Source organism: Phyllobates terribilis, unplaced genomic scaffold (assembly GCF_046119375.1).
Source record: "Phyllobates terribilis strain yellow unplaced genomic scaffold, ASM4611937v1 Scaffold_13__5_contigs__length_258822181, whole genome shotgun sequence".
Classification (NCBI taxonomy): Eukaryota; Metazoa; Chordata; class Amphibia; order Anura; family Dendrobatidae; genus Phyllobates; species Phyllobates terribilis.
In genome coordinates this window covers 189,439,200-189,511,288 of record NW_027362773.1, presented here as the reverse complement: position 1 = coordinate 189,511,288, position 72,089 = coordinate 189,439,200, and the positions used below count along the sequence as shown (strand labels likewise).

At 44.8% G+C, this 72,089-nt stretch overlaps 2 protein-coding genes across 4 annotated transcripts; one reads left to right on the top strand and one right to left on the bottom strand.

The window, feature by feature from the left end:
* Window positions 1-29,091: 29,091 nt before the first annotated feature.
* On the bottom strand, window positions 29,092-35,364 carry CMC2 (C-X9-C motif containing 2). Of its 3 annotated transcripts, XM_073659577.1 has the most exons (5): window positions 35,247-35,346; window positions 33,160-33,206; window positions 30,733-30,803; window positions 30,325-30,396; window positions 29,092-29,357 (listed from the first exon to the last, which is right to left on the bottom strand). In XM_073659577.1, exons 2-5 carry the CDS (start codon window positions 33,194-33,196, stop codon window positions 29,274-29,276), a joined length of 264 nt encoding a protein of 87 aa, XP_073515678.1. In that variant the 5' UTR covers window positions 33,197-33,206; window positions 35,247-35,346; the 3' UTR covers window positions 29,092-29,273. The 3 variants fall into 3 exon arrangements, with proteins under 3 accessions (XP_073515678.1, XP_073515679.1, XP_073515680.1); XM_073659578.1 differs by lacking the exon at window positions 33,160-33,206 and having other exon boundaries at window positions 30,733-30,830; window positions 35,247-35,364; XM_073659579.1 differs by lacking the exon at window positions 33,160-33,206 and having other exon boundaries at window positions 30,733-30,830; window positions 35,138-35,262.
* A 108-nt stretch (window positions 35,365-35,472) lies between these two features.
* Window positions 35,473-60,009, top strand: CENPN (centromere protein N). Its single transcript, XM_073659138.1, has 11 exons — window positions 35,473-35,664; window positions 39,685-39,865; window positions 40,118-40,163; window positions 43,352-43,411; window positions 44,196-44,272; window positions 45,870-46,040; window positions 52,390-52,491; window positions 55,005-55,062; window positions 55,260-55,372; window positions 59,425-59,542; window positions 59,623-60,009. The coding sequence occupies exons 1-11, from the start codon at window positions 35,621-35,623 to the stop codon at window positions 59,733-59,735; spliced, it is 1,083 nt and encodes a 360-aa protein (XP_073515239.1). The 5' UTR covers window positions 35,473-35,620; the 3' UTR covers window positions 59,736-60,009.
* The last annotated feature ends 12,080 nt before the right edge of the window (window positions 60,010-72,089 follow it).

Below are 72,089 nucleotides of genomic sequence, written 5' to 3'. Positions count from 1 at the left end.
TAACTAAATACCCTTTATTATTTATTATTATTTTTGCACTGTGCGATTTATACATTTACTTTCAGTTATTTGGGTATTTTTCTTGTCTTTGGTTTCTCTCTGTTTAATGGCCTTGTGTGTACATGCATTTACATTTTGCATGCACATCAACTTACGTTTCAGTTCAGACCTTCAGGTTTTTTCTTTGCAGTCAGTATGCTTTAGTGTATATAAAAGGGTGTGGCCGCCCTTTGTCTGGGCTGAGACGCTCATTTTGCCTCGGCTTTATGCTTACACTAGGGATCCAGTCTCTCTGCCCTTGTCCATATGTATGTCACTTGACAAATGGTAAGGTTTTTAATATTAGAGTTAGGACTGTTCCATAAGGGTTGCCGTGAAGTTGCGGGATGGCTTTCACATTATTTTGATCAAAATTATGTTAACTAAATACCCTTTATTATTTATTATTATTTTTGCACTGTGCGATTTATACATTTACTTTCAGTTATTTGGGTATTTTTCTTGTCTTTGGTTTCTCTCTGTTTAATGGCCTTGTGTGTACATGCATTTACATTTTGCATGCACATCAACTTACGTTTCAGTTCAGACCTTCAGGTTTTTTCTTTGCAGTCAGTATGCTTTAGTGCATATAAAAGGGTGTGGCCGCCCTTTGTCTGGGCTGAGACGCTCATTTTGCCTCGGCTTTATGCTTACACTAGGGATCCAGTCTCTCTGCCCTTGTCCATAAGTATGTCACTTGACAAATGGTAAGGTTTTTAATATTATAGTTAGGACTGTCCCATAAGGGTTGCCGTGAAGTGGCGGGATGGCTCTCACATTATTGTGATCAAAATTATGTTAACTAAATACCCTTTATTATTTATTATTATTATTACACTGTGCGATTTATACATTTACTTTCAGTTATTTGGGTATTTTTCTTGTCTTTGGATACACATATATGTGTAGTCTAATACAATAAAAGATGCCCAACAAAGATATCAAACAGGGTTGAGGGGGTATTAAATATATCCCTAATAGGACCCTATTTTCACCCCTACCTAACGTGGAGGTTGGCACCCTAATTTATAAATGATATGGCACCCCCACTCCCTGTAGACTGACCCTATTGGTCCCTATATAACCCTATTCTCTGAGCATCAACCAAATATCAAAAACATCTTAAACATTGAAATACCCCAGTAATGCTATAATAGTAAATATACACATATGTGTGCAGACTATAAAACCATGAACAACATCCAAAGATACTCCAGATACAATAATCCTAATGTATGCCCAATTTTTGAGTAAAAAACCTATGGATTAGACTCAATCCCTCTAATAAACAATGGTCATAACAGCTCTTCATAGGATACAATATACCCAAAATATCAATTGATGTGTAATGACATTCATAGAAAATATCCACTTATCTGAATACTGCATGAGAACCGTTTCGCCCTTTCTTCATTTTAGGGGTTCATCAGGGGATAGTGGTAATATGCAATGGTGCCTGCAGTTTGCACCATGACCTGCAGTAAAGGAGCCAATAGAACGGTGGGGATATTGTATCCTATGAAGAGCTGTTATGACCATTGTTTATTAGAGGGATTGAGTCATTCCGGGACATTACAAGTGTTGGCTGTTACTGCCGGCTTCCATTGAAGTGCATTGCCCAATATACTAGAGATCAAATAATATGAATCCTACTAATGTGGGGAATATTTCACTATATATGGAGCTAATATGCATATACAGTACATTGGTGTTGTACAAGGATTTCCCAATATTGGTTGGATTTATACTTTTGATCTGGACTGTATATTACTATATGTCGCTGTGGCACCCCAGGAGTCCGGTTGCCACAGTGGCATTGCCTCCCTCACAAGGGGGTGATGCCATGCCTGGGAGCAAGGAGGGGTCCCCTAATCAGGTTTTGCTGGCATGCAACACTTTCCTGGCTCCAGACCAGCAAGGGGAGCTCCTCCACTTAGCCACTGGGATCTGGAGGCAGGGTTAGTTAGAGTGAGCAGAGCAGAGAGGAGTTGAAGTCAGGACGTCGACGAGGAAAGACCTAGGCAGTGGAGCTGCACGGCAGTTCACCCCAGAGGAGAGAAGCGCAGAAGAACCGAACACCGGAGTCCGAGGTTGTGGGGCACCGAAGGCCCAGCAGCAGAAACTGGAGGGAAGGAGACTGCAGGTCTCCTGGCCCCATCAGATGCCCGGAGGCTCAGCAGCACGATAGGGCCCAGCACCGCCACGTGGGAGCGACACTCCAGGAAGGCCCGAGCTGCCTGCTATACGGGTAAGCACAAAGACGTTTTACTCAGGGACGAGAGTCGCAGCACAGCTATAAGCAGCAGGGCCAAAGAGGTAGCACAAAGGGAAGGCCTCCAACTTCACCTGGCGAGGTGGATTCCCAACTTGCTTCCAGGCTACCGGGACCTCTACTACCAGCTAGTACCCATGTCCCGGTCTGCCTAACCACCGCAAGTAAAGATAAGAGGAAACCGCCATTAAGTTTTGGACTGATTATTAACTGCGCCATCCCCTGCACTACACTGCACAGCAACATCTATAAAATCACTACTTCCTGCCCTGGAGCTAAGCTCTGCCTGTGGAGAGCTGAACCAACTCTGCTGCGTCATCATCAGCTCCAGAGGTTCTGCACCGCAGCGGCAGCTCCATATAGCCGCATACCACAGGTGGCGTCACGAACATTATATAAAAACTATAATCCCCTTTCCCAAATTCCCCTTTTATTGACCGCCCTGGGTCATGGACCGGGTCACCGCCACTGTGACATCTCCCCTAGCAATGACCAGCCCGGCTACCCATTACCCCGCCGCCCAGGTGGCGCGTCAACTTGGCGTCACGAACAGGATTCACGAAGCCCGGTATAACCGGGTCCTGTGTGCCATAGACTGTACTGAACTGTGTTATCACGTCATTTACCTTCAACCGAGGGGACACAGGAGGCCCCGATCCGGAACCGCTGGGTAAGAGATCCTTCCGCCTATAGAGCAGCATACTGGTAAGTCAGCAGAAACTGGCTGAGGTTCACTAGGGGGGAGGAGGATGCCCAACCGAGGAGAGGATTCAGCCGCGGCCGCCCCACTGTAATGCCGTTATCGATGCCGTATATACCAGGGGCGGCGTGGTTGCCCCAGTACTCAGGGGAGTCGCACACCCTGAACGACTTTGAGAAGAGACTGCGCAGTTTGTTTAAAGTGTACCCCCTGTCTGAGGAGCAAAAAGTCAGCATCCTCATAGGACAGCTAATCGGTGCAGCCCAGAGAGAGGTGAAGTCCTGGCCTGGCAGGGACAAAGACACTGTTAAGGAAATACTGGCCTGGTTGAAGGATACCTTTGACACCCGCACCACAGCAGAAATTAAGATGAAGTTCTATGGGTGCAAACAAAGGGTGCAGGACAGTGTACGGGACTATGCTCTAAACCTGCAGGAGGCGCTGGGGGGCCATTAAACAGGTAGACCCCGACAGTGTGCGAGACGAGGACAGATTGCTAACTGAGCAGTTTATTGAGGGGCTCCTTTCTAACGCTCACCGGACACAGCTGCGCATTATGGCTCTGCAAAACCCTGATCTGGACTTTGCGCAATTTAAAGACCGAGCCATCCGGGTGCTACGAGAACCAACCCCAGGTGGCACTGCAACCCTCCAGAGTCCAGCTATTACATACCACCAGGAGATGGAGTCCTTTCCCCCAGCACCTGTGGAGGCTGACGCGCAGACTCTAGACAATGACACGTCTGCAGACCTACGCCTTCAGGACCAGGAGCTGACCAAAAGTGTGTCTGCGTTAACCAAAACCGTGCAGGCCATGCAAGTGTCTCCAAAGGAAAGAATCCAGCTGGCTTCCAGTCCAGATGACGTCCCGTGGCGACGGCAGAGAAGAATTTCACCGACCAGAGGGAGGAACAGCAATCGCTACGACCAGGATGGACAACCCATCTGCCGCCGTTGTCAAAAGGTGGGGCACTTCGCACGATTCTGTAATTTAAACGAGCAACCCCTGGGCCAACCCCCAGGAGTAAGACGACCAGGCCCACAAAGCTGGCGAGATAAGTACGTGGGAGGATGACCGGTCCTGCCTGTCGTGCTTGATGGCATCCCGATGAACGCACTGCTGGACACTGGGTCCCTGGTGACAACGATGCCATATATCCTTTATAAACAATACTGGACTGATTCAGACATTACCCGCCGTCCATATGAACATCTTAGTATCTATGCCAGCAATGGTCAGCCCTTGCCTCAGGTGGGGTATAAAGAGAAGACCATAAAAGTTGGCCGAGTAGAACTGCCATCACAAGGAATGATTATTGTTGATATTGATCGCAGAGAAAGTCATCTTATGATAACTATAGGCACCAATGTGATAGAGAATTGTCTTCGGGAAATTATTCTTTTGTTGCAGCAGGTCGCAGAGACTGCCAGTTCCAGTCAGCAGCGAGTTCTGCAGAAGGAAATCAGAGCCCTGATGAAAAGACAACAGGTAGAGCTGTCTGGTAGAGAAGTTGGCAGTGTCAGGATGAGTGATCCATTCCCCATTGCAATGCCCCCTAGGAGTGAAATATTAATATGGTGTCGGGCAGCAATAGGTCTCAGGGGTCAAGATTATCAGGCCCTGGTAGAACCCGTGTACTCTGATAGTAGGCCCACCATCTTGACAGCCAGGGGGGTAGTCGATGTCCGCAAGGGGAGAGTACCAATACGCATCCAGAATTGTGGGGAGAAAGAGGTCCATTTACCCCGGTATGCTACCCTTGCTACTGTAAGCTGTTCACTGTAAGTAACAATGCAATAAAGGCAGTGGAACCCCTGCCTCCATCCAAACCGGTGGAGGATAACGGCTCCAAGGGGCGGATGGAGGATTGGTGTCAGAAGCTACAAGTGGGCACTGACTCCACCCCTTTGCACCAAAAGCATGGAGTATACTGGGTGGTCCAAGAATATGAGCGAGTCTTCAGCAAACACCCACTAGACTTTGGGCAGGTAAAAGGGGTCCAATATCATATCCCCATAGGAGATCATCCGCCCATTAAAGAGAGGTACCGGCCTGTACCCCCAGCTCACTATCAATGTGCCAAAGGAATGTTACGGGAGATGAAGGAGGCTGCGGAGATCAGAGATAGTTGTAGCCCCTGGGCAGCTCCATTAGTTCTCGTTAGAAAGAAAGATGGTACAATGAGGATGTGTGTGTTGATTACAGGCAGATTAACCGCATTACACATAAGGACGCCTACCCATTACCCAGAATTGAGGAATCATTAGCAGCATTGAGATCAGCTAACTATTTCTCCAGTTTGGATCTCACCAGCGGTTACTGGCAGGTTCCTGTGGCAGAGGCGGACAGAGACAAGACCGCGTTTACAACACCAATGGGCCTCTGCGAGTTCAACTGCACGCCATTCGGGCTCTGCAACGCCCCAGGAACCTTCCAGCGGTTAATGGAGTGTTGCCTAAGACACAAAAACTTTGAAACTGTCCTGCTGTACCTAGACGACGTAATCGTCTACTCAAAGACATATGAAGACCACCTGGAGCACCTGGCCGAGGTGTTCGAAGTCCTTTCTGGTTTTGGCCTGAAGGTAAAGCCGCCCAAGTGCCACCTGTTGAAGCCCAAGGTGCAGTACTTAGGTCATGTGGTAAGTGCCGAAGGTGTAGCACCAGACCCTGAAAAAGTCACTGTGATCAAGGACTGGCCAAGACCCTCCACTATCAAGGAAGTGCGGCAGTTCCTCAGGCTGGTAGGCTACTACAGGAGATTCATCAAGGGTTTCACCAAGATAGCGGCACCCATGCAGGACCTCTTAGTGGGCCAGTCCAAGAAGGCCAAGAACCCGAAACCGGAAGACGAATCTTTCACTCAACTGAAAATGTCTCTTACTGGAGACGAAGTCCTGGCCTACCCCGATTATGGCCAACCATTTGTACTCCATACTGATGCAAGCAACGTGGGATTGGGAGCGGTGCTGTTCCAGGTACAGCAAGGCAGAAAGAGAGTGATTGCCTACGCCAGCAGGAAGCTCCGTCCTACGGAAAGGAACCCTGACAACTATAGTTCCTTCAAGTTGAAGTTTTTAGCCATAGTCTGGGCTGTAACAGAGCGCTTCAAACACTACCTCGCCTCCTCCAGATTTACAGTCTTCACAGACAACAACCCGCTGACGCACTTGGAGACTGCGAAGCTTGGTGCCCTAGAGCAACGATGGATGGCCCGACTGTCTAACTACGAGTTTACCATCAAGTATCGGGCGGGGCATAAAAACACTAATGCTGATGCGCTGTCCAGGATGCCCAACTTGCCAGATGGGGGAGAAGACCCGGAAGATCTGGAGGAGATAGAGCTACCCGCTTTCCATCATCACGGGGTGACCCAGTGCTCCCACTGTGTGAGGGACAAGCGCTCCGCCAACAGAGAGGCCATGTTCAACCCATTACCCCATCATGGATGGGCAGAGACGCAGGATAGCGACCCAGCTGTCCGCCTAGTCAAGGAGTTGCTGACACAAGCTGACTCGCACCCTGATCCAGATGCTCCACAGGAGACCCAACAGTTGTGGAAGGAGAAGGGCAAGCTGTTCATCTATGAGGGAAAGCTGTGTCGAAGAAGTATCAACTCCCGGACACACAAACTGGTCTGGCAGGTGGTAGTCCCGAGGCGGGATGCGCCAATTGTCTTAGAAGCGTACCACGACGGAGCAGGATACTTCGGGTGGAAGAAGTTGGAAGTCCTGCTATGTGAGCGATTCCACTGGGTTGGAATAAGGAAAGCAATCGAGAGATGGTGTCAAGAATGTGGTCCATGCAACCTGAGACGGAAAGACCGTGATAGCCAGAGTGCTCCCCTGCAGCCCATAATCACCAAACAACCACTTGAACTGGTAGCCTTGGACCACGTGAAGCTAGCCCCAAGCCAGTCAGGCTATGTCTACGCTCTCACCATAGTAGACCACTACTCCAGGTTCTTGGTAGTAGTGCCAGTGAAAGATCAGATGGCAGCCAAAGCGTTTCAACAACACTTTTGTCGTCCGCACGGTTACCCTGAACTAGTGCTTACCGACCAAGGTCCAGCCTTTGAAGCAGAGGTGTTCCAGGAATTCTGTAACTTGTACGGCTGCAAGAAAATCAGGACGATGCCGTATCATCCCCAGACCAACGGGTTGTGCGAGAAGATGAACCAGGTGGTGATAGACCTGTGGAAGACGTTGCCCCTTGAAGAAAGTAGCCTGTGGCCAGAGAAGTTACCAGATTTGGTGGACCTATATAACCACATCCCGGTGAACTCCACCAACTGTACACCCGCTTACCTGATGAGAGCAAGACCTGGTAAGCTACCCATTGACTTAGACATGGGAGTTTTAACACCAGAGATGACATCACCAGATGCAGATTGGGATACGAAGTGGCAGCAACAATACTGCAAGGTGCAAGAATGCGTGGAGAGAAGTTTGTCCCAGGCGAGACAGAAGCAGGAGAAAACTTACAATCAGCACGCACCTGCAGTTCCCTTGTCACCTTGAGAACAGGTACTTAAGAGGAAGAGGCAAGTCCATAAATTAGATGACCAGTGGGAGGATGAGCCATACACCGTCCTACCCTCGAATTACGATAACACCAAAGTGTGCCTCATCAGTAAAGATGGAGGGGAAACTTCAGCGGCAGTTTCAAAAGACCACTTGAAGATATGTCCTGAGTAGTTGAAACACAAAGAAGGAGACCAATACAGCCCTCAGCCCACAGAAGACGTGGAAGAAACGGTCTAGACAGTCCTTGGAGCATTTCCCCTGTCTTGGACGCAGGTGAACAGAGCAATTGTGGTACCTGTCTTGACCTCTCTCCAAGCGGCCTCACCGGAAGCTGCAGAGGCTCCAGAACATCTGGAAGACCAGTCGGCCCCAGAGACAGATGCTTTATCAGCAGCAGATCAGGAGAATCTACGCTCTGCTAGCAGTGAACCTGTCGTACCCAGGGTGAGTCAAAGAATTTGTAGGAGATTACCCAGCCTACCGGTGTTACCTCAGACTACCTGTAGTGTAGTTCACACTGAACCCACCACACCAGGGGTAGACACTAGGGACCAGGGTAGGTCAGTGACAACAAATGTACTACGTAGATCGACCCGGAGTACTAAAGGTCAGTTCCCTGCCCGCTGGAGGAACTAAAGTGTAAGAGAACTAAAGAGTATGTTATAAATAGTTGTAATCGTTAAATAATGCTATAAATATATATATATATATATATATATATATTTGTTACATTTATGGACAATTGGACCACAGGACTAGGTGTGGTCAGGAAAATATTGAAAATAGTTAGTAAGTGGCCTTGAAAATAAACCGCAGGCGTGGCTGAAGACCAGGCCCACCAAAAGAGTGCCCTGAAGCCACGCTCAGGGACGATACAACAAGTGGGTTGATGCGGTTCCCACCAGCCAAATTTCATTTATCCGGAAAAAGACAATCCCCAGATTGTGGCGTTAAGACTAAGCGCCGCAGTGACTGCTGTACGTTTTTGCTTGGGTTTTTGTAGTTTTTGCCTTTTGAGATTTTGGAAACTGTTTGTAATGTGAATTGTTATTGTTGATTGTTAATTCAAAAAGGTATCCTCAGTCCGGGAGTACTGAAGTTAACTAGGGGGGGAATGTGGCACCCCAGGAGTCCGGTTGCCACAGTGGCATTGCCTCCCTCACAAGGGGGTGATGCCATGCCTGGAAGCAAGGAGGGGTCCCCTAATCAGGTTTTGCTAGCATGCAACACTTTCCTGGCTCCAGACCAACAAGGGGAGCTCCTCCCCTTAGCAACTGGGATCTGGAGGCAGGGTTAGTTAGTGTGAGCAGAGCAGAGAGGAGTTGAAGTCAAGACGTCGACGAGGAAAGACCAAGGGAGTGGAGCTGCGCGGCAGCTCACCCCAGAGGGAAGCGCAGAAGAACCGGACACCGGAGTCCAAGGTTGTGGGGCACTAAAGGCCCAGCAGCAGAAACCGGAGGGCAGGAGACTGCAGGTCTCCTGGCCCCATCAGACGCCCGGAGGCTCAGTTGCAACATAGGGCCCAGCACCGCCTTGTGGGAGTGACACTCCAGGAAGGCCCGAGCTGCCTGCTATACGGGTGAGCACAAAGATGTTTTAATCAGAGACGAGGGCCGCAGCACACATATAAGCAGCAGGGCCAAAGAGATTAGCGGAAAGGGAAGGCCTACAAGTTCACCTGCCGAGGTGGATTCCCAACTTGCTTCCAGGCCGCCCAAACCTCTACTACCAGCTAGTACCCATGCCCCAGTTTGCCTAACCACCGCAAGTAAAGATAAGAGGAAACCGCCATTAAGTTGTGGACTGATTATTAACTGCGCCATCCTCTGCACTACACCGCACAGCAACATCTATAAAATCACTACTTCCTGCCCTGGAGCTAAGCTCTGCCTGTGGAGAGCTGAACCAACTCTGCTGCGTCATCATCCGCTCCAGAGGTTCTGCACCGCAGCGGCAGCTCCATATAGCCGCATACCACAGGTGGTGTCACGAACATTATATAGAAACTATAATCCCCTTTCCCAAATTCCCCTTTTATTGACCGCCCTGGGTCACGGACCGGGTCACCGCCACTGTGACATCTCCCCTAGCAACGACCGACCCGGCTACCGAGTACCCCACGGCCCAGGGGGCGCGTCATCTCAATAACACCCGACATTACACAATTATCTTCGGCTTACATGCGTTCCCTTTACAGGATATAATCTCCCAGATTTGGATGATTCTAAAACAATACATGGCCCAAAAATCCAGAAGTCATGTTCCAGTTATGGCTGAGGGGATTCTCTCAATTATAACTATTCTATGGATCTGATGAGCAAGAAAGTCAGAAACCAATAAAATGTGATGGATATAATTAGTAAATCATTGTCCTTTCTGTTCTGGGGGATAAATCCCGGCACATCCTATATATCCCTTTACTATTGGAAGAAATGCTGTAAAACCTGGACATCACCTAATCTGAGGGGTTCACTATTTGTTTTGGACCTGCTTGTATTATATAGAATAAAAGACTCCTTAATGAATAAAGAATAAATGAGAAATAGATGATAGAAGATAATGAAGGACACAATAAGGGGCGACATAGAGCCGACTTACCTCTCTCCACGACCTGCAACCCTCAAATGGAATGTTGGCTCTGCAGCTCCTACTACAAGTGTGTGATGTCATAATGCAAAAGGGGCGGAGTCAGAAAACCACAACATTCCGTGACATCAGCAGGGCAGCAGCTGTTATTTAAAGGGACCAGACCAGGCCATGAAACCAATTCATTACCATATAGAGGAAAAGGACTCTAATTATCCACCTTGACCTCTGAAACCTTTTTACAAAATGCCACAAAGTCATTATTGCCATACAATGTAATTCCGAAGTAGTTTCTACTAATTTGAATAGTGATAAATCCAGAATAATATCCCATATATCCCAGTAATACAGAAGATTAAATTCTATGGATGATTGGATGGGGAGGTGGATATACTACTGTAGGATAAATGGCCAGTAAATAGGAGAGGACACTATAGACAATGTTACTATATATTAGAGATGGGCAATTCATTTTCCCGAGGGGCTACATTGTTGTGGAGGGCTGAGCCAATAGGCTGAAACTAATTCTGCTCCATATTAATATTAACATATTAATTGCAATTATTATTTTATTGTATCACTTAATATTGAGCAGTATATTGTACTGTCATCTATTATATAGATATTATGCCTTCTATTCTGGTACTGTCATCTATTATATAGGTACTGTGCCTTCTATACTGGCACTGCCATCTATTATCTGGGTACCGTGTCCTCTATACTCTTACTGACAACTAATATATAGGTAATTTGCTGTCTGTTCTGGTACTGACATCTATTATATAGGTACTGTGCCTCCTATTCTGGTACTGACATCTATTATATAGATACTGTGCCTCCTATTCTGGTACTGACATCTATTATATAGGTACTGTGCCTTCTATTCTGGTACTGCCATCCCCTATATATGGACTGTGCCTCCTATTCTGGTACTGACATCTAATATATAGGTACTGTGCCTCCTATTCTGGTACTGACATCTATTATATAGGTACTGTGATTTCTATACTGGTACTGCAATTTATTATATAGGTACTGTGCCTTCTATTCTGGTACTGACATCTATTATATAGGTACTGTGCCTCCTATTCTGGTACTGACATCTATTATATAGGTACTGTGCCTTCTATTGTGGTACTGCCATCCCCTATATATGGACTCTGCCTCCTATTCTGGTACTGACATCTAATATATAGGTACTGTGCCTCCTATTCTGGTACTGAGATCTATTATATGGGTGCTGTGCTTTCTATACTGGTACTGCAATTTATTATATAGGTACTGAACCTTCTATTCTGGTACTGACATCTATTATATAGGTACTGTGTCTCCTATTCTGGTACTGACATCTATTATATAGGTACTGTGTCTCCTATTCTGGTACTGACATCTATTATATAGGTACTGTGTCCCCTATTCTGGTACTGACATCTACTATATAGGTACTGTGTCTCCTATTCTGGTACTGACATCTACTATATAGGTACTGTGCCTTCTATTCTGGTACTGCCATCCCCTATATATGGACTGTGCCTCCTATTCTGGTACTGACATCTAATATATAGGTACTGTGCCTCCTATTCTGGTACTGACATCTATTATATGGGAACTGTGCTTTCTATACTGGTACTGCAATTTATTATATAGGTACTGTGCCTTCTATTCTGGTACTGACATCTATTATATAGGTACTGTGCCTCCTATTCTGGTACTGACATCTACTATATAGGTACTGTGCCTTCTATTCTGGAACTGCCATCCCCTATATATAGACTGTGCCTCCTATTCTGGTACTGACATCTAATATATTGGTACTGTGCCTCCTATTCTGGTACTGACATCTATTATATAGGTACTGTGCTTTCTATACTGGTACTGCAATTTATTATATAGGTACTGTGCCTTCTATTCTGGTACTGACATCTATTATATAGGTACTGTGCCTCCTATTCTGGTACTGACATCTACTATATAGGTACTGTGCCTTCTATTCTGGAACTGCCATCCCCTATATATAGACTGTGCCTCCTATTCTGGTACTGACATCTAATATATTGGTACTGTGCCTCCTATTCTGGTACTGACATCTATTATATAGGTACTGTGCTTTCTATACTGGTACTGCAATTTATTATATAGGTACTGTGCCTTCTATTCTGGTACTGACATCTATTATACAGGTACTGTGCCCTCTATTCTGGTACTGCCATCCCCTATATATGGACTGTGCCTCGTATTCTGGTACGGACATCTAATCTATAGGTACTGTGCCTCCTATTCTGGTACTGACATCTATTATGTAGGTACTGTGCTTTCTATATAGGTACTGCAATTTATTATATAGGTACTGTGCCTTATATTCTGGTACTGACATCTATTAATTAGGTACTGTGTCTCCTATTCTGGTACTGACATCTAATATATAGGTACTGTGCCTCCTATTCTGATACTGACATCTATTATATAGGTACTGTGCTTTTTATACAGGTACTGCAATTTATTATATAGGTACTGTGCCTTCTATTCTGGTACTGACATCTATTAATTAGGTACTGTGCCTCCTATTCTGGTACTGACATCTATTATATAGGTACTGTGCCTCCTATTCTGGTACTGACATCTATTATATAGGTACTGTGTCTCCTATTCTGGTACTGACATCTATTATATAGGTACTGTGCCTCCTATTCTGGTACTGACATCTATTATAAAGGTACTGTGCCTCGTATTCTGGTACTGACATCCATTATATAGGTACTGTGCCTTCTATTCTGGTACTGCCATCCCCTATTTATAGACTGTGCCTCCTATTCTGGTACTGACATCTAATATATAGGTACTGTGCCTCCTATTCTGGTACTAACATCTATTATATAGGTACTGTGCTTTCTATACTGGTACTGCAATTTATTATATAGGTACTGTGCCTTCTATTCTGGTACTGCCATCTATTATACAGGTACTGTGCCCTCTATTCTGGTACTGCCATCCCTTATATATGGACAGTGCCTTCTATTATGGTACTGACACCTATTATATAGGTACTGTGCCCTCTATATTTGTACTTTCATCTATTATATAGGTGCTATGCCTTCTATACTGGTATCTTTATCTACTATCTTAGTACCGTGTCCTCTATACTGGTACAGTCATCCATTATATATGGACTGTGCCTTCTATATTGGTACTGTCATCTACTCTCTGGGTACCGAGTCCTCTATACTCTAACTGCCAACTAATATATAGGTAATTTGCTGTCTATTCTGGTTCTATCGTCTCTTATATAGGTACTGTGCCTTCTATACTGGTACAGTCATCTATGATATAGGTACTGTGCTTTCTATACTGGTACTGTCATCTATCTGGGTACCGTGTCCTCTATACTCTTACTGCCAACTATTATATAGGTAATTTGCTGTCTATTCTGGTACTGGCATCTATTGTGGTGGGAGGAAACCATAGTCTTTGGGGATCAAGAGAGGTGGTGTCATCCCCATATCGGCCCCTGGGCCAGATACATTGATGATATATTCATTTTTTGGTCTGGCAAGGGACCTCTGCCATAGATTTCAGGATAGGGGATACCGGCGATCAGTCATTGAACAATCTTATGCTCATGCCTTAGGCAGAGATAGACACTCTCTCCTCTCTGGCCATGACAATCCTTCAACAGAGAGGAACAGGAGGGATGACAACATTATGAGGGTCATTGGGACATTCGACAGTCAGGCCGATAGAGTGTTTAATACACTCAAAAAATACTGAAATATACTTCTTGCAGACCCAAATCTAGCTGGGTTGATTCCACCCACACCAAGAATTAGCTACCGGAAGGGTAGATCTATAGGGGATCGACTTACACATAGCCTCTATGTGAGGCCACAACAAGCCGGCACATGGCTAGATAGGAAAATATGTGAATGACCCCATGTACTTTACCAGCTCACCCTCAGGTAGAACCTTTTCCTTAAGAGATTTTGGGAACTACAAGACTATGGGTGTCATATACAAGGCCAACTGCATGTGTCCTCTTGATTATATTGGAATGACCTCAAGGGAATTAAGGAGGTGTGTAGAAACATCTAGGTGACATCTGTAATAAACGTGACATGGCCATAGCAAGATGCATGAATGATGTACACGGAGGCCGTCTCAATGAAATCTCATTCTGTATGATTAAACATATGAAACCAAGGGTTGGGGGGGGGGGGCAATCTCGATAAAAGGATTCTACAAAAAGAGTCTGAGTGGATATTCAGGGTGCAATCACTTAGTCCAAAAGGGCTTAACGAACAGATCCAATATACATGTTTTCTATAGCCTCACGTACGCTACTCCACTGAATAGGGATCGCTGACTAGGTCCCATAGGGAATGGCCTATATCACTCTGTGATCTCTCTATTATGAGTCTTTATCTTATCTGTCCTTTACTTCATGCCATTAGGTGTTTTTATATTGGCTGGGTATCTTTCACGCAAGGTGTGGGTAAGGCTATGTGCCCACGATGCAGAAATGCTCAGGATTTTTTCCTGAGCGTTTCTGCATCTCCCTGGCAGAAAAAAACGCATGCGGATTGTACATGCGGATTGTACATGCGTTTTTCCTGCCAGGGACATGCGGATGTGAAGCGTTCTTCACTTGCATTTCCGCATGCGGGTTGACAAGCGCTTTCCAAGCGATTTTAGCATCACCTGGAAAGTGCTTGACGACTCGGTCACACTATATAAATCCATGCAACCGGCATGGATTTATATAGTGTGACCCGAGAGAATGTCAAAAAATAAACCTATATTTACCCTCCGATAGCCTGCGCTGTCTTGCTGACGGCAGATCGCGGTACGCTGTACTGAAGGACTTGCCGTCACATGACTGTGACGTCACCGCAGGTCCTTCAGTCCTGCGCGATCTGCAGGCAAGCACAGGGAAGGAGTCCGGGGGCCGGCGGAAGGTGAATATAATCTTTACTTTTTATTTTATTCTTTTTTTACAGCTTTTAATGGTACCTGGGTGTGGATGAGACTCTCCTCTCCTCTACACCCAGGTACCATCCGCACATTAGAACGCGCCAATTACGCAAGTACAGATGCAGTCTTGCGGAAGTGGCGTGTTCTAATGCAAGTCAATGGCGGCGAAAACGCAGCACTTCTGTAAAATAATTGGTAGTGCTGCGTTTTTTTCCGCAATGATAATCCGCAGCGGAAATTTCCGCAGCATGTGTACAGCACACGCGGATTATCATTGGGGAACATGGCAGGCCTTCTACCATGCGTTTTTAAGCGTTTCTGCAGCGGAATTGCCGCTGCGGAAACGCTTAAAAAACGCATCGTGGGCACACAGCCTAAGACTAAGTGCAACACGAAGGGGGGGAAGGGGAGGAAGCCCAAACACTAGGGAAATGTGGAGTGGAGACCCCTAGGCAGATCTAATAACACCCTGCCTACCCTACCCTACGTTTTACCTTTTCTCTTCCTTGTCCTTCTATGCACAATGTCTCCTCAATAAATAACTGTAATATGTGTGCCCATTTACACAGACCAATTTCTGCCGTTAAACGCTAATCAACTGTATACAAGTCAATCGCTGCTCATTTATAGTCTAGTTTACATTAAAAGAACAGAACATTTCCCATGTACAGTACAGACCAAAAGTTTGGACACACCTCATTTAAAGGTTTTTCTGTATTTTCATGACTATGAAAATTGTACATTCACACTGAAGGCATCAAAACTATGAATTAACACATGTGGAATTATATACTTAACAAAAAAGTGTGAAACAACTGAAAATGTGTCTTATATTTTCTAGGTTCTTCAAAGTAGCCACCTTTTGCTTTGATGACCGCTTTGCACACTCTTGGCATTCTCTTGATGAGCTTCAAGAGGTAGTCACCGGAAATGGTCTTCCTAAAATCTTGAAGGAGTTCCCAGAGATGCTTAGCACTTGTTGGCCCTTTTGCCTTCACTCTGCGGTCCAGCTCACCCCAAACCATCTCGTTTGGGTTCAGGTCTGGTGACTGTGGAGGCCAGGTCATCTGGCGTAGCACCCCATCACTCTCCTTCTTAGTCAAATAGCCCTTACACAGCCTGGAGGTGTGTTTGGGGTCATTGTCCTGTTGAAAAATAAATGATGGTCCAACTAAACGCAAACCGGATGGAATAGCATGCCGCTGCAAGATGCTGTGGTAGCCATGCTGGTTCAGTATGCCTTCAATTTTGAATAAATCCCCAACAGTGTCACCAGCAAAGCACCCCCACACCATCACACCTCCTCCTCCATGCTTCACGGTGGGAACCAGGCATGTAGAGTCCATCCGTTCACCTTTTCTGCGTCGCACAAAGACACGGTGGTTGGAACCAAAGATCTCAAATTTGGACTCATCAGACCAAAGCACAGATTTCCACTGGTCTAATGTCCATTCCTTCTGTTCTTTAGCCCAAACAAGTCTCTTCTCCTTGTTGCCTGTCCTTAGCAGTGGTTTCCTAGCAACTATTTTACCATGAAGGCCTGCTGCACAAAGTCTCCGCTTAACAGTTGTTGAAGAGATGTGTCTGCTGCTAGAACTCTGTGTGGCATTGACCTGGTCTCTAATCTGAGCTGCTGTTAACCTGCGATTTCTGAGGCTGGTGACTCAGATAAACTTATCCTCAGAAGCAGAGGTGACTCTTGGTCTTCCTTTCCTGGGGTGGTCCTCCAGTTTCTTTGTAGCGCTTGATGGTTTTTGCAACTGCACTTGGGGATACTTTCAAAGTTTGCCCAATTTTTCAGACTGACTGACCTTCATTTCTTAAAGTAATGATGGCCACTCGTTTTTCTTTACTTAGCTGCTTTTCTCTTGCCATAATACAAATTCTAACAGTCTATTCACTAGGACTATCAGCTGTGTATCCAACAGACTTCTGCACAACACAACTGATGGTCCCAACCCCATTTATAAGGCAAGAAATCCCACTTATTAAACCTGACAGGGCACACCTGTGAAGTGAAAACCATTTCCGATGACTACCTCTTGAAGCTCATCAAGAGAATGCCAAGAGTGTGCAAAGCAGTCATCAAAGCAAAAGGTGGCTACTTTGAAGAACCTAGAATATAAGACATATTTTCAGTTGTTTCACACTTCTTTGTTAAGTATATAATTCCACATGTGTTAATTCATAGTTTTGATGCCTTCAGTGTGAATGTACAATTTTCCTAGTCATGAAAATACAGAAAAATCTTTAAATGAGAAGGTGTGTCAAAACTTTTGGTCTGTACTGTAAATTAATGTTAAAGATTGAATTTCTCTGCACTGCCCCCACAGGGGACATAAAGTATTACACAATTGGGTCCTCCAGTGCATGATTTTCTGCTTTCTGCTCTGGCAATTGTGTAAAACACCAATCTATCAATAAAATAATTCCTAAAAGGGTATTTGAAAATGTTTTTCCAACCCAGACTACCCCTTTAATTCACCTCCATCTTCTTCTTGCATATTTATAAAATGAAATCTGTCTATGCACTGTGTGTGGGATCAGTTGCTATGGGAATAGAGGATGCTATGTTCTGCAATGCTGAGAAGTCTCTAGCATTTCCATTTATTGTTTGTTTCTTTGAGGGTTTTTTTTATGCTCTTTTGTTTTGCAGAGAGCCCTAGACATAATGTGTGACGCATTCATCTCTGACTACAGCAAAATTGTAAGCCAGGCCTGCAAACAAAGAGGCATACAGTGGCATCGTTAGGAAAGGCCAGGTGATGCAAATGTCCCAGCTTTATAAAAACCCAGCCTCCTCAAACCTTGTGCCAAAATACAGCAGCCATGGGTTCTTCTGAGCAGCTGCCTAGCACTCTGAAAATGAAAATGTCAGAGGCTCACAAAGCAGGAGAAGGCTATAAGAAGGCAGCAAAGCATTTTTAAGTTGCTGTTTCCTCAGTTTGAAATGTTATTAAGAAATGGCAGTTACCAGGAACAGTGGAGGTCAAGATAAGGTCTGGAAGACCAAGCAAAATTTCAGTGAGAACTGCTAGTAGGATTGCTAGAGAGACAATGCAGAACCCCTGCTTGACTGTAAAAGACCTTCAGAAAGATTTAGCAGACTTTGGAGTTGTGGTACATTGTTCTACTGTTCAGACACACCTGCACAAATATGGCCTTCATGGAAGAGTCATCAGAAGAAAACCTCTCCTGCGTCCTCACCATAAAATTCAGCATCAGAAGTATGCAAAAGAACATGTTAACAAGCCTGATGCATTTTGGAAACAAGTCCTGTAGACCAATGGAGGTTAAGATAGAACTCTTTGGACACAATGATCAAAGGTCTCTGTGGCGAAAAAATGGCACAGAATTTCAGGAAAAGAACATCTCGCCGACCATTAAGCATGGGGGAGGATTAATCATGCTTTTGGATTGTGTTGCAGCCAAATGGCACAGGGAACATTTCACGGGTAAAGGGAAGAATGGATTCAATGACATTTCAACAAATTCTTGATGCAAACATAAGACCATCTGTAAAAAAGCTGAAGTTGAAAAGAGGATGGTTTCTACAAATGGATAATGATCCTAAACGCACGTCAAAATCTACAATAGACGACCTCAAAAGGTGCAAGCTGAAGGTTTTACAATGGCCGTCACAGTCCTCTGATCTGAACATCATTGAAAATCTGTGGCTAGACCTCAAAATAGCAGTGCATGCAAGACGACCCAGGAATCTCACAAAACTGGAAGAATTTTCCAAGGAAGAATGGATGAAAATCCCTCAAACAAGAATTGAAAGACTCTTGTCTGGCTACTAAATGCGTTTACAAACTGATACTTTCAAAGGGGGATGATACTAGGTACTAACCAAGCAGGGTGCACAAACTTTTGCATTACTTTCCTTTTTGGAATTTTTAGAATGTAAAAGATTAAAAATATATATATATATATATATATATATATATATATATATATATATATATATAGATTATTGTAATTGCTTTTGCTATGTGTACCCCTTTTTCACATGTAAAGCGCCATGTGTAAAATGGCGCTATAATAAACAAAATAAATATATATATATACACATATACAGTTATATGAAAAAGTTTGGGCACCCCTATTAATCTTAAGCTTAATGTTTTATAAAAATTGGTGTTTTTGCAACAGCTATTTCAGTTTGATATATGTAATAACTGTTGGACACAGTAATGTTTCTGCCTTGAAATGACGTTTATTGTACTAACAGAAAATGTTCAATCTGCATTCAAACAAAATTTGACAGGTGCATAAGTATGGGCACCCTTATCATTTTCTTGTTTTAAATACTCCTACCTACTTTTTACTGACTTACTAAAGCACTTTTTTGGTTTTGTAACCTCATTGAGCTTTGAAATTCATAGCCAGGTGTATGCAATCATGAGAAAAGCTACTTAAAGTGGCCACTTGCAAGTTGTTCTCCTGTTTGAATCTCCTCTGAAGAGTGGCATCATGGGTTCCTCAAAACAACTGTCAAATGATCTGAAAACAAAGATTATCCAACATAGTTGTTCAGGGGAAGGATACAAAAAGCTGTCTCAGAGATTTAACCTGTCAGTTTCCACTGTGAGGAACATAGTAAGGAAATGGAAGAACACAGGGACAGTTCTTGTTAAGGCCAGAAGTGGCAGGCCAAGAAAAACATCAGAAAGGCAGAGAAGAAGAATGGTGAGATCAGTCAAGGACAATCCTCAGACCACCTCCAGAGAGCTGCAGCATCAACTTGCTGCAGATGGTGTCACTGTGCATCGGTCAACTATACAACGCACTTTGCACAAGGAGAAGCTGTATGGGAGAGTGATGCAAAAGAAGCCGTTTCTGCAAGCACGCCACAAACAGAGTAGGCTGAGGTATGCAAAAGCACATTTGGAAAAGCCAATTTCTTTTTGGAAGAAGGTCCTGTGGACTGATGAAACCAAGATTGAGTTGTTTGGTCATACAAAAAGGCGTTATGCATGGCGTCAAAAAAACACAGCATTCCAAGAAAAACACTTGCTACCCACAGTAAAATTTTGTGGAGGTTCCATCATGCTTTGGGGCTGTGTGGCCAATGCCGGCACCGGGAATCTTGTTAAAGTTGAGGGACGCATGGATTCCACTCAGTATTAGCAGATTCTTGATAATAATGTTCAAGAATCAGTGATAAAGTTGAAGTTACGCAGGGGATGGATCTTTCAGCAAGACAATGATCCAAAACACCGCTCCAAATCTACTCAGGCATTCATGCAGAGGAACAATTACAATGTTCTAGAATGGCCATCCCAGTCCCCAGACCTGAATATCATTGAACATCTGTGGGATCATTTGAAGAGGGCTGTCCATGCTCGGCGACCATCAAACTTAACTGAACTGGAATTGTTTTGTAAAGAGGAATGGTCAAAAATACCTTCATCCAGGATCCAGGAACTCATTAAAAGCTACAGGAAACGACTAGAGGCTGTTATTTTTGCAAAAGGAGGATCTACTAAATATTAATGTCACTTTTCTGGTGAGGTGCCCATACTTATGCACCTGTCAAATTTTGTTTGAATGCAGATTGAACATTTTCTGTTAGTACAATAAACCTCATTTCAAGGCAGAAACATTACTGTGTCCAACAGTTATTACATATATCAAACTGAAATAGCTGTTGCAAAAACACCAATTTTTATAAAACATTAAGCTTAAGATTAATAGGGGTGCCCAAACTTTTTCATATAACTGTATACACACACACACACACACACACACACACACATACATATATACATACATACAGTACAGACCAAAAGTTTGGACACACCTTCTCATTTAAAGATTTTTCTGTATTTTCATGACTAGGAAAATTGTACATTCACACTGAAGGCATCAAAACTATGAATTAACACATGTGGAATTATATAGTTAACAAAAAAGTGTGAAACAGCTGAAAATATGTCTTATATTCTAGGTTCTTCAAAGTAGCCACCTTTTGCTTTGATGACTGCTTTGCACACTCTTGGCATTCTCTTGATGAGCTTCAAGAGGTAGTCACCGGAAATGGTTTTCACTTCACAGGTGTGCCTTGTCAGGTTTAATAAGTGGGATTTCTTGCCTTATAAATGTGGTTGGGACCATCAGTTGCGTTGTGCAGAAGTCTGGTGGATACACAGCTGATAGTCCTACTGAATAGACTGTTAGCTGCTTTTTTCTTGCCATAATACAAATTCAAAGTAAAGAAAAACGAGTGGCCATCATTACTTTAAGAAATGAAGGTCAGTCAGTACGAAAAATTGGGCAAACTTTGAAAGCGTCCCCATGTGCAGTTGCAAAAACCATCAAGCGCTACAAAGAACCTGGCTCACATGATGACCGCCCCAGCAAAGGAAGACCAAGAGTCACCTCTGCTTCTGAGGATAAGTTTATCCGAGTCACCAGCCTCAGAAATCGCAGGTTAACAGCAGCTCAGATTAGAGACCAGGTCAATGCCACACAGAGTTCTAGCAGCAGACACATCTCTACAACAACTGTTAAGAGGAGACTTTGTGCAGCAGGCCTTCATGGTAAAATAGCTGCTAGGAAACCACTGCTAAGGACAGGCAACAAGCAGAAGAGACTTGTTTGGGCTAAAGAACACAAGGAATGGACATTAGACCAGTGGAAATCTGCGCTTTGGTCTGATGAGTCCAAATTTGAGATCTTTGGTTCCAACCACCGTGTCTTTGTGCGATGCAGAAAAGGTGAACGGATGGACTCTACCTGCCTGGTTCCCACCGTGAAGCATGGAGGAGGAGGTATGATGGTGTGGGGGTGCTTTGCTGGTGACACTGTTGGGGATTTATTCAAAATTGAAGGCATACTGAACCAGCATGGCTACCACAGCATCTTGCAGCGGCATGCTATTCCATCCGGTTTGCGTTTAGTTGGACCATCATTTATTTTTCAACAGGACAATGACCCCAAACACACCTCCAGGCTGTGTAAGGGTTATTTGACCAAGAAGGAGAGTGATGGGGTGCTACGCCAGATGACCTGGCCTCCACAGTCACCAGACCTGAACCCAATCGAGATGGTTTGGGGTGAGCTGGGCCGCATAGTGAAGGCAAAAGGGCCAACAAGTGCTAAGCATCTCTGGGAACTCCTTCAAGATTGTTGGAAGACCATTTCTGGTGACTACTTCTTGAAGCTCATCAAGAGAATGCCAAGAGTGTGCAAAGCAGTCATCAAAGCAAAAGGTGGCTACTTTGAAGAACCTAGAATATAAGACATATTTTCAGTTGTTTCACACTTTTTTGTTAAGTATATAATTCCACATGTGTTAATTCATAGTTTTGATGCCTTCAGTGTGAATGTACAATTTTCAGTCATGAAAATACAGAAAAATCTTTAAATGAGAAGGTGTGTCCAAATTTTTGGTCTGTACTGTGTAGATATATATATATATATATATATATATATTTTTTTTTTACCTAAAATACAAAGGAGATGTGTCATCTTCAACTTTAGGCCTTTTAGAGATCATTTCATCTTCAACTTGCTTAACTGTTCACAATTCCAGTAATTTTGACGAGGGGTGCCCAAACTTTTACATGCTACTGTATATATGATAATGATGTGTAATTAGAAATGGGACCAGACAAAAGTTTAAAGAGTAACTAAACTTTCTTTTGTCTATTAAATAATTTAATCCAGTGTGAGAAGTAATTAAACTTTGTCAGTCTCTTTTTTTTTGGGGGGGGGATTTGTCTTCATTCCTCTAAAACAAAAATTGTGTGTAAGTGGTTTCCATACTTTTCTGAAGTTTATTTTCTTACCTGCAGCTGCATTAATATCAGCACATACTTGTTTGGCGTACAGATGATGGCAGTAATGGGTTGGCACCTGCCTTCTCCTACTATCTGGTTTTGTTTTTACGGCGAGCACTCGTACCTATAACAGTTTATGGGGCCGTGCATATGCCCTATTTTTTCCTCGGGCCGAGACCTCATTCAAAAGTCCAATTTTCTTATATGAGGGGGATCTGTGGTTTTCACGGATAGCACTCATACTTGTGGTAGTCTATGGGGCCATTCACATGTCCATGACTTTTTCCGGACCACCTGGTCCATTCAGATGAACAAATCTTTCAGCACAAAATGACTTAAAACTAAGCACGGGAACTTGGTGTCACCCTTGGCATAGCCAAAAAGTGGAATTTAACACGCGTCGGAGGGGAGCGCATCGTTACACGCTCCCATTGGTGCGCACATGATGAGATTGAGGGGGGGCCCGATGGGGTTGTCATGATAGCTGGTGGTCTGCTGATAATCCCAGTGCCTGTCATTACAATCCTCCTGTGAAAGCAAGCCCGTGGCCGGAGTTCATAGGAGATCATGATTTTTGCTGTACGAGCACAGGTGATCGGACCATCGCAGCTTCAAGTCCCCTAAGGGGACTATTAAATTCAGTAAAAAGAAAAATATTTTTTTAAAAATATGAAAAGCTTTAACACAAGTTCAAATCAACCTTCTTTTGCCCCATTAAAAATAAATGAATTAAAAATATTTGATACCAGAAATGTCTGATCTATCAAAATATAAAATAAATTAATCCGATCGCTAAACGGCGTAACGAGAAAATAAAAAACTCAAGAATTAATTTTTTTAGCCACCATAACATTGCAATAAGAGGCAATCAAAACATCGTATCTACCCCAAAATGGTATAATTAAAAACATCATCTAAGGGGACGAAAAAATAAGCCCTCACCCAGCCAGAGATCCCAAAAAATGAAAACGTTTCAGGTCTCAGATAATGGCAACAAAAGCAAAATTATTATTATTTTTTTTAATTTATTTTTTTATTTATTTATTTTTTTTTTTTTTACAAATTTCCGATTTTTTTTTTTACGATTTAAATAAAAAAAAATCTATATAAGTTTGGTTTTCTGTGTACTTGTATTGACCTGGGGAATTATATTGCCAGGTCTATTTTATAGTGTAGTAAACATGGTAAATTAGATACTCAAAAAACAATTGGGGAATTGCACTTTTTTTTTGCAATTTCAATGCACTTGGAATTTTTCTTCCCGTTTTCCAGTACACTATATTGTAAATCAATGGTGTCATTCAAAAGTACAACTTGTCCAGCAAAAAACAAGCTCTCATATGGCTGTATTGACGGAAAAAGGGGATGAAAAAAAGAAAAAGAAAAATAGCCGGGCAGTGAAGAGGTTAAACAGGTCACCCAAAAACATCCATGTTTGATCCATTTAGGCTGGTGCTACATGGCAACTTTGGCCGCAGAACTAGTCATGTGACCAAGGTTTGTTTGGTGCCGCTACTACCGGTAGTTCACAGCACCATACAAGTGAACGAGTTTCCCATTCACTTGTATTGAGCTGCAATGTAGCAGCGGCATAGAGTGAACCTTGGACGCGTCACAAGTGTTCGGGCCAAAGTCGCCGTGTAGCCCCAGCCTAAACAGATCAGATTTTAAAATAATAATTTAATTGTGACAAATTTTTTTTTATAGACAATAGCTGAAATAAACTATTATCTTATACATGTAAAAAGGGGGAAAAAATGGATCTGAGAAATGTGAACCCAAAGGAGATGTACATAAAGATGGAAAACGCCATCAGAACGCATGGATTTTAGGACAAAAATTATGAAATCAGGTTTTTAGTTCCACTATTTATTTCCATTGGGCAAACAAGTGTAAAAACTTTTTTAGTTTTTCTTTGTGCAGTATGTGAACACCACCCTACATGGAAACATAAACCGGCTGCTGTTGACAGATGTTTTTATTTGGCAGCTAAACTTATTACTTCTGGTGTACATGGGCTACTGGACATTAATCCCTTAAAGTGGCTCTCCAGCCTGTCTGTGACTGCAGACTTGTGAATCCTCACAGTGCACACTGTTAGGATTCTCCAGTGCCAGGACAGGGCTTGATGTGACCGCAAGTATATGATTTGCATACTTCAGGCAACATTCCAACTAGACATCTCCGGCTAGTCGGCATGTGACATGTCTGCAAATCACATACTTGCAGACATGCGACTGTGCTCCTGGCACTGGAGAATTCTGACAGTGTGCACTGTGCGCTGTGAGGATTCACAAGTCTGCAATCACAGAGTGATCCCAAGCCTGGACAGCCCCTTTAAGGATGTGGCCTGTTTTATATTTTAGGACACAGTCTGATTTTTCAAATCTAGAATGTGTCACTTAATGGATGTAATCATTTCGGAATGTTTTTACTTATCAGTTTTTCGCAATTGTTTGCTTATTTCAGGACTTCTTTTTAACAGTAAATTAGGATAGATACGTTCTGCGATATAAAAAAAAATCTAAAATGTATAGAAAATTAGGAGACGTGCTTATTTGTATTAGGATTTCTCTACTCCAATAGATAATTATACCACACCAATAAGTAAGTTTTACTATTTTTATTTATTTCACCGGCAATTTTAGACATTTTCAAGAAAATTTCCAAATCCTGTTTTTCATTGTCTAATTCAGTTCTAAAATAGCTTTGAGGAGGTTCTATATCTAAGAACACACCCCATAAATCACCCATTTTAAAAAATCTTCACCCTTAAAATGATTTTGAAAGCTAACCCTTTGTGTTTCACAAGAATTAAAGCAATGTTAAATATGAAATTTCAAAATGTAATTTTTTTTTCTCGCAAATATTTAAGTTTACGGTAATTCTTTTTTTTTTATTTTTATGCAACAGCAAATTTTAACTGAGAAATACAAATCAATATTACCCTGGTTCTGTACTTTTTAGCCATATCCTATATATCGCCTTTGACACAGGCTTCAGAAATGAAGGGGCACCTCGTGGACTTTGAGACCTCCTATATTTAAGATGTATTTCAGGCACTATTTTTACACCATAGTTCTCCCCGCTATAACAATGCCACATCCATGGACGTATATTACCAAGCTCAGAATAGGTGGACCGTCAGATCTCTACTTTCTCTATCCATAGGGGTGGTTTATGGCGAAAAACATCTAAAACATAAAAGAAACATGGCACAAAGCATGTACTGCCACCAATTATGCCACGCATGTAAGTTGGCTCCGCTGTGTTATTCCTAGTACAGACCTGCACGGACGGCCTATACTAGGTCAAGGCCTCACTCCAATTCTCCTCTAATAGGGATAGTGTTACTGTCCTCCTTTTGGCCTCAACTAACAATGGTGATGAGGAGCATCTCCTGCTTAGTTACTGGGTGTATAAAACGGAGATCAACCCTGCCAAAAGGAATTTAAGGGCTCCATGCTGAGAAAATTTTCGGGCCCGCTTGCGACTCCACCCATTCTCCACCCCTCTAACCTTCCACAGTCCCACCGCCCACTCTTGGAAAAACTCTACTTTCTGCACCACGTCCTCACCAATCACACATTAACAGTTCCCATCGAACCATATCACATACATAACCATCAGCTTTTGTTTTGGCCAAAAGATTTTTTTAAGTCGACACCATGACAAGGTAGACTCTTCAGGCCCTACTCTACTCTAACCTATTAAACATTTCTTAAAATATTCAATACTCTTTTTAGGTACATTATTTTTATTTAAGGGAATGTGTCACATACATTTTTTAAAATGACAAATAATATCACATACAAGTGACAAATACCGTCACAGCATGATCAGACCACATAGTGACTGAATAATACCACATAGAAGGAACAAATACCGTCACACCATGACCAGACCACATATTACCACCACCACATAGTGACCGAATAATACTACATACAAGGGACAAATACCACCACACCGTGACCAGATCACATGTTACCACCACATAGTGGCCGAATAATACCACATGCAAGGGACAAATATTGCTACACCGTGACCAGATCACATATTACCATCACATAGTGGCCGAATAATACCACATACAAGGTACAAATACCGCCACACCGTGACCAGATCACATATTACCACCACATAGTGACCGAACAATACCACATACAAGGAAAAAATACCCCCACACCATGACCAGATCACATATTACCACCACATAGTGACTGAATACAATACTGATCATTAATAAAAAAACACAATACTAATATTACGATAGGTGCCTTTATACACAGGAGCCCTGTACATACTATACAGTGTATAGGAAACACACTGACTCACCAGTGACGTCTCTAGGTGAATTCCTTCATCTTCGCTTTTCTTCATCCAGTGCAGACCGACATCACTTCTTCCAGCCAGGACTCATCTCTGCAGAAAATAACAGTTATCTACAGCAGTTTCCAGAGCACATTCCCCAACTTCTACACTACACCAGATGAAGAAAAAAAAAGCAACATGGTGTCACCCGGCACAGTGACAGGACCCCCCTCACACTGAGAACAGTATCCTCAAAAATAAAATACATCACAGCAGTAATAGTATCCATAATTAGCCCCTACAGTAATAACGTCCCACATCCTGGCCCCATGTCTCCATCCTGCCCCCAAGGTCTTCATTCTGCCCCCATTGTCTCATTTTGCCCCTGTCTCCATCCTGCCCCCCATAGTGCGGCTTTACAAAAAAATGTTTCTCCTTACCTTGCACCGTTTCAGCAGTGCCCGGCTCTCCCATCACCTGAAGCAGGGTTGCTGGAGCACGACAGTGACTTCATACGCAAGCGATGTGCGCGCTGACGTCAGCCGCTGGCCTGTAACTGGCCAGAGGCTGTTAACTATTGCTGTGCGGGAAGCTTCCCGCACGTCAATAGATTTCAAGTGAACGTGCATCTGAGGACACACGTTCAGTGACTGAACTGGGCCCTTTCTGCTCAGCGGGCACTAATGCCCTGATGGCGGCACTGGATCAACCCCTTGGGTCCCCGGCTCCTTAGAATCCCAATCAGGGTGTATGAGGATATGTGAGAGTTCCCAATGTCTGAGAGCTGGGTATTTAGGGCTCATCTTAGTTGCAGATACCTAAAGAAAGGGAGTCTGGGGGCTTGATAGAGCTGTTGACATTGAAGGAAACAAGAACACCTGGATATCTACCTGTGCCAGTGTCTTGACCAAAACTGAGCATCTTGGGAATGTAGCAATTTGGGGGAAGAGCACTGCTATGCCATAAGGGGACTCAGCTACGGTGCTCTTGAATGGAAAAATCTTTTTGGTGGCTCTCCACACTTGAACCGCAGGAAGGAGCGTGACTATTGCTCTGGTGCCTCCAAGACCCCAATAGACTCTGAAGACTCAAACAGTTTGCGAGGTGGTACTCAGAATTAGGAAAATGATTATCTGCCATCCAGTGTTGTAGACACCGAAGTTGGCCAGCTAAGTAGTATAAGTTCAGGAGTGCCGCACCGGCCTCCTCCCCGGGCCTCTGGAGGGTGGTCAGTTTCAGTTTGTCGGTTTAAGTCCCATATGAATGGTGATGAATGGGAGTTGATCAGGGCAAACACCTTCTATGGGACTATGGAAGCCAATGTTCCAGAACATATAGGAATTTAGGGAGGACCGTCATTTTAGGGGTGAGCAGGGGGCACCCGTGTCTGGTCCCTCTCCCTAAGGATTTTTTTTTTTACTTTTTGTCAGTGTTTTAATTTTTCCATAATATAATCTTTATTATAAAATACAGATTAGAAATCTTGCCATTCTCACAGCGGCCACTGAGGCTTGTTTAGACTAACTTCCTGTTTTAGGAAACAGCACATGCACCTAAGCAGCGATGAACTCTGTCCCTATCTTTTTGTATTGCAGCATCTAATGAGCGTGTGCAAAAGTCATTATGAAGGGAGGGGAAGCTGTGATATGTAAACTTACCCGCCATTGTAATCCTGTCTCTGGTGATAAGAACCCAGCTGAAAACATTTCCTAAAATAAACAGGAATATTCTACAAAAAGCCATATTGGGAAATTGAAAATTGCAAGATTACTAATTTTATTTTTATAATAAAGATTGTGCTATGAAAAATAAAAACACCCAAATTATTTGAAAAAAAAAAAAAAAGGAATAGGTCATTTACAGACCACATACAACACAAAAGAAACTAAAGTGCCTGTGGCGTACTGAGACACTTTTTCAGTTTATTTTCTTTGAAACAAATTAATGAAAGATGTAAAAAATCCCTAAAAAAATAAGGAAGTGTGTTTTTTTTTTTAATTTTGGCAGTTCAATAAATACAAAGTGTTCTTGATAAGGTTTCGGAATAAAAGTTCCATGGTTGTCTGGCAAGTGAGGGGCATTTCTTAATTTTCCGCCTTTCTGGACTCCAGCAGCTTCTCTTTCAACCTTTCGGACCTGGTGCGGCTCTCGGCTCTCTTGTCCTCATACTGAAAGGCAAAAAAGAAAAATTTCTCTATCTAAAAAGGATTGTTAAAGGGAAGCAGTCATCAGAAAATTACCTAAAAATCAGTTTTGTGTTAAATGTATTTAAAACTTTTTTTTTAGATCAAGATCTTTTATTAAAAAATATAGAAATAAATCAGTATTCTTGTAATTTTCACACTGGCCACTGGGGCTTCTTTAGACTCTTAACGTATTGTTTCAGGAAACAACAAATGTACATTAACAGCTATGAACAAACTCAAACCCCATACTTCCTGTCCTTTCGGGAACAGCTTCAGCACACTCATTATTAGAGGCAGGATTACAATAACAGGTAACTAGCTTATACACAGCTGATAACACAGGATCCACCAATCACAATGACCTTTTCACTCACTTATAAGATGCTTTTATACAAAAGATGGGGTTGGGGAGTCTGACCATTGTGGCTATATACATGTGTTGTTTCCTGAAACAGGAAGTTAGAGTTTAAAAAAAGCCCCAGTGGCCGGTGAGAGAATTGCAAGATTTCTACTTTTTAATACATATTTTGATAGGAAAAAAACAAACCCAAAAACCAAAGTTAAACAATAGGTCATTTTCTGGTGACAGCTTTTCTTCAAGGCGGTAATCCCACCCATCGCGCAACAGGAGTCTACAAATATCTAATGAATAAGACATGAACACAGTATGAGGCCACTCGCATTCACGTGAGCTAGCAGATATCTGTAGACATTACGTTGCCGGCCCCACTCAGCTTTTGATACAGAAGCGAGTGGATCTGGATTACCCTTTTAAGCAATGACAACCCTGTTAAACTTTCATTACTATAAATGACGTTTCGCTGCTTTTTCAGGGGAGTGAATGTTTCGCCCTACTAATCCTTACAGTTTCATTTATAAGGTATGAAGAAACTTTAAAAAAAAAAAAAAAAAAAAAAAACTTTTTTATTCTTTCAGGCTTCAGTCTCACCTCCTTCCTTAGGCACTGTCTCATCACTCGGTCAAAATCATTGCACTGTCCGAAATATTTCATAAACTTGTTCTGAAACGATAAGAGAAATCCATGTGTCAATGTAGCAGAGCCAAACGTGTGACACCACCTCTGTTATCGGTAGCTTTCCCCAGAACTTCAGGTAAAAACCTACTACATTGTCAGAATTGGCGAAACAAAGATAACAATTCTGCTCTGCTACATCCGTCATTTCAATCATACCCCCCCAATATTTTTCTGTCAATGAAAACTGGGTGAAACCTATTTAGGATACGGCCTAAAAGGGTAATTTCTATTTCATCCTTTTTTTGGGGGGCCAAAACTGAATTAATTCCATCCAACAATGAAATAATAAATTCCTTCCACCGCCCGTTAGCTCACACTTACGTCTACGTGGCATTGCTTCAGCAAATTAATGAGCACGTTGCATTCTTCAGTGTGGAGGTGCGGAGACAGGTCTGGATGCATCGTACGTTAAGGAGCAACTGTGGTTAGAGAACAGAACAATATGGAAGCCAATTAAGCAGATGACAGAGGCGACCACAGACGAGATGACAATTCTGATCATTGTCAGTAGATGCTATCAGTTTAGGCCGTGTTCACATGTCCGTTTTTATGATCCATTTTTGGAGTATTAAAATTGAAAACAAATTCAGCTTCAAGAACCATTTTTTCCCCCTAAAATGTCTTTAATTGCATTTATTCCAGCTGTCATTTTTCGTGCAATGGTTCGGAGACGTCACAAAAAAGGATGCAAAAAAATAAAAGTTTTCAATGTTTTTCTTTTTTTACCATCAATGTATCAGTTTAAAAACTGTTCTATTCCCATCCATTTTCCCCCCTCCTTATTGGATCCCAAACAGACTTGAGACCATAGAGCTTCGCAAAAATTTTGCTCCAAAAAAAGAAAAAATATTACAACTACCAGTTTGTCCAAAGATTGGCATGCTGGGAATTGTAGTTTTGCAGCAGGTTGGAGACCATGAGTTTTGAGTTCTGGACTGGGTACATTCAGGTGTGAGCAGTAATAGTAGTTGGGTAAAAAAAAAATATTTGCAGGACCCTTCTGCAACGGCCATGTCAGCAGAGTGGGATTGCCGGACCAGAACCCTGCGATCCTCCTATCTGCCATCAGCCCAAGCTTCAAGCCGACACCCCAATCCTATTAGACTATATTCAAACATCTTGGTTTTTTTCAGCATTTTTTTATGCAAATTTTCAACTGCGTTTTACAGTACCAGCGAAGTCTATGAGATTCCAGAAATCTCATGCACACATCTTGTTTTTTTTTTTTTTAGCAGTATTTTGTGCTTTGCGTGTTTTTTTTTCGCAAAATAGAGCATGTCACTTCTTTCAGCGTTTTTCACCCATTGGAAGTAATGGGTGGTGAAAAAAAACGCCTAGTGTGAACATAGCTATCAGGTTTTGCTACGTTTTTAGTGAAAGTAAGCAAGTACAGCAGTATGTGAAACATTTATTTTTGTGATTTTACCATCTTGTCTTGGTCACTGAGATGGTAGTTTATATTAGGAGAGTTTAATTAAATTAGTGATGTGTAAACATTGGCTCAGCTAGGTGTGAGATTGAACAATCTCTGAACAACTCAATGGCAGAACATAGTGTGAAAGTAAATAGTGTCCTACAAACTCAATGCACTGCCAGTGTCTTAGGTAAACCATTGCTGAACAATTCACCTCCCCCACTGTTATGCCAAAACCAGAATTAGTTTTTTTTTTTTTACTTTGAACTTTATGTACATGCATAAACGACAAAAAAACAATGAAAAAGACACACCAAAAAAAACAAGCAAAAAAGCAAGAGAAATCTTGAACGACCTCCTGGCAAGAGATCAGGTTTTGCTACAGAAAAAAAAACGCTGAAAAAAACATGATGTGGGAACATAGCCTAAGGCTGTGTGCCCACGTAGCATTTTTCAAGCGTATATGCTGCGGAATTTCCGCAGCGTAAACGCTTGAAAAACGCATGGTAATCCGCACCCCATGGTCCCCAATGGGATTCCGCAACTTCTATGCACATGCTGCGGATTTTTCCGCAGCGTTTATGCCGCGTTCAAAAATCCGCTGCATGTCATTTAATTTTGCGTTTCCGCAAGCGGAATTGCCTTAGTCCAATGCATAAAAAACGCAAGGCAATTCCGCATGTGGAAAACGCGTGATAAACGCGCGAAAAATGCGCGATAAACGCGTGCGGAATTCCGCATGCGTTTTTCCGGGAGAGGACTTGCATTTATGCAGCAGAAATTTTCTGCTTCATAAATGCAACGTGGGCACATAGCCTTAATCAGAAGAAGTCGGCAGGGTGCAGGAGACCTGACTGCTGTACCAGAGTCCTGCAAATCTTTTTGCTCAACTCTACTGTGTGGGTTACAGCCCCTGGAGATAAAAAATAGCTTATTATTCACTGACTACTAGCAGTCATGTGAAGAACGTAGCTGCGGTTTTACCCTTAAACTTCTGAAGGTTTACTACGAACCTCATGTTCAGTTCTGTACATTTTTGCTTAGCTGCATTAGATCAACGCATGATTTTTGGATGAGCAGTCCATGTGTTTCTCTACAGATATGGTATAGAGCACAGCAGACTATAAACAAGCAGCAGCCGTGGCCTGACAAGTGAACAGGAAACCAGCAGAAGTTTGAGTGCAGCTCTGGAGATGAATGCTACATTTAGGATTCACAATGAGAAGAGTCTAAAGTTCAGTTTTTGGAAAGCAAAGTTATAGGACGATATCAGATGTTTAGTGTTCATGTCATAAACCATTAAAACCTATTGGACATTTACATTTAAAGGATACCGGCTCCACCCCAAGACATCCCATCACTGGATGTCATGTTGTGCCGACTAGAAGGACAAAAAATACTGAATTAATGTCTTATCTGCTGCATTGAATGATGCAAAATATTCACTACTGTACACGAACCTTCATGGGAAAGTAACCTGATTGGGCAAAGCGCGATATCGTTTAATAAATAAATGTTTTACATAAATCAATAGTATGAATGAAAATAAGAAACTTTGTAATATATCTTATCAGAGAAATCTGCTTTGTTCTCCTCCAGGACTAATCTTTCACTATCAATTCATGGGTAAAATCTGTATTCAGTGAAGACAGATTCTCCCATTACTGAGATAGGAGATGACAGTTGGTGCTTATAAGATTCTATGGAGAGGGAGGAGCTAGAGGCAGAGACAGACATTCTACTGCAAGTTCTCCTGTAATGACAGTTTACACTTTAACAGCAGTATTATAATGGATTAATCAAAGAGCGTGTGCACGAGACTTCAGAAACCTCATTCACTTTGCTGGTACTTTAAAACGTTGCATTTTTTTTCCTCTTCACAAAAACGCAGGGTGTGAACAAGCCCTTACAGAAAGTCAGGAGGAGTCAAGAGGGAGGGAGTGGATTGGTGAGCGTGCCATTACTGAACTGGTTGTCAGACTGGAGATCACATGACTCAACTTCCTATAGTGAAGTGGGGGTGAAGTAAATAAGCAGCGAGAAGAAGGCTGGGGAGGAAGTGCAAAGAAAAATAATGCCGGCGTGCTTCTTTAAAGGGGCGGTCCGAAATCCAAATTCATTTTCCCTCTAAATCCCTATCTATTTAGAGACATAATCTGAACTATTTTCTAATATACTTGAATTAAAAATTGCCTATCCTTCCCTGATGACGCTTCACTGGAGAATCTCAGCGAATGCTGGGATACTCAAAAGAAGAGTTATCAGGGGCTGTGGTCACTGCCTCAGCCCCTGCCCCCTCCCTAGAATTAAATGTTATCATTAACGGTTGTTTCAGGGGCTGGACTAGTTCTTGCTCTGTTACTGTGCACAGTGACAGTGCGCTCTTTTGGCGGCTCAGATCAGTAGTAAAGAGCCGCCACCAGAGCACACTGTCACTGTGCACAATGACAGTGCACTCTTTTGGAGGCTCTGATCAGTAGTAACGAGCCGGTACCAGTGCGCACAGTCAGTGTGTGTTGTAAGATAAATACCTGGCGTACAGAGACCAGTGCCGCCCCTTGCAGTAACTTCATGTGTGGGTGTGGTGTTGGTGTCAGCACGCCAGGTATTGGTCTTTCAATTGGCTGATCTGAGCCGCCAACAGAGTGCACAGTCATTCTGCAGAGTGACAGAGCAGGGACTAGACCAGCCCCTGAACAGAGCGTCACTGGCGGTCACCCCCTGATGACGCTTCGTCAAATATCCCAGCATGCACAGGAATTCTCAAGCAAAGCATCATCAAAAAGGAAGAGGAAAAAAAGTAGAAAAGCAGTTAAATAATCTTAGGGAAGGATAATTTTTAATTCAAGTATAACAGAAAATAGTTTAGAATGTGGCATTAAATAGAGGGATTTAGAAGGAAAAATCAGTTGTATTTCAGACCACCCCTTTAAGTGTCCTGCAGACGTGAATGTACATGCAGTCACTGCTCTCCAGGGCACTCATAAAAGGGTACAGCTTACAACCAATCAGATCGCTTCTTTCATTTTCAAACGTACTGTGAATACTTAAAAGCTGGAATCTGATTGGCAGTTTCAGGCAGATGGTGCTATTTTGTTTTCTTTTTGCAGGGGGGCGGGTCTCACTAAATTTGGTGAACTGTAAGGGGTGCATAAGCTGAGGGAGACAATCATAGACTAAAGTGAGGTCAGCACTGGGCCAGTGACGTCATGGGAGACGTCATTACACAGGTTCGGACCTTGAGGAGGTGAAAGCATGACGTTCCGTGTAATAACATTACACAGCGCAGAAATAATGCAGTTGTGGACTTACAAGTGAAAGCATTCCACCTTAACGCCAATGAGGCATGCTTCTACTTCTAGTTCTACAACAGCTAGCGACCTTCATATAGGACACAATCTCCATCCACGCAACAACCTACCTGTCTGACGGCCGCCGCACACTGGCTCCGCCTCTTTATACCCGACCCGCGCTTACTTAAATAAGCGTTATTCTAACTGGCTAGGAAGCCTGTCAATCAAAATATGCCAGCCAATGAAACGAAAGATAATAGTTTAAAGGCGGGATTAAAAGCAACCAATGATAATCTGCTACATGGGCGGGGCTCCAAAGATATCCAATGAATGAGAAGTATATACCGCCTAAGGGGGCGGGGTAATGTTTCGTGACCAGGCAGACGTAGAAACCAGATGTTGAGGTGTTGCGATGGAGTCGCCTAGTGATGACGTCACCAGAAGCCCACACAGGCTTCCGTGATATGATTGGTTGGTTTGAAGACGCGGGCTGTTTAGCGCCATGGCTCCGACGCCCGGGAGCGCCAGGAAACGTAGCCGGCAAAGGTGATGATATGGAGCCCCCCCCCCCCTTCCCGCGTGATGGATGGAGCCCCCCCCCTTCCCGCGTGATGGATGGAGCCCCCCCCCTTCCCGCGTGATGGATGGAGCCCCCCCCTTCCCGTGTGATGTATGGAGCCCCCCCCCTTCCCGCGTGATGGATGGAGCCCCCCCCTTCCCGCGTGATGTATGGAGCCCCCCCCCCCCTTCCCGCGTGATGTATGGAGCCCCCCCCCCCTTCCCGCGTGATGTATGGAGCCCCCCCCCTTCCCGCGTGATGTATGGAGCCCCCCCTTCCCGCGTGATGTATGGAGCCCCCCCTTCCCGCGTGATGTATGGAGCCCCCCCCTTCCCGCGTGATGGATGGAGCCCCCCCCTTCCCGCGTGATGGATGGAGCCCCCCCCTTCCCGCGTGATGGATGGAGCCCCCCCTTCCCGCGTGATGGATGGAGCCCCCCCCTTCCCGCGTGATGGATGGAGCCCCCCCCTTCCCGCGTGATGGATGGAGCCCCCCCCTTCCCGCGTGATGGATGGAGCCCCCCCCTTCCCGCGTGATGGATGGAGCCCCCCCCTTCCCGCGTGATGGATGGAGCCCCCCCCTTCCCGCGTGATGGATGGAGCCCCCCCCTTCCCGCGTGATGGATGGAGCCCCCCCCTTCCCGCGTGATGGATGGAGCCCCCCCCTTCCCGCGTGATGGATGGAGCCCCCCCCTTCCCGCGTGATGGATGGAGCCCCCCCCTTCCCGCGTGATGGATGGAGCCCCCCCCTTCCCGCGTGATGGATGGAGCCCCCCCCTTCCCGCGTGATGGATGGAGCCCCCCCCTTCCCTCGTGATGGATGGAGCCCCCCCCTTCTCTCGTGATGTATGGAGCCCCCCCCTTCCCTGGTGATGTATGGAGCCCCCCCCTTCCCTGGTGATGTATGGAGCCCCCCCCTTCCCGCGTGATGTATGGAGCCCCCCCCTTCCCTGGTGATGGATGGAGCCCCCCCCTTCCCGCGTGATGGATGGAGCCCCCCCCTTCCCGCGTGATGGATGGAGCCCCCCCCTTCCCGCGTGATGGATGGAGCCCCCCCCTTCCCGCGTGATGGATGGAGCCCCCCCCTTCCCGCGTGATGGATGGAGCCCCCCCCTTCCCGCGTGATGGATGGAGCCCCCCCTTCCCGCGTGATGGATGGAGCCCCCCCCCTTCCCGCGTGATGGATGGAGCCCCCCCCTTCCCGCGTGATGGATGGAGCCCCCCCCTTCCCGCGTGATGGATGGAGCCCCCCCCTTCCCGCGTGATGGATGGAGCCCCCCCCTTCCCGCGTGATGGATGGAGCCCCCCCTTCCCGCGTGATGGATGGAGCCCCCCCCTTCCCGCGTGATGGATGGAGCCCCCCCTTCCCGCGTGATGGATGGAGCCCCCCCCTTCCCGCGTGATGGATGGAGCCCCCCCCTTCCCGCGTGATGGATGGAGCCCCCCCCTTCCCGCGTGATGGATGGAGCCCCCCCCTTCCCGCGTGATGGATGGAGCCCCCCCCTTCCCGCGTGATGGATGGAGCCCCCCCCTTCCCGCGTGATGGATGGAGCCCCCCCCTTCCCGCGTGATGGATGGAGCCCCCCCCTTCCCGCGTGATGGATGGAGCCCCCCCCTTCCCGCGTGATGGATGGAGCCCCCCCCTTCCCGCGTGATGGATGGAGCCCCCCCCTTCCCGCGTGATGGATGGAGCCCCCCCCCTTCCCGCGTGATGGATGGAGCCCCCCCCCTTCCCGCGTGATGGATGGAGCCCCCCCCTTCCCGCGTGATGGATGGAGCCCCCCCCTTCCCGCGTGATGGATGGAGCCCCCCCCTTCCCGCGTGATGGATGGAGCCCCCCCCTTCCCGCGTGATGGATGGAGCCCCCCCCTTCCCGCCTGATGGATGGAGCCCCCCCCTTCCCGCCTGATGGATGGAGCCCCCCCCTTCCCGCGTGATGGATGGAGCCCCCCCCTTCCCGCGTGATGGATGGAGCCCCCCCCTTCCCGCGTGATGGATGGAGCCCCCCCTTCCCGCGTGATGGATGGAGCCCCCCCCTTCCCGCGTGATGGATGGAGCCCCCCCCTTCCCGCGTGATGGATGGAGCCCCCCCCCTTCCCGCGTGATGGATGGAGCCCCCCCCTTCCCGCGTGATGGATGGAGCCCCCCCCTTCCCGCGTGATGGATGGAGCCCCCCCCCCCCCGCGTGATGGATGGAGCCCCCCCCCCCCCGCGTGATGGATGGAGCCCCCCCCCTTCCCGCGTGATGGATGGAGCCCCCCCCCTTCCCGCGTGATGGATGGAGCCCCCCCCCTTCCCGCGTGATGGATGGAGCCCCCCCCTTCCCGCGTGATGGATGGAGCCCCCCCCTTCCCGCGTGATGGATGGAGCCCCCCCCTTCCCGCGTGATGGATGGAGCCCCCCCTTCCCGCGTGATGGATGGAGCCCCCCCCTTCCCGCGTGATGGATGGAGCCCCCCCCTTCCCGCGTGATGGATGGAGCCCCCCCTTCCCGCGTGATGGATGGAGCCCCCCCCTTCCCGCGTGATGGATGGAGCCCCCCCCTTCCCGCGTGATGGATGGAGCCCCCCCCCTTCCCGCGTGATGGATGGAGCCCCCCCCCTTCCCGCGTGATGGATGGAGCCCCCCCCCTTCCCGCGTGATGGATGGAGCCCCCCCTTCCCGCGTGATGGATGGAGCCCCCCCCTTCCCGCGTGATGGATGGAGCCCCCCCCTTCCCGCGTGATGGATGGAGCCCCCCCTTCCCGCGTGATGGATGGAGCCCCCCCCTTCCCGCGTGATGGATGGAGCCCCCCCCTTCCCGCGTGATGGATGGAGCCCCCCCCTTCCCGCGTGATGGATGGAGGCCCCCCCTTCCCGCGTGATGGATGGAGGCCCCCCCCTTCCCGCGTGATGGATGGAGGCCCCCCCCCTTCCCGCGTGATGGATGGAGGCCCCCCCCCTTCCCGCGTGATGGATGGAGGCCCCCCCCCTTCCCGCGTGATGGATGGAGGCCCCCCCCTTCCCGCGTGATGGATGGAGCCCCCCCTTCCCGCGTGATGGATGGAGCCCCCCCCCCCGTCCCGCGTGATGGATGGAGCCCCCCCCTTCCCGCTTAATGTATGGAGCCCCCCCTTCCCGCTTAATGTATGGAGCCCCCCCCTTCCCGCGTAATGTATGGAGCCCTCTGCTCCCCCCCCGTGTGATCTATGGAGCCCTCTGCTCCCCCCCCCCCCCCCGTGTGATCTATGGAGCCCTCCGCTCCCATCTGTGTTAGTTATGTAACGGATCTGTTTGTGAAATTCCTCCTACCGGAATAATGGAGTGTGCAGGTGTGAATGCAGGCTGAGCCCACACAGGATGTAACCACATCTGCAGTGAAGGGAAGAAGCCAAAACCTCCTAAGACCCTGTACACACCTCCCGCCTGTTTATAACTGCTAGAGGGAGAAAAAAAGGACGTGCAGTAAAGTCGATGCAAACTGATACCAACGTGTAACTTCCCGTTTTAGAACTGATCCTTTTATTCAAAACAAGTGATTCTTATCAGCAGGAGATTATCACTACTAAATCTTCTGCCAGTTAGTCCTCCATATTTATTATCTCTGTATAACCCCACCCACACCACTGATTGGCAGCTTTCTGCCTATGAACAGTGTACACAGAGAGTTGCCAATCAGTCATATGGGTGGGGTTATACATGGATCTGCAGCAGAGAAAACTGTGGTTTTTATCAAAACTGCAGCAAACAGCCCAGTAAGTGACACATCGCTAGAATCAGGGTCTCTATCTCTATATTATGCTGCTCACAGATTACATAGTAAAATCCTGCTGACAGATTCCCTGTAAAGTTCACCATGGATCCTGGCCGCACCAGCTGTTTAATGACTTTTAAAAGGCTGTTCCTTGTGGGACACTTCTCAGGATATGGCTGCAGTGTAAGAGTTCTTTGTTCCGTCGCCTCAGTGACTCCTGAACTTCGTGTTGTCCCTCGTTTGTCTCCTGCTCATATTTTCATTTTGCATTTCCAGCATTGCCGCTATGGATGAATGCACCCTCGAATTTCTAAAACGGATAATTGCACGGATATGTTTTGCCGATGTCATGCCCATACTGAAGACCTGGGGGTTTCTGGCAGAACGGGACCTCCAGTCACTGACTATAGGGCATCAGAAGGAGACTCTGGTCATGGAAGTCGTTCATCTCTGCGAGGTAACCCCGGATTAGTGAACCCAGTGATCGATCTAGTGTGATCCGCTTCATGAAAGTCAAGTCGCCCTGACCCTCAACCTCTATAAAGATGCATTATCAAATTAAAAGGAAGCTAATTTTGTACTAATTTAGCTAGAAAACGACAAGGACAGATTGTATTTTTATAGCACCATATCTCGTCCAGTACCTGCCTTACATCTGCAATCACCCCATGTAATGGTAATTTCTTTTTTTTTTTTTTCCTCTCCCCAGAATAGAAAGGGTACAATGGATCACGTGGTCGACCTGGATATCGTGTGTAAGTGATTTGTTAAATATTAATAAATGACATTTTCCCTTTGTTTCCAACCTGTGACTTTCCTGCTCTTGAAAAACTACAACTCCCAGCATGCCTTGGCAAGCGAAGGTACAAGTTGCTTTGCACATTCACGGCTGATTGGGAGGGGGGTGGCTAATAGATTTTCATATACACTAGACTAGCGTCTTCTGAAGCCATTGAAGAGCTGGGCTGACAGTCTACACAGTGTTCCAAATTATTATGCAAATAATATTTTCTCAGATTTTCCCAAATTACCTATATGAATTGCAGTCATTGTAATTTTCCAGCCAAATAACTATTAGAGTACAATTGAAAGGTTTTTGTACAAACTGCCTATGATAACAGTATATTTTTTAAAAAATAAAACACTCAAAATGCATGTTCCAAATTATTATGCACAGCAGAGTTTTCAACCTTTTCATTTTAATAAAGAACAAAAAAATGGTCATTTTTGAAATTATAAGCATTAGCAGGTTATTACAAAGTGAAATTAAACCGTTTTCAACTCAAAACTTTATTCTAGGTGATGTTACATTTGCACATAGGACCCCTTGTTCGAAAGGAGCTTCTGAACTCTCTCGTCCATTGAATTTGTCAGGTTTTGGATGGTTTCTGCTTCAATAGTTTTGCATGAGGACAGAATACCCTCCCAGAGCTGTTGCTTAGATGTGAACTGCCTCCCGCCATCATAGACACTCCTTTTGATGATGCTCCAGAGGTTCTCAATGGGGTTGAGGTCAGGGGAGCATGGGGGCCACACCATAAGTTTGTCCCCTTTTATGCCCATAGCAGCCAGAGATGCAGATGTGTTATGTGCAGCATGAGACGGGGCATTGATGGTGATGTGTGTCAGGGCTCTTTATATCACTGTAAGCAATTGCAGACACCTGTGCTAGATAGTTTGACAGGTGTGTCCAATGAAAGGCAAGACTACTTAAGAAGGCTGTCCCACATTATTAAGCAGCCTACATTTTCTGGCAAAATGGGAAAGAAAAAAAGGATGTGTCGGCTGCTGAGAAGCAACAAATTGTGGAGTGTTTAGGTCAAGGCATGACTACAATCAACATTGCCAAGACACTTCATCGTGATCATCGCACAATCAAGAAGTATGTAGCTGATTCACAGTACACACGTGTGCGTGCTGATAAGGGAAAATTGAGGACTCTTTCCTACAGGCAATTACGTCAGGTTAAAAGAGCAGCGGCAAAAAAGCCTTGTCATAGCAGTAGACAAGTTTTTGAAGCTGCTGGTGCCTCCAATGTCCCCCGAACAACAAGATGCAGGGTCCTTCAGAGGTTTGCAGCTGTGCGTAAGCCATCCTGTCGACCTCCTCTATCCACTGCACACAAGCAGAAACGGCTCCAGTGGGCCAAGCAATACTTGAAGACTGACTTCAAAACTGTTTTGTTCACCGATGAGTGCCGTGCAACGCTCGATGGTCCAGATGGATGGAGTGGAGGATGGCTGGTTGATGGACTCCCCATGCAAACACGGCTACGGTGCTAACAAGGAGGAGGTGGAGTAATATTTTGGGCTGGAATCATGGGGAAAGAGATTGTCGATCCCTGAAGGCGTAAAGATGAACTCCATAATGTATGTTGAGTTTCTCAAACAGCACTTCCTTCCACGGTTCAAGAAGAACCGTGCATTCCGCAGCAAGATCATTTTCATGCATGATAATGCCCCGTCTCATGCTGCACATAACACATCTGCATCTCTGGCTGCTATGGGCATAAAAGGGGACAAACTTATGGTGTGACCCCCATGCTCCCCTGACCTCAACCCCATTGAGAACCTCTGGAGCATCATCAAAAGGAGTGTCTATGATGGCGGGAGGCAGTTCACATCTAAGCAACAGCTCTGGGAGGGTATTCTGTCCTCATGCAAAACAATTGAAGCAGAAACCATCCAAAACCTGACAAATTCAATGGACGAGAGAGTTCAGAAGCTCCTTTCGAACAAGGGGTCCTATGTGCAAATGTAACATCACCTAGAATAAAGTTTTGAGTTGAAAATTGTTTGATTTCAGTTTGTAATAATCTGCTAATGCTTATAATTTCAAAAATGACCATTTTTTTGTTCTTTATTAAAATGAAAAGGTTGAAAACTCTGCTGTGCGTAATAATTTGGAACATGCATTTTGAGTGCAGTTTGAGTTTTTTATTTTTTTTTAAATATACTGTTATCATAGGCAGTTTGTACAAAAACCTTTCAATTGTACTCTAATAGTTATTTGACTGGAAAATTACAATGACTGCAATTCATATAGGTAATTTGGGAAAATCTGAGAAAATATTATTTGCATAATAATTTGGAACACAGTGTAATGTGCATGGAGGCCTTCTGACTCTCCTCCGACAATTGTCCCATTTCGGACTGCCGATCCTTTTGTTCTTGGCGAGGTAAGCCACTAACAGAAGAATGTGCTAGCGACTCTCATAGGAAACAGAAGAGCACGCGGCAGAGCGGGCACTCCGGTGTTTAGGGCACTCGGCAGAGTAGGCGCTCCGGTGTTTAGGGCACTCGGCAGAGTAGGCGCTCCGATGTTTAGGGCACTCGGCAGAGTAGACGCTCCGGTGTTTAGGGCACTCGGCAGAGTAGGCGCTCCGGTGTTTAGGGCACTCGGCAGAGTAGGCGCTCCGATGTTTAGGGCACTCGGCAGAGTAGACGCTCCGGTGTTTAGGGCACTCGGCAGAGTAGGCGCTCCGGTGTTTAGGGCACTCGGCAGAGTAGGCGCTCCGGTGTTTAGGGCACTCGGCAGAGTAGGCGCTCCGGTGTTTAGGGCACTCGGCAGAGTAGGCGCTCCGGTGTTTAGGGCACTCGGCAGAGTAGGCGCTCCGGTGTTTAGGGCACTCGGCAGAGTAGGCGCTCCGGTGTTTAGGGCACTCGACAGAGCGGGCGCGCTTGGGGCACTCGGCAGAGAGCGGGCGAGCTTGGGGCACTCGGCAGAGCGGGCGCTCCGGTGTTTGGGGTAGTCGGGAGAGATGGCTGTAGGCTGAACCATCATTCTATGGGTATAGACCGATGTACTTGATATGCTGGATAAAGTTGCTCTAGTTCTCCATTATAAGTGACGGTGTCCAGTGGAAGAATTCTTCTGTCCATGATATACAAGGAGTTAATTGCCTGATATGCTTTTTTTTGTTTGTTTTTTTGGGCTCAAACAGATAACCATGCCAAGTCAAATATGAAAAAATGGGACGTGTTAGAAATGTCCGAGCAATCAGGTAAAAAAATCAAACATCAAAGCTCCATCTGGTGTTTGGTACAAATGGATGCTGTCCATGTTCCATCATGACAGTGGGATATTGTGAGATAGCATCATATCCGACGACAAGCCCGAAAGAGAATCTTTTAAAAAAGCTATATATTGTAAGATTGGGCTGCACCTTTAAATCATAGCTGCAATTCTTCAAGACCACAATGCTGTATGAAGAAAATACCCTTAACATTAAAAGAGTTGTCCTCTACTCTGACAGCCCCTTCTCAATCCCTGTTTCCCCCTTTAAAACAATAACACTTATACTCACCTCTGGTGTTGTTCTAGTGCTGTCGGTACTCACTCTCCAGGTGCTGGTGTAACATTGTCTCGCAATCCCTGAGACCAAACAGCGCTGGCTTCACTCTCCTTGCTTTCAGACGAATCACATACATCCGGAGGAAATGAGAGAGCAGCCGCCAGATGTATGTGATACGTCTGAAGGCAAGGAGAGTGAAGCCAGCGCTGTTTGGCCTCAGGGATTGCGTGACATAATGTCACACGAGCCCCCAGATAGCCAATGTCGGCATCGGAGGTGAGTATAAGTGTTATGATTATACAAAGGGGAAACATACTTATTGAGAAGGGTCTGTTTTGTTGTTTTTAACATTCCCAGATCAAGTGTCACTGTTCCCTGATGAAATGCAAAACCTCAAAGAAAAAAAAATAATCTGTGTCCATTGAATGTTTTCCGATACCAGAACACTTTGACAATAACAATTAACTCCATCTTTTCTTCTTTTTTTTTGCAGACTCTGAGATGAATTTTGCAGACGCCTCGAACTTCATGGCGTCTTTCAAAAAGTTTATCTTTTCAATTCAGAAAAATGTAAGAATTCATGTCTGTGTGTGTTATAACATCATTTCAATAAATATCGCTGATATTGGAAAGTTACTTTCATAGACTAAGAGGTTGTCTCATTCTATGCATTGGTAGTAAAAGTTTTTACACCAGTGGTTAATTGGACGGGTCCAAAACCCAAAACTGTACTACTAGGATGATGGCGCATCTGCACACATGTCTAAATGCATGCACCTGTCCTGTGACGTTGTGCACTGGTATATACAGATGCAAGCCGCAGGTATCATGCACATGTCCTAACCTGATGAATAGGACAGGTACATGTCACCTGCAGATTGTCCATGTTCCCTGGTAGAGGAGTTCAGACACAACATCATCGGCAGCACTCTCGTCTGGACGCGGGAGTGAGCGGAGCTGGAAACTGAGCCCGCATCTTTCCTCGCACTTGATGGCTGATTTAATCAGCCATCAGGGGCCTCTAACAGCCGGTAGTTGAATCCACTGACAGCAGCGTTTAACGCCCGTCACAAGTCCCTCCCATCACACTCCTGTCACGTGGTCGCAAAATTACGGGGTTTTTTTGGTTGCCGCAACATTGCAATAAGAGGTGGTGAAAACCTTATATCTACCCCAAAATGGTATCAATGAAAACATCAGCTCAGGGTGCAAAAAAAATAAGTGGAAAATGACGACAAACAAACTTTTTTTTCATACAAATTTCAGAATTTTTTTTTTGCACCACTTACAGTAAATTGAAAATACACTACACATGTTTGGTTTCTAAACAACAAAAAAAGGATGCTGAGAGAAGGTAAAAAATATATTTATTGTGGATGAAGGGACACTGAATAAAATTACCTTTATTGCAAAAAAAAATATTGTATGTATACATAACATATTAAATAATTACACAACAGCATTAATCCATTATGAAGTACGTGTGTGTATATATAGATGATATAGATATTATATTAATGACCCGGTAAAAAGTGGAGTGCTAGCAGCTGAAAAAGAAATATATAATCATAGACCCTATGAGGAAGATATTTTATGGATAGCGTTGCTCGATCAATAAGGATTCATTGAATGTGGCGTCAAACCCCGACGCGCGTTTTGCATAAAGGTCTGGTCCGAAACGCGCATCAGGGTTTGGCGCCCATTTTTATCAGTATTTATAGTACTAATTTATATTGATATGTGTGTTTTTCTGTCTTTTGATACATTTGCTTTAATGCTTGGTATCGATGTACCCACACTGACCTGGAGAATCCTATTCCTAGGTCAGTTTTACCATATAGTGACATGGTAAATAAAATAAAAAAAAGAACAAAACAATAATTGTGGAACTGCACTTTTTTTTGCAATTTCACTGCACTTGGGATTTTTTTTTTCCATTTTTCAGTACCTTATGTGGTAAAACCAATGGTGTCATTCAAAAGTACAACTCATCCTGCAAAAAACAAGCCCTCGTACGGCCATATTGACGGAAGAATAAAAAAAAAGTTATGGCTCTAGGAAGAAGGGGAGAAAAAAACTGAAAATCGCCCCGGGGGTGAAGGGATTAAACAGATGGCCACAACAGAATATTATATGGAAAAATAATTCAATCTCCTCTTGCTTTCAGGTAGCCATTCACTTCAGAGAATTTGGAGATGCCTTGTGGATCCGAATAGCTTGGGGGAAAGATTACATGAAGCCTAATCAGTACCGGCCGTCCTTTATCGTGTACCATACACAGACCCCTTATGTCTTTGTCGCATGCCTTACAAAAACCCAGCGGCCAGTGGTTTGTCAGGTAACCCCCTTACTTTTTTTTTTTTTTTTTTTTTTTTCTTTTGACTTCGCCTTAAAGGGGTATTCCCGTCTCCAAGATCCTATCCCAATATGTAGTAGGTGTAATAATAATAATATTAGCAAATATCACCAGCCATGGATACCTAAGGTCCTGCAATGCCTGCACATGAGGAAAGAGACATAGCGAATCAGAAAAACTATACTACATTTCTAATTGGAGATATTTGCTAATATTATTATTATTACACCTACTATATATTGGGATAGGATTTTGGAGATGGGAATACCCCTTTAAGTTTTATTTCATAAATCATTAGTATCCATGAAAATAAGCAATTTTGTGATATACAGTACAGACCAAAAGTTTGGACACACCTCATTTAAAGATTTTTCTGTATTTTCATGACTATGAAAATTGGACATTCACACTGAAGGCATCAAAACTATGAATTAACACATGTGGAATTATATACTTAACAAAAAAGTGTGAAACAACTGAAAATATGTCTTATATTCTAGGTTCTTCAAAGTAGCCACCTTTTGCTTTGATGACTGCTTTGCACACTCTTGGCATTCTCTTGATGAGCTTCAAGAGGTAGTCACCAGAAATGGTTTTCACTTCACAGGTGTGCCCTGTCAGGTTTAATAAGTGGGCTTTCTTGCCTTATAAATGGGGTTGGGACCATCAGTTGTGTTGTGCAGAAGTCAGGTGGATACACAGCTGATAGTCCTACTGAATAGACTGTTAGAATTTGTATTATGGCAAGAGAAAAGCAGCTAAGTAAAGAAAAACGAGTGTCCATCATTACCTTAAGAAATGTGAAGGTCAGTCAGTGCGAAAAATTGGGAAAACTTTGAAAGTGTCCCCAAGTACAGTTTCAAAAACCATCAAGCGCTACAAAGGAACTGGCTCACATGAGGACCGCCCCAGGAAAGGAAGACCAAGAGTCACCTCTGCTTCTGAGGATAAGTTTATCCGAGTCACCAGCCTCAGAAATTGCAGGTTAACAGCAGCTCAGATTAGAGACCAGATCAATGCCACACAGAGTTCTAGCAGCAGACACATCTCTACAACAACTGTTAAGAGGAGACTTTGTGCAGCCGGCCTTCATGGTAAAATAGCTGCTAGGAAACCACTGCTAAGGACAGGCAACAAGCAGAAGAGACTTGTTTGGGCTAAAGAACACAAGGAATGGGCATTAGACCAGTGGAAATCTGTGCTTTGGTCTGATGAGTCCAAATTTGAGATCTTTGGTTCCAACCACCGTGTCTTTGTGCGATGCAGAAAAGGTGAACGGATGGACTCTACATGCCTGGTTCCCACCGTGAAGCATGGAGGAGGAGGTGTGATGGTGTGGGGGTGCTTTGCTGGTGACACTGTTGGGGAGTTATTCAAAATTGAAGACATACTAAACCAGCATGGCTACCACAGCATCTTACAGCGGCATGCTATTCTATCCGGTTTGCTTTTAGTTGGGCCATCATTTATTTTTCAACAGGACAATGACCCCAAACACACCTCCAGGCTGTGTAAGGGCTATTTGACCAAGGAGGAGAGTGATGGGGTGCTACGCCAGATGACCTGGCCTCCACAGTCACCAGACCTGAACCCAATCGAGATGGTTTGGGGTGAGCTGGACCGCAGAGTGAAGGCAAAAGGGCCAACAAGTGCTAAGCATCTCTGGGAACTCCTTCAAGATTGTTGGAAGACCATTTCTGGTGACTACCTCTTGAAGCTCATCAAGAGTGTGCAAAGCAGTGTTATCTATTCTGAAAACTGCATTGTACCTCCATGTTACTTGCAATGCTCTGCCGCTAATCGCTGGTATATATTTCTCACTCATCTACGTTGTTTAATCCATGATACTTTAAGGTCATCACACTTACTTTAACAGTTTATGATCCATGTTGAGTTTCCAGTCTGTTTTTTTTTTTCTGCAGTTTTATTGTCTCCTGTTGTCTTAAGCTAGTTGATTGATTGCTAACGAGTTAAATCTGTGTAGATCTAAGCAGATTCGTCACTATATATTGAGGCATAGTCAAGGGGCAGCATTTATGCGGGGGCATTTATGCATACTTTATCGAAGTGCCTTGGCAGTTAGATATGGCAGTTGTACAGGGCAGGAGACAGGTAAGACATTGAAACAAACTTGCTTCCAGGTCATCTGTTTTGCAAACCTTATTCACCATTTATATTTGTGCCATTTACGTTCTGGCTGCTACAATCATCCACATTCACCATTCTCCCACAAATTCTGCACACTTCATATTAACCCCTCTCTCCTCTCCTATGTACAGCTGTCATGCTCTCTTCACAATGTTATACCAGGCAGATCCATTCATTTCCACCATACAACACAGGAAACGCTCTCACAAATCACTCAATCATCTACTCACTCTTTGTATCTTCCTTCTCTTAGTCGCAGGTGATATTTCTCCTAATCCAGGACCCTCCAGTAATAATAACACTTACCCTTTCCCTCTTACATTCAGAAACCCTGCTAATCTCATTAATATTCCCTGCATATCGTCTGTCTCATTCAGCTGTGCCCTTTGGAATGAGCGCTCAGCATGTAATAAACTCTCTTACATCCATGACTTTTTCCTCTCTAATTCCCTCAACCTTCTGGCTCTCACCGAAACCTGAATCCAGCAGTCAGACACCACCGCTCTGCTGCTCTCTCATATGGTGGCCTACACTTCTCTCATACCCCGAGACCTGACAACAAATCAGGTGGAGGTGTTGGTCTGCTTCTTTCAACAAAATGTACTTTTCAGGTTATCCCCCCCCCCAGTACCCTCCCTTATCTTCCCTTCTTTTGAGGCCCACACAATCAGACTCTACCGGCCCTTCTCCCTGTGAGTGGCCGTTGTCTATCGCCCTCCAGGTCCCTCTCGTCAGTTCCTGGATCACTTTGCTGCCTGGCTTCCAAATTTTCTATCCTGCGACATCCCCACGATAATCATGGGAGATTTTGACATCCCAATTGGCGATTCTCTTTCCCCATCTGCCATGCATCTGTTATCGCTAACCTCCTCCTTCGGCCTTTCACAGCTTGTTAATTCTCCTACACATGAAGACGGGAACACCTTGGACCTGATCTTCTCCCGGCTTTGCTCACTACAAGACTTTACTAACTCTCCCCTACCACTCTCTGACCATAATCTTCTTTCATTATCTGTCAAGAACTGTGAGGCTACTCAAGACCCCCCCCACTTTCCACACTTATAGAAATATACGGGCCATTAACACCCAGAAATTTATGAAAAAGTTGCAATCATCATTAGCCCCAATCTCCTCCCTCTCATGTCCCGACTCTGCATTGAAGCATTATTATGAAATATTGCTATGCGCCCTGGATGAAGCCGCACCTCCTACACAAAGAAAAATTCGGCATAGACGGCGACAACCCTGGCACACGCCTCAAACACTTCTTCTCCAGCGGTGCTCCAGGTGCGCTGAACGGCTGTGGAGAAAATCTAATCTGCCAGAAGATTTCCTCCATTATAAATTTATGCTGAAAACATAACTCTGCGCTTCACCTCTCCAAACAAACCTACTTTAACAATCTCATCATCTCACTTTCCAATAATCCTAAACGACTCTTTGACACGTTTCATTCTCTCCTCAATCAAACGGCCCAGGCCCCAATCACCGACCTCAGTACTGACGATCTGGCCAATTATTTCAAAGAAAAAATTGACCATATCCGACAGGAAATTTTCTCCCAATCCCCAAATGTTATGCACGCTCTCCCCTGTCCCATTGTATCTTGCTCACTTTCTGACTTCGAACCAATCACGGAAGATGAAGTGATCAGGCCCCTTGCATCTTCTCGCCCTACCACCTGCACCAGTGACCCTATTCCCTCACATCTCCTTCAGTCCCTTGCTCCAGCTGTCACCACTCGCCTAACTAAAATTTTCAACCTTTCCCTCTCATCTGGTATCTTTCCCTCTTCTTTTAAACACGCCGGCATACATCCATTACTTAAAAAAACATCCCTTGGACAGAACTGCACGGCCAACTACAGACCTGTTTCCAATCTTCCCTTTATCTCTAAACTCCTGGAACGCCTGGTCCATTCCCATCTAATCCGCTATCTCTCAGACAACTCTCTTCTTGACCCTTTACAATCTGGTTTCCGCTCTTTACATTCTACTGAAACTGCCCTCACTAAAGTCTCTAATGATCTACTAACAGCTAAATCTAATGGTCCCTGCTGATTCTCCTTGATCTCTCTGCAGCATTCGACACTGTGGATCACCAGCTCCTCCTCACTATGCTCCGCACTATTGGCCTCAAGGACACTGTTCTCTCCTGGTTCTCCTCCTATCTCTCTGACCGCTCCTTCTCTGTCTTTTGCCGGCTCCTCCTCCTCCTCTCTCCTTCCCCTTACTGTCGGGGTTCCTCAAGGATCAGTACTAGGCCCCCTTCTTTTCTCCTTATACACCGCTCCTATTGGACAAACAATCAGCAGATTCGGTTTTCAGTACCATCTCTATGCTGATGACACCCAATTATACACCTCTGCTCCGGACATCACCCCTGCATTACTACAAAAGACCAGTGATTGTCTTTCTGCTATGTCTAACATTATGTCCTCCCTCTGTCTAAAACTGAATCTGTCAAAAACTGAACTACTCGTCTTTCCTCCCTCCACTAACCTACCTGTGCCCGATATTGCCATTTCCGTTTGTGGCTCAACCATTACTCCCCAGCAACAAGCCCGCTGTCTTGGGGTCATTTTTGATTCAGATCTTTCCTTCACTCCTCACATCAAATCACTTGCTCGTTCATGTCATCTACACCTCAAAAACATCTCAAGAATCCGGACTTTTCTCACCTTTGACTCGGCAAAAACTCTTACTGTCGCTCTTATTCATTCTCGACTACTGCAACTCTCTACTTATCGGTCTCCCTCTTACTAAACTCTCCCCTCTCCAATCCGTCCTTAACGCAGCAGCAAGGATCATATTCCTCGCCAACCGCTACACCGATGCCTCTTCCCTGTGCCAGTCATTGCATTTGTTACGCATCCAATATAGAGTTCAATTTAAACTTATCACGCTTACCCACAAAGCGCTCCATGCTTCAGCACCGCCCTATATCTCCTCCCTTGTCTCAGTCTACCACCCTACACGTGCCCTCCGTTCTGCAAATGACTTAAAACTAAAATCCTCCATAATCCGAACTTCCCACTCCCGTCTCCAAGATTTCTCGCGTGCTGCGCCAATTCTTTGGAATGCACTACCCAGGACCGTTCGATTAATTTCCAATACCCACATTTTCAAGCGGACCCTAAAAACCCATTTCTTTAGACTGGCGTATCGCTTCAACACCCTATCTATCCCAGTTTTCCCCCATATTAAAATCTTCAATTTCAGGTTCATACCAACCATGCACATAATATCCTCGGTCAGGACTGCACACATACTGGCTGGCGACCAGTCCATGTATTATTTATCCTATATAGTATATCAAGGCTGCATTATACAATATATGTACACTTTACCTTTTGTGTCTCCCCCATTTCCTCATAGACTGTAAGCTTGCGAGCAGAGCCCTCACTCCTTTTGATATGAGATATGCTTATTCTGTATTAATTGTAGAAGTCCCCCCTAAAATTGTAAAGTGCTGTGGAATTTGTTGGCGCTATAAAAATAAAAATTATTATTATTATAAAGCAGTCATCAAAGCAAAAGGTGGCTACTTTGAAGAACCTAGAATATAAGACATATTTTCAGTTGTTTCACACTTTTTTGTTAAGTATATAATTCCACATGTGTTAATTCATAGTTTTGATGCCTTCAGTGTGAATGTACAATTTTCATAGTCATGAAAATACAGAAAAATCTTTAAATGAGAAGGTGTGTCCAAACTTTTGGTCTGTACTGTATCTTATCAGATAAATCTGCTTCTTTCTCTTCCTGCAATGATCTTTCACTCTACAGTCATGGCTATAATGAGTATTCAATGACAGTTGGTGCTTCTAACATTCTATGGAGGAGGGAGGAGCTAGAGGTGGAGCATTCTGCATAGAACTTTGTAAGCACCAACTGTTATCTCTTATCTTAGTCTGTATTCACTGGAGACAGATTTTACCTGTGAACTGAGGAGTCTGACAATAATTAGGGGGACAAAGAAAGGGATTTCTCTGATAAGATCATATTTTAAAGTTTCTTATTTTTATGTGTACTATTGACTTATGTAATAAAAAAATAAATAAATAAACCACAATCACTTTTTAAATGTGCCTCTTACAATGTCCGTATAAGATAATGTTTATTCTGCCATCTTGGTGTGATATTACTTTCTGATAGCTGTACCTTTTTCTTTGTTCTCACAGGGTCTTTTATCGGCTACAAAGTACTGCAAAATCAGGGAGATGGACCTAAAAAGTCGGTGTTTGGAGTCCTTGAAGGACATTGTATTCAAGCGATTTACTCAGGTAAGCAAAAGCTCACGTATGTAGCCAGCTGACTTGTCTGATACTTGTAGTCCCCTTGTACTTAAACACCATTCTCACTGTTTGTCATTGACGACTATGGACCACCTACAGATGAAAGTATACGCACTTGTCGGTGTGTTCTTATAAAGTGTAATTGCCTGTTCACTAGTAGATTGGTGGGGGTCTACACAACTGGAGTGGTGGTCGAGCACTCTGCCCTCTCCGGTAACCTCATTATTTTATCCGCTACTATTATTACCAGATGTGTTTCTGAGACCAATTTTTGGTTTTTCGTTCTTTCAGGCCTGGTTCTAGACGTCTTCAGCAGGTGGGAAAATGTCCTCAGGAAATCCTGCGTCATGAACGGCTGCGTGAGCAGGTAAACGCTACTATATGGATTTCTTTCCCACCTACTGTCAAAACTTTAGAATCACTTCTGAATAGATAAAAGTTAACGTGCACTTTATAAGCTCATAGATTGCTGATCTGTTTCTGTGATCGGCAGTATCTCTACCCTTGTGTCGCCATGACAGTACTTAGAATCCTAGAATGTTCTTGTTGGAAGGGACCTCCAGGGTCATCGTGTCCAACCCCCTGCTCAATGCAGGATTCGCTAAACCATCTCAGACAGATGTCTGTCCAGCTTCTAAAGACTTCCATTGAAGGAGAACTCACCACCTCTCGTGGCCGCCTGTTCCACTCATTGATCCCCCTCACTGTCAAAAAGTTTTTTCTAATATATATCTTCTCCCTTTCAGTTTCATTCCATTGCTTCTCGTGTTTCCATGTGCAAATGAGAATAAGGATGATCTCTCTACACTGTGACATCCCTTCAGATATTTGTAGACCACCATTAAGTCTCCTCTTAGCCTTCTCTTTTGCAAGCTAAACATTCCCAGCTCCTTTAACCGTTCCTGGTAGGACATAGTTTGCAGTCTGCTCACCATCCTTGTAGCTCTTCTCTGAACTTGCTCCATGTCTTTTTTTTTTTTTTTTTTTTAAATGTGGTGCCCAGAACTGGACACAGTATTCCAGATGGGGGTCTGACCAAGGAGGAGTAGAGGGGGATAATTACTTCACGTCATCTAGACCCTATGCTTCTCCTAATACATACGAGAACTGTGTTTGCCTTTTTTGCTGCTGCATCACACTGTTGACTCCTGTGTAGTCTGTGATCTATTAGTATACCCAAGTCTTTCTCACACGTGCTGTTGCTTAGTTCTATTCCTCCCATTCTGTAGATGCTTTTTCATTTTTCTTACCCAGATGTAGGACTTTGCATTTCTCCTTGTTATAAACCATTCTGTTAGTTGCTGCCCACAGTTCCAGCTTGTTTAGATCTTGAATCCTCTCTCTCTCTTCTCTAGTGTTTGCTATCCCTCCTAGCTTTGTGTCATCAGCAAATTTAATCAGTTTACTGTCAATTCCTTCATCTAAATCGTTGATAAGGATGCTGAACAGCACAGGGCCAGGACAGAGCCTTGTGGTACCACACTAGAGACGGTCGCACATCCAGTTGGAAGACTATTTATGAGCACTCACTAAGCCAGTTATGAATCCACCTAATAGTTGCCTTGTCCATTCCATAGTTGGACTTGTGGTCCTGTCTTCTGCTCGGTACCCAAAAATGTACTTCGTAATTGCTGTGTCTTCGGCTAGATGTGCACAGCGACTTGGAACTACATAATCTCCTGGATCAGAGCTGTTATAAGGACAACACTGTAAAAACAAAGAGGGAATATATTAATGGGGTGGTCTCAGATTTGAAAGTTGTTGCCTGTCCATGAGATAACTTCCTCATTTCTGGGAGTCTGACCTCTCCGATCCTGAGAACCCGGGCTTTCCTGTGTGAATTTATTCATTTATTGTACTCTCTTATATAGCACCAATAATTCCACAGACATCATCACTGTCCCCATTGGGCTCACAATCTACATTCCCTATGAGTATGTCTTTGTAGTGTGGGAGGAAACCGGAGAACCCGGAGGAAACCCACGCAAACACGGGGAGAACATACAAACTCCTTGCAGATGTTGTCCTTGGTGGGATTTGAACCCAGGACCCCAGTGCTGCAAGGCTGCAGTGCTAACCACTGAGCCACCGTGCTGCCCAGTGAATGGAGTGGGGCTCAGTCTTGCCCACCGCTGCTTAATTCATTCTTAATGGGACTGCGCTCGGTTGATCTTTGGCACTGCCATGGGAATGAATGGAGCGGAAGTGCACGATTGACCTTCACCCCATTCAGAGCCCCTGTTCTTGGGATCGGTGGGGCTCCCAGGGGTTCAACCACCAGCAGTTGAGAATGGACATTTTTCTTTACATTAAATCCAGATGGAAAATTTTCTGTGCTTGCGCCCATTGGAATTAGGGCGAAGTGATACTTAAACATAGGGAATTCTTGGTACCTCTGTAGTTTTTTAATAGTTTTGTAACTTTTTCTATCCCTAAGTGTTTACAGAGTATTTTTAATTTTCTCCTCTTTTTTTTTTCTTTTTTCTTTTATATATTTATAGCCATTTCAATCATATCAGTCAAAATCGGCTCCAGAGGAAATCTACACACCCACAACTGGTAAGGGACCTCCGATTGTAACCTTTTGGGGGGTTTATAGACCAGAACCGTGATTATGATGTCTGCACGTGCCTCTGACCAAGTCCATCATCCATGATAACAAAGGGAACCTGTATAGCAAAGACAGGGAGGACTCGTTATACAATGGTGCTTTAATGCTATATGTGATATAATCTGCTTTTTTTTCCCCTTACCAGTAACTCAAAGAGCAGATTATGAAACAATGAAAGAAAAAGCGCACGTACGTCATGTGATGCTGGAAACATTCGGAGACGGCCCTCTTCCAGTGCTGGACTGTGCAGAATATAATGTAATTACAGCTAAGCTTTCCATAGAAAATGTATTTTTAATTCAAGACATTTGGGGAGGATAGATGGATATATATCCATCTATCAGATAGCGAGTATCATGCTGGCAAAGGGAAATCCGATACTACATAATTTAGCTGATACTTCTTCCTGCAATCTGTCGGGTCAGTATAAAAATAATAGATATGCAGTAATAAAAAAAATCTATATATGTGTGTGTGTGTGTGTGTGTGTGTATACACACACACACACATATACACACATATACACACACACACACTAGATGGTGGCCCGATTCTATTGCATCGGGTATTCTAGAATATGTATGCGGCCGACCGGGCGCGACTAATCAGCGAAGCAGTGTTTAAATGGGTTGTGCACTACTTTAAATTAACCCCCCAATGTATCCCCCCGGGGCCCCTAATGAATTTTGGAGGACCGGGGAGCGAGGCCTCCGGTCGGGGTACTTCTGCTGCGAGCTGCCGGGAGATGACCGGCTAGCACAGGGTGAGGGTGAGCCGCTAACGGCCACCATCTTGTTCTGAAATCCCGCGTCGCTGATTGGCCGCGGCCTGACCAATCAGCGACGTGTGATTTCCTGGACAGACAGACAGACGGGATAAGACAATTATATATATATATACAATAGATATACACTGTGTTCCAAATTATTATGCAAATAATATTTTCTCAGATTTTCCCAAATTACCTATATGAATTGCAGTCATTGTAATTTTCCAGCCAAATAACTATTAGAGTACAATTGAAAGGTTTTTGTACAAACTGCCTATGATAACAGTATATTTTTTAAAAAATAAAACACTCAAAATGCATGTTCCAAATTATTATGCACAGCAGAGTTTTCAACCTTTTCATTTTAATAAAGAACAAAAAAATGGTCATTTTTGAAATTATAAGCATTAGCAGGTTATTACAAACTGAAATCAAACAGTTTTCAACTCAAAACTTTATTCTAGGTGATGTTACATTTGCACATAGGACCCCTTGTTCGAAAGGAGCTTCTGAACTCTCTCGTCCATTGAATTTGTCAGGTTTTGGATGGTTTCTGCTTCAATTGTTTTGCATGAGGACAGAATACCCTCCCAGAGCTGTTGCTTAGATGTGAACTGCCTCCCGCCATCATAGACACTCCTTTTGATGATGCTCCAGAGGTTCTCAATGGGGTTGAGGTCAGGGGAGCATGGGGGTCACACCATAAGTTTGTCCCCTTTTATGCCCATATCAGCCAGAGATGCAGATGTGTTATGTGCAGCATGAGACGGGGCATTATCATGCATGAAAATGATCTTGCTGCGGAATGCACGGTTCTTCTTGAACCGTGGAAGGAAGTGCTGTTTGAGAAACTCAACATACATTATGGAGTTCATCTTTACGCCTTCAGGGATCGACAATCTCTTTCCCCATGATTCCAGCCCAAAACATTACTCCACCTCCTCCTTGTTAGCACCGTAGCCGTGTTTGCATGGGGTGTCCATCAACCAGCCATCCTCCACTCCATCCATCTGGACCATCGAGCGTTGCACGGCACTCATCGGTGAACAAAACAGTTTTGAAGTCAGTCTTCATGTATTGTTTGGCCCACTGGAGCCGTTTCTGCTTGTGTGCAGTGGATAGAGGAGGTCGACATGATGGCTTTTTCACAGCTGCAAACCTCTGAAGGACCCTGCATCTTGTTGTTCGGGGGACGTTGGAGGCACCAGCAGCTTCAAAAACTTGTCTACTGCTATGACAAGGCTTTTTTTGCCGCTGCTCTTTTAACCTGACGTAATTGCCTGTAGGAAAGAGTCCTCAATTTTCCCTTATCAGCACGCACACGTGTGTACTGTGAATCAGCTACATACTTCTTGATTGTGCGATGATCACGATGAAGTGTCTTGGCAATGTTGATTGTAGTCATGCCTTGACCTAAACACTCCACAATTTGTTGCTTCTCAGCAGCCGACACATCCTTTTTCTTTCCCATTTTGCCAGAAAATGTAGGCTGCTTAATAATGTGGGACAGCCTTCTTAAGTAGTCTTGCCTTTCATTGGACACACCTGCCAAACTATCTAGCACAGGTGTCTGCAAATGCTTACAGTGATATAAAGAGCCCTGACACACATCACCATCAATGAGTTTAACTGACAAACAAAAAAATTCTTCCCTTATCACTCCTAAACACTTTTTGCATAATAATTTGGAGCACAGTGTATATATAATGTACAGAACAAAAGTTTGGACACACCTTCTCAAGAGGTAGTCACCGGAAATGGTCTTCCAACAATCTTGAAGGAGTTCCCAGAGATGCTTAGCACTTGTTGGCCCTTTTGCCTTCACTCTGCAGTCCAGCTCACCCCAAACCATCTCGATTGGGTTCAGGTCTGGTGACTGTGGAGGCCAGGTCATCTGGAGTAGCACCCCATCACTCTCCTTCTTGGTCAAATAGCCCTTACACAGCGTGGAGGTGTGTTTGGGGTCATTGTCCTGTTGAAAAATAAATGATGGTCCAACTAAACGCAAACCGGATGGAATAGCATGCCGCTGCAAGATGCTGTGGTAGCCATGCTGGTTCAGTATGCCTTCAATTTTGAATTAAATCCCCAACAGTGTCACCAGCAAAGCACCCCCACACCATCACACCTCCTCCACCATGCTTCACGGTGGGAACCAGGCATGTAGAGTCCATCCGTTCACCTTTTCTGCGTCGCACTAAGACACGGTGGTTGGAACCAAAGATCTCAAATTTGGACTCATCAGACCAAAGCACAGATTTCCACTGGTCTAATGTCCATTCCTTGTGTTCTTTAGCCCAAACAAGTCTCTTCTGCTTGTTGCCTGTCCTTAGCAGTGGTTTCCTAGCAGCTATTTTACCATGAAGGCCTGCTGCACAAAGTCTCCTCTTAACAGTTGTTGAAGAGATGTGTCTGCTGCTAGAACTCTGTGTGGCATTGACCTGGTCTCTAATCTGAGCTGCTGTTAACCTGTGATTTCTGAGGCTGGTGACTCGGATAAACTTATCCTCAGAAGCAGAGGTGACTCTTGGTCTTCCTTTCCTGGGGCGGTCCTCATGTGAGCCAGTTTCTTTGTAGCGCTTGATGGTTTTTGCAACTGCACTTGGGGACACTTTCAAAGATTTCCCAATTTTTCGCACCGACTGACCTTCATTTCTTAAAGTAATGATGGCCACTCGTTTTTCTTTACTTAGCTGCTTTTTTCTTGCCATAATACAAATTCTAACAGTCTATTCAGTAGGACTATCAGCTGTGTATCCACCTGACTTCTGCAGAACACAACTGATGGTCCCAACCCCATTTATAAGGCAAGAAATCCCACTTATTAAACCTGACAGCGCACACCTGTGAAGTGAAAACCATTTCCGGTGACTACCTCTTGAAGCTCATCAAGAGAATGCCAAGAGTGTGCAAAGCAGTCATCAAAGCAAAAGGTGGCTACTTCGAAGAACCTAGAATATAAGACATATTTTCAGTTGTTTCACACTTTCTTGTTAAGTATATAATTCCACATGTGTTAATTCATAGTTTTGATGCCTTCAGTGTGAATGTACAATTTTCATAGTCAAGAAAATACAGAAAAATCTTTAAATGAGGTGTGTCCAAACTTTTGGTCTGTACTGTGTGTGTGTATATATATATATCTATATATGTGTGTGCAATAATAATAAACTAGAATATATACATTAGTTGTTTATTATTGCGCATATATATATATATATATATATAAACACACATATATGCAATATTAATTAACAATACATTAGTTTATTATTATTGCATATATATATGTGTATGTAATAAATATATATATTTACATACACACATATATGCAATAATAACAATGCAATAATACAATATAAAAAATATATATATATATATAGATACATACACACATCTAGTTGTTTTTTAATATTATTGCATTTTTTTCATAACTCCCTCAGCATGCTGCAATTTTTTAATACTGCCCCGAGACTTTGCCCGCACCTTCCTCGCTATCTGACATATACACTTTTTTTCTCTTATTTCCATTATCAAACAGATGGTAACTGCGTTCACTGGGAATCCTGATATTGCTAATAAAATCGAGCCTTTCCGGTGTGTGGTGAAGCTCTCCAGTCCTCATCTTCTGGAGTCGGTCAGATCCCTGGCGCATTCAGGTAACGCGAAGACCATGTCTAACTCCTTCATACTGATGACTTATAATGAGGTATAATCTGTACCTTGTCTCCATCCTCAGGTTTAGCAGATGCTCGTGTTTCCAAGCTTATCACCGCTATACCTGATAAAGGAAGGAACTTATTTAAGGTCTCGGAAAAGAAGCACTCCTCTAGCTTCCAAGCCGTCAAGTAATGACAACTCCTCAACTTCCGAGCACCCGGCAAACTCCAGGCTAGTACAGGAGCAAGGGCGAAGCAAGAAGGATCCCAATTGTACTGTTTCTGCTTTCTGTGATCTTTTCTCCATCTCTGACCCCGGCCCTTGTCTGTGAGGTATCAGAAGGGACACAAGAAGGTTTTCCAACATGTTGAAAATCTCCTTGTGAGATATATAGTGCTGTCCAATCTATTTTTTTTTTTCACTGCCATTTTAATATTTACATTTGGAATTAAAAAAATATTATCTGGCCGGTCCCACAATTTATTTTTTAGTGCAACTCTTTACATACTATATCTATAATTTTTATTATTTTTTTTAGTTTTTTACCGAGCGACTTAGAGATAGACACATGGAAGTGGCAGCGGTGTTTTGTTTTCTCTTTTTGTTTTTTAACGTTCTGGTTATAATTTACACAAGCACATTATATTGTTCATTTACTGTTTTATTGGAATTTTTGGATGTTTTTGTTAAAGCAGTTTCCCAATATTAATTTTTTTTTTTCTACTGCGCAAATAACAAACTGCTCTTTACTAAACCAGCACGATCTCTCCCCCTCCGCCTGCGGTCTGTTATCAGATGTCACAACTTCAGCACCTGACCGCTGCAGCTAGTTATTGGGCTTGTCCTGACTACATCAGCATCACTGAGGAGCCCAGTGATTGGCTGCAGCGGTCACTTCTGCTGTTGTGACGTCACAGATGCAAGGAAAACATCGCTGGTGCAGCAGAGCTAAATAAACTCTTCCGGACAAACCTGGGGGGAAAAAAAAAAAATCTGGGGGAACTCCTTTTAAAAACTTGTGAGGGTACTAATTTTTAATAAAATGTTTTTTCTTTTTTTCTTTTGCACTTGTTTTATCATTATCAGATTTACAGCTACAACTATAAAGGAGTTGGGTAGTCAGCGCACTCCATATCCTAAGAGGAAATAAGCTTCTATACATTGTCTCTCCAAGCTCCCCCTGATCGGAGGCTTTGGAGACCACCTCCTTCATAGGATCACAGGGTCTTCTCACCTGGGTCTATGTCAGACCGGCCCCATCTTTTTCCATCACGCTTTTTGTGCAGCCGGGTTTCTGTGCAACGCTGTAGATAACACTAAAGCTTCTATACTTTTTGCGTTTTTCCATACATCCATGACTTGTACATTTTATACGTTGTGTCCGCCACATGCCACGTCTTTGTCTTTGTACCTATTTACTTGTTTTTTTGTTTTTAATTAAAGATTTTATTTATAAACTGTTGATATTGTTGCATGCAGTTTTGAAAGAGTGGAAAATAAGTTCAATCCGTCATGGAATCCTGGAAACCGTGAATTTGTCCTTTTCACTTTCTTAGCCTTTTCTTCCAATAAAGCCTCAAGCAGACTGCCGTAATTGTGGATCCACTTAGCTGTTATATTACAGGCGGCACCAATGAAGTCATTATAATTTACCCCCCCCAAAAAAGTGGTGTAAATTAGGATAAAAATGTACTCCAAATTCACGCCTCTTTGGTCCATTTTATAGCAGCGCACTCTTGATGAAGCTTGACGTGCGAAACCTCAGTCTTTGTGAATCTGGATTTCCTGTGAATCTAAGGGCCCAATTCATCATTTTGATTTTTTTTTTCTGTCTTGTAATATTAATTGATGGGTTTTTCTTTTTGCTAAATTCTTCAAAACAGCGCACATGTTCCCGAATTTTGCACAAAATCATAAATTCTCTTTTTTTTCTTTTTTGTATCTTTTTTTTCGAGCAAAAAAAACAGAATTGCATGTTCTACTAAAATGTCATTAAATTTGCTCAAAAATAAAATACCAAAGTACTCCCGAGGGGAAAGGTGGGGAGGATTTTGTACTTTTGTGCAAAAGTTTTTCAACTTTTTAAAAAGATGCAATTGATGAAGTTGCCCAAACATCTGGAAATTAAATTCCTATTTTGCATCTGTTTTCACTTAGAAAGTAAATGTAACATCAACTGCTCTTCACTGTACTATTGAAGGAATAGAAGAATCCACTCTATAAACAGAGAGATAATGAGGGAATACTTAGCTAACATAAATGAATTCAAGTCTCCAGGTCTGAGTGAATTACATCCTAGAGTACTGAAGGAGATAGCAGAAGAAATTATTGAACCACTCTCCATAATCTTTGATAATTCTTGGAGAACACGAGAAGAAACAGAAGACTGGAGAAGACAAAATGTTGTCCCTATCTTCAAAAAGAGGAAGAAAGTGGACTCAGGTAATTATAGGCATGTGAGCCTTACTTCTATACCAGGAAAGCTCTTTGGACAAGCCATTAAACAACATGTATGAAGTACCTTTATAAGAATGAAGTGATTAACCAGAGTCAGCATGGGTTTGTAACTAACAAGTCATGTCAGACTAACCTGAATTTCCTTCTATGATGGAATAACTGACTGGGTGGATCAGGGAAATGCTGTAGATACAGTATATCTAGACTTCAGCAAAGCATTTGACAAAGTATCTCATACCATCCTTATTGAAAAAATTACGAACTATGGAATGGACCAGGCAACTGTTAGGTGGATTCATAGCTGGCTCAGTGATCAAACCAAAAAAGTGGTCATAAATGGTTGCACATCTAGGTGGAAGAATGTCTCAAGTGCGGTAGCACAATGCTCTGTTCTGGGCCCTGTGTTATTCAACATCTTTATCAATGATTTAGATGAAGTAAGTGAGAGTAAACTGATTAAATTTGCTGATGACACAAAGCTAGGAGGGATAGCTAATACTAGAGAAGAGAGAGAGGATTCAAAAAGATCTAAACAAACTGGAACTGTGGGCAGCAACTAACAGAATGGTTTATAACAAGGAGAAATGCAAAGTCCTACATCTGGGCAAGAAAAATGAAAAAGCATCTACAAAATGGGAGGCATAGAGCTAAGCAACAGTACATGTGAAAAAGAATTATACTAATAGATCACAGACTGCACATGAGTTCACAGTGTGATGCAGCAGCAAAAAAGGCAAACACAGTTCTCGTATGTATTAGGAGAAGCATAGGGTCTAGATGACGTGAAGTAATTATCCCCCTCTACTCCTCCTTGGTCAGACCCCCATCTGGAATACTATGTCCAGTTCTGGGCGCCACATTTAAAAAAAGACATTAAAAAACTGGAGCAAGTTCAGAGAAGAGCTACTAGAATAGTGAGCAGACTGCAAACTGTGTCCTACCAGGAACGGTTAAAGGATCTGGGAATGTTTAGCTGCAAAAAAGAGGAGACTTAATAGCTGTCTACAAATATCTGAAGGGCTGTCACACTGTAGAGGGATCATCCTTATACTCATTTGCACATGGAAACACGAGAAGCAAAGGGATGAAACTGAAAGGGAGAAGATACAGATTAGATATTAGAATAAACTTTTTGACAGTGAGGGAGATCAATGAGTGGAACAGGCGGCCATGAGAGGTGGTGAGTTCTCCTTCAATGGAAGTCTTCAGAGGCTGGACAGATATCTGTCTGAGATGGTTTAGTGACTCCTGCATTGAACAGGGGGTTGGACACGATGACCCTGGAGGTCCCTTCTAACATTCTAGGATTCTGTGAAATCCCAAATCTGGCCTTCAGTGGCGAATATAACAAAGATCAGACAAATACTTAAAATAGACTTTAAATTAGGGGTAAATTAAAAGGAGAATAAGGTGCAAATGAAAAACAGATGAAAGACTAAAAACTAGGGAAAAAAAAGCTTCAAGTGCAATAATGAATAGGGCTTTAAGTGCTTGTATAAAGGAAAATGCAGTGACTTAATAGTACCACTAGATGTCGCAGTCTGTCCACATTTAGGCTCTTTGGCTGTGAGCAAACCTGTTTGACCTGCGCCATGCTGCACTGTAGATATACATCTAACTAGGGCGGATCAATCCTCTCCTCGGCCAAACAGGTTTTGTGGCTTCTTCCATTCACCTCTGTGTTTGCAGTACATGATTTATTCATATTGAGGCATAAGCCCACGTAGCTCAGATTAGCCACGTTCTGTTTAAAAAAAAACTTTTCTAAGTTATAGCAAATCTCCCAGAAATGAGTTTCACCTCATTTCTATTTTTGGGCCTATTTTTCTTTTTTCAGCAGCAGATGGAAGGAAGGGAGACACAGTCATTACTAGTGGAGACACAGTCATTACTAGTGGAGACACAGTCATTACTAGTGGAGACACAGTCATTACTAGTGGGTAGGAGGAGCCCACATAGGATAGAACACCTCAGATTAAAAAAGAGTGTTGTCCGGCCCCTCCAGCTTGGGCTCCTCCTACTCCAGCTCTCCAGTCTAAAATTTGAGGTCACAGAGGATGGTCGCTGCTGGAAGCAGCTCCTCAGAAAATTTTTTTATTTTTATCGGACAGAGACTTGGACCCCCGTGGTCTTGAGGTCTCAGGGGTCTCAGCGCTGCTGGACCCCCACCCCTCCCTTGGCGGATCTGCATTACCCTTTGAGAGAGGTCCCTGCAGAACCCTGCCGGCCCCGGGGGATGAGGGATGCTTCCCTGGCGGGGACGCAAACCGCGCATCTGGGGTCACTGCGTTCTCCGCCCTGGGGGGAAGCTTGGGCACAGCGCCACAAATCCCTGGGGGTCCCTGTGGCGCTCAGCTGGGTGAGTACTCAGCATGTTAATGTGTTTTGAGTGCTTCAGCGGCTGCTGCGGCAGCCGCTGCTACATGTATTCAGGTGGTGACTTGTGTTTTTTTGTCCGCAGGTGGATGCCTGCAGGACATGGAAGCGGGGCAGGAGCGGAGAGCGGAGGAGTCGCGCGTGCTTTTTTGAAGCCGGCGGGGGGCGTGGCTTCGCGCCTTCCCGGTCTTTCGTGGGCAGGAAGTGCTCTGAGCGCGCGTTTTCTCCTGCCCCTCCTCTTCCGGCTTCTCTCTCCTCACAGCGCGGCGGCCATTACTGAACGGCTTCCATCGGGCTCCTCACTCTCCTCTCCTCCCGACAGACCGAAGGAACACTGCACCGCGGCCAGCTGGGTGAGTCGCTTCTGCCTGTCAGGGCAGAAGCTTAACCCCTCACCCCCTCAGCGCAGGGCACCTTTCTGAGGCACAATAAGGTGGCAGACTGTGCTGTCCTGCAGCTATTACCTCATATAGAGGTTCCTTTTTTTGTCTGGGGCTCGCACATCCTTTTCATTTCACAGAGGTTGTGGGGAGTCTGCGACATTAACCCCTTATTAGGCGGTTATCCCTTAATTGGGGGTCAGCTGGGGTAGCTCTCTCTTTAAGAGCTTTAACCCTTCAGCTTTCTTTTAAGAAACCACACTGTCCTACTTACTGACAGGTTTAACCTGCCATATACTGTGTGAGGGCATGTCAGATCAGGGTCCAGGAGGTGCGGACCGTCTCCCAGGTCCGCTACAGGATCAGTCTCGCGTGTCTGACACGCAGGAGTCCTCGACGGCGTCAAGCGCAGCGGTCGGGGGTTTCGGTGATGGGGCAGTGGTCAAAATGGAGGCCCTCACTCGTTCTATTGATGGCCTGTCTGACCTTCTAGGTTATTGGGTGTCAGCTAGATCCTCTCATGGCAGGAAGCGCCACAGGCCGGTACTGCCCTCCCCGCACAGCGACTTGGAGATCTCTGTTATGGAGGGTTCCCCTTCAAGCTCAGATGGGGAGATGTCCGATTCGGATAAGGAGGATCGGCAGGGGCACTCTGCCTCTTTTTTGGGCCGTGCAGAGGCTTTTATTGGAGCCATGAGGGAGGCGTTACAGTTTCCGGAGGAGGTAACTAGACGTCCTGGTAAGTCGGCCCGGATGTTTCAGGAGTCGCATAGGTCGCGCTTGGCATTACCATCTCTGGATGAGCTTAATGGGGCAGTGGAGAAGGAACGCCTGTGTCCAGATAAACGTTTTCAGGGGACACGGCTTTTTTGAGGCACTGTATCCGTATTCCACGGAGTTGATTGATGATTGGATTCCTTCTCCTGAAGTGGATGTCCCTTTATCCCAGCTTAGCAAATCCTCATTACTGCCTGTTAAAGGGAAGGCGAGTCTGTAGGATCTGCTGGACAGAAAAACGGAGATGGCGGCGAAATCCATCTACGAGGCCGCGGGTCATGGATTCAGAGCTGTGCTAGGATCCATGTGTGCTTGTAAAGCTTCCCTAAGCTGGTTGGACCGTCTACGGACGGCGTGGCATAGATGGGCTTTTCAAGTTGTTGGAGGATGCGGCCCGATATGGCAGTGATGCAGGTTTGGATACCGCGTCACTGCTGTCCAGGGCGCAATCCTCGGCGGTCACAGTCAGAAGAGCACTGTGGCTCAGACAGTGGACCGGGGACGCGGTTTCCAAGCAAGGTTTGCTATCTTTAGCTTACAAGGGTGGTCAGTTATTTGGATCTGACCTCACGGAGCTGATTGTCAAGGCAAAGGCAAAAGAAGCGGCCTTACCACAGCGAAGAACTGTGGCTTCTGCGTCGGGCAGGCCTAGTGCCGGTAGTAGTCGGCGGCCCTTTCAGTCCGGGGAGCCCTCTTGGGGATCGGGTCGTCCCTCTTTTTCAGGAAAAAAGGCTTCTCAGAAATCCCGCACTCCCTGGAAACAGAGCTTCCGTCAAGACAAGCGGGAAGCTGACAAAAAGCCCGCTAAGGCGGACTGACGCCAGGTTTTCACTCGAGGGCTCTCGAGTGGGGGGTCGCCTGCTCCAATTCGAATCGACTTGGGCGTCCCGCGTTTCGGACGCCTGGGTGACGCGGGTTGTGTCAGCAGGCTACTTCATAGAGTTTCTTTCTCGACCCCCGGACAGGTTTTGCCGATCTCGCATTCCGTCAGAGCCCGAGCTAGTTGCCGCTCTACGGCAGGAGGTCGATTCCCTTCTACAGAAGGGTGTGGTGGTACCGGTTCCGCCGGAGGACCGGGGAAGAGGGTTTTATTCAAACCTCTTTGTGGTCCCCAAAAAGGAGGACAAATTTCGCCCCATTCTGGATCTCAAAAGATTGAATCGGCATGTCCGCACCCGGAAATTCCGCATGGAGTCGCTTCGCTCGGTTGTGGCGGCCCTGTCGCAGAACGACTTTTTGGTGTCAATCGACATTCGCGACGCTTATTTGCATGTTCTCGTCGGAAGGGCCCACCAACGCTTCCTTCGTTTTGCCATAGGTCAGGACCTTTTCCAGTTTGTGGCCCTACCATTCGGGTTGGCCTCGGCGCCCAGAGTTTTTACAAAAATTCTGGCACCTCTCATGGCGATCCTTCGAAGACAGGGGGTTACGGTTCTTCCCTACCTGGACGACCTTTTGATTGTGGCGTCCTCAAAGGAGGAGGCGGTGACGGCTCGCAATCTATCCCTTCAGCTCCTGGAGGACTTCGGGTGGCTGGTCAATTGGAAGAAGTCGTCTCTGGAACCGTCGCAGTCAAACCTCTTTTTGGGGATGCATTTCGACACGGTACGAGCAGTGGTGTCCCTGCCTCCAGACAAGCAAGCAAGTCTTCTTCGACATGTACAGGTTATGATGTCTTCGATAGCAATGTCCCTTCGAAGGTGTATGCGCCTTTTGGGTTTGATGGTGGCGTCAATGGAGGCACTTCCGTTTGCCCAATTTCATTCCAGGACTCTCCAAATGCTCATTCTGAACCGTTGGGATCGATCACAGGCTTCGCTGGATCGCAGTATCATCATCTCCCACAGGGTGCGAGAGTCTCTAGAATGGTGGTTACGTCCGGAAGCGTTATCCCTGGGGAAGTCCTTCCTCCTTCCGAGGTGGTCGGTCATAACCACCGATGCCAGCCTGTCAGGCTGGGGGGGTGTCTGGAACGATCTCTGGATTCAGGGAGTATGGTCGTCGGAAGAGTCTGTCCCGCCGATCAACATCCTGGAATTGAGGGCGTTTTTCCTTTGCCTCCAACACTGGATGGTCCCTTTAAACGGTCTGCCAGTCCGAGTGCAGACAGACAACGCGACGGCAGTCGCGTATATCAACCATCAAGGTGGAACAAGGAGCTCCAGGCTCATGATGGAAGTGTCTCGGATCCTGGTATGGGCCGAGGCCAAGGTGCCAGCCATCTCTGCGATTCACATTCCGGGAGTTCAGAATATCACGGCGGACTTCCTCAGTCGCGAGAAGGTGGATCCCGGAGAATGGAGTCTTCACCCAGAAATTTTTGCACAGCTGTGCTCCCGTTGGGGAACTCCTCAAGTGGATTTGATGGCATCAAGGTTCAACACCAAGTTACCGACGTTCATGTCCAGGTACAAGGACCCGAAGGCTGTGGCGGTGGATGCTCTGGTGGCTCCGTGGGACCAATTCGAGCTAATCTATGTGTTCCCGCCGATATCCTTACTTCCTCTGGTGTTGCGTCGGATCAGACTGGAAAGAGTCCCGGCTATGTTAGTAGCCCCAGACTGGCCAAGGAGGACGTGGTTCTCGACGCTGGTGTCGCTTCTGGCTGCGCCTCCACTTCCTCTCCCTCTTCGCCCGGACCTGTTAACCCAAGGGCCCGTTCGTCATCCGGACCTGAAGTCTCTGCGTTTGACGGCGTGGCTCTTGAGACCGAAATCTTGACTCGTCAAGGTTTTTCAGCCGAAGTCATTGCCACTCTGCGAGCTGCCAGGGGTCCTGCCACTACTAGGATCTATCACAAGACTTGGGAGGCCTTCTTTTCATGGTGTTCGGGTTCTTCAAGGAACCCGAGGATTTTTTCCATTCCCAAATTGTTGGCCTTTTTGCAGTATGGCCTGGACAAGGGTTTGGCAGTTAGCACTCTGAGGGGTCAGGTTTCTGCTTTGTCCTTGCTGTTTCGGAAGGCTATCGCCTCGCGTAGGGACATTCGTTCCTTTTTTCGCGGGGTAACCCGTCAGTTTCCGCCGCGGAAGGCGCTTGTGTCCCCTTGGCGGCTCAATCTGGTCTTGGAGGCTCTTCAACATGGGCCTTCTGAGCCTATGGACTCCGTTAGCCTTTCTTTGCTTTCTTGGAAGGTTGCCTTTTTAGTGGCAGTCACCTTGAGAAGGGTTTCTGAACTGGCGGGTCTTTCTTGCTCGCCTCCTTTTTCTGGAGTTTCTCCCGGATCGCGTGGTGCTTCGCACACGGGGCGACTTTCTACCTAAGGTGGTGTCACAATTTCATGTTAACCAGGATATTGTGTTCCCCTCGCTCTGTCCGGAACCGAGGAATGCGAAGGAACGGGCCTTGCACTCATTGGATTTAGTGCGGGCTTTGAAGTTCTATTTGTCTATTACTCAAGGTTTTCGGAAATCGGACTCTCTGTTTGTGATTCCAGCAGGTCGTCGGCGTGGTCAACGAGCTTCCAAGGACACTATAGCTCGATGGATTCGGTCGGCCATTTTAGAGGCTTACCAACTCAAGGGCGAATCTTGTCCAATTAAGATTCGAGCTCACTCCACGAGAGCTGTGGGTTCATCGTGGGCTTTTCATCAAGGGGCCTCGGCAGCTCAACTCTGCCGGGCGGCTACCTGGCGCTCCGTCCACACTTTTGCAAAGTTTTATAAGGTGGACGTCAGTGCTTCCGCTGATGCAGCCTTAGGACGTAGGGTCCTGCAGGCGGCTGTAGTTTAATTATCGTTAACTTGTATTTAGCGCTAGTTGCGCATTTTTCTAGGTTGTTGGGATTCTGCCTCTGTTGGTTTTTTCCCACCCTTAATTTTTGGACTGCTTTGGGACGTCCCACTAGTAATGACTGTGTCTCCCTTCCTTCCATCTGCTGCTGAAAGACGGATTTTGGTAAGACCTTACCTGTAAAATCCTTTTCAGCGAGGGAAGGAAGGGAGACACAGCTCCCTCCCATGGCAGAAGTGTGTTGTTGTGTTTTCAGATGCAGCGTGACCCTTCTCTGATAGCGATTATCTGGGCTGAGGTCGGCGCGCTAAGGCTCTGTTCCAGCATTGCCAGCTCATCGCAGTGGTCAGGTCCAGTGAGTAGTACCTGGGACTGTGTGGTTTTTCTGTTATATGCATAACCTGTCTCTTGTTTTTTCTCTGAAGTTCTTCAGAAGGGGTTATGTTGCTCCGCTGGTGATATTTGCTCTTCCTTAGCTTGTGTACGGACTGGAGAGCTGGAGTAGGAGGAGCCCAAGCTGGAGGGGCCGGACAACACTCTTTTTTAATCTGAGGTGTTCTATCCTATGTGGGCTCCGCCTACCCACTAGTAATGACTGTGTCTCCACTAGTAATGACTGTGTCTCCACTAGTAATGACTGTGTCTCCCTTCCACTAGTAATGACTGTGTCTCCCTTCCACTAGTAATGACTGTGTCTCCACTAGTAATGACTGTGTCTCCCTTCCACTAGTAATGACTGTGTCTCCACTAGTAATGACTGTGTCTCCCTTCCACTAGTAATGACTGTGTCTCCACTAGTAATGACTGTGTCTCCCTTCCACTAGTAATGACTGTGTCTCCCTTCCTTCCTTCGCTGAAAAGGATTTTACAGGTAAGGTCTTACCAAAATCCGTCTTTTTTCTTCCCCCTCCTTTTAAAAGCCGTAATCCCCTCTATCCCCCCAATAAAAATGACCTGGCAAAATGATTTTTCAGGTCAGACAATTTACAGCGATACCAAACTTGTATTATTGCTTCTTTTATTATTTTAGTGGTAAAAAAAGAAAAAGTTCTGAACTTTGCGAAAAAAAACTTTGTGTTTTCTGAGATCCATAACTTTTTCTATATATATATAATATATGGAGCTGTGTGAGAGCTTGTTGTTTTTGCTCAACAGGTACTTTTTATCTGTATTATTTTGTGCCACATACAACATTTTGACTGCTCTTTATTCTATTTTTTTTCATTAACCAAAAGCATTTCAATTCTGGTCTCTTTTTTTTTTTTTATAACTTCACTCAATTAATTTTATATTTTAATAGTACAGACCTTTTACTAATGCAGACGTACAAAAAAAAATATTTAAGTATTAATTGGGAAATGGAGTGAATTAAAAATAATATAATTTAATATATAATGAAAAAGACTTTATATTTTATATATGTATAAAATATATGTATATTTATTTTAATATATATTATATATATTTATTTTAATAAAAAATAGATTTTTTTATTTAAGTTTATATATACACACAAAAAATATATATCTTTGTATGTGTATATAAATAAAAAAAACTTAAAATATATATTATATAATATATATTAAAATAAATATATACTTTTATATATATATATATAATGAAAAAAAGACTTCGAATTTTTTTTTTTTTATATTTTCACCTTGTTTTTACTTTTTTTTAGCCATCTTCCTAGGGGATTTGAACCCATTGAAACGCTTACACTGTATATTGTCATACTATAGTATTCCTTGTTGGACCAAGATGGGTGCCTTCAATAACATGGCAGTCCATCGGCACCTTGCGATTGTGTTGTGGAAGGGCCTTGTGCAATGACAACTGACCTATTTTAATGCTGTCAGTGATTGACAGCCAGATCTAAGTGATTACACAGCAGCAATCAGAGCTAGCTCCAGTCACTGCAGTTAGTGGAAGGTGTCGGCTGTATAACACTGCCAGCACCTGAATGGAGCTGGCTCAGGTCATGAATGGAGCTGGCACAAGTCATGAGCCCGCTTAGGTCATTAATGGAGCTGGCACAGGTCATGAGCCCGCTTAGGTCATTAATGGAGCTGGCACAGGTCATGAGCCGGCTCAGGTCATGAATGAAGTTGGCTCAGGTCATGAATGGAGCTGGCACAGGTCATGAGCCCGCTCAGGTCATGAATGAAGCTGGCTCAGGTCATGAGCCCGCTTAGGTCATTAATGGAGCTGGCACAGGTCATGAGCCGGCTCAGGTCATGAATGGAGCTGGCTCAGGTCATGAGCCCGCTCAGGTCATGAATGGAGCTGGCTCAGGTCATGAGCCCGCTCAGGTCATGAATGGAGCTGGCTCAGGTCATGAATGGAGCTGGCACAAGTCATGAGCCCGCTTAGGTCATTAATGGAGCTGGCACAGGTCATGAGCCGGCTCAGGTCATGAATGGAGCTGGCACAGGTCATGAGCCGGCTCAGGTCATGACTGAAGCTGGCTCAGGTCATGAACCCGCTGGCTCAGGTCACGATCCTCATACGGATGTACAGTTACGTTCATATCAGAAAAGGGGTTCACTTGCTGAAAAATGTTTCCCGATCCTTGACGGGCGCCATTGTATCCATTCTTTTATATTGGATGAAACTACACACAATTTCTAAAAGTCTGTTGCCACATGCAGAGAAAGAAAACCCTCGTAGTTTTAGGTGCACTTTCGTGCAAACAAAGCCTTACACTTTGTGATGTGGACAGGACGTGGCCGACCGTACACCACAAGCACTCTTTTTAGCATTTGATCCGTCATTTCAGGTTTGCACATTGATGTTTTTACCGTTAAGCATCACCTAAATAGGT

What these genes read in the sequence shown, in the direction of transcription:
- CMC2 (XM_073659577.1), bottom strand. Translation starts at nt 33,196, where the DNA reads ATGACATCCAGTGATGGGATGTCTTGGGGTGGAGCCG. An exon ending in GATGTCTTGGGGTGGAGCCG is followed by an intron (nt 30,804 to 33,159) that starts GTATCCTTTAAA and finishes CGATGCATCCAG; the next exon opens with ACCTGTCTCCGCACCTCCAC. An exon ending in GACAGTGCCTAAGGAAGGAG is followed by an intron (nt 29,358 to 30,324) that starts GTGAGACTGAAG and finishes TTTGCCTTTCAG; the next exon opens with TATGAGGACAAGAGAGCCGA.
- CENPN (XM_073659138.1), top strand. Translation starts at nt 35,621, where the DNA reads ATGGCTCCGACGCCCGGGAGCGCCAGGAAACGTAGCCGGCAAAG. An exon ending in AGGAAACGTAGCCGGCAAAG is followed by an intron (nt 35,665 to 39,684) that starts GTGATGATATGG and finishes TTGCATTTCCAG; the next exon opens with CATTGCCGCTATGGATGAAT. An exon ending in GGTCGACCTGGATATCGTGT is followed by an intron (nt 40,164 to 43,351) that starts GTAAGTGATTTG and finishes GGGCTCAAACAG; the next exon opens with ATAACCATGCCAAGTCAAAT.